The sequence below is a fragment of the Leiobunum rupestre genome, chromosome 5 (assembly GCF_980474605.1).
Source record: "Leiobunum rupestre chromosome 5, qqLeiRupe1.1.hap1, whole genome shotgun sequence".
NCBI classification, from domain to species: Eukaryota; Metazoa; Arthropoda; class Arachnida; order Opiliones; family Sclerosomatidae; genus Leiobunum; species Leiobunum rupestre.
The window spans coordinates 40,466,694-40,535,517 of NC_143388.1; the positions used below are offsets into that span (position 1 = coordinate 40,466,694).

Sequence of the window (68,824 nt, forward strand, 5' to 3'; positions counted from 1 at the left end):
CAGTTATTTTATTATAATAAATTATATATATAATATATATATATATATATATATATATATATATATATATATTCATAATTCATGAACGCAAATTTAAAAGGTAATTTAAGAAGTTTCACCTAGGTTGCACGAAATAGAAAAGGAAGCATGCTCGGCTTGAAGCTAGAATGGCTTTGGTCAACAGAGTTATGCGAATAGTGAAAGCCTTCGAAAACGTTGAAAAAGCACGAAAAGAGATTAGAAACGAAGTGTCAGCTATTAGTAGTGCTTCCAACAGCTATCGGTTATCTGTTAATTTATCTGAATATACATAGTTTTTTCAACGATTTCCTAATCGGATTAACCCCCTTTTTTAATCATCTGCAGATAATAGTGTTAAAAAATAAACATATATTTTATATCTTTGCTTTAAACTAGCTTCACCTTTCTGTTACGTTTGTTTTTTACATTTTGTATATAAACTCGTTTACAATGTTTATTAAACACACTTGATTTGTTTTATCCGTTGAACTCACTTGTCTTCATTTAGCTTAAGTTTACCAGAAGTCTTATTTCATTTATCAAATAGTTGGTCCGAAGACACTTATCCGAATAGAAATATCCGATTAAACCTATATCTGGTTTACTTAACCGCCTTTACAATCTGATTTTTTATCCGAGCAATCAGATAAGAACGTTACGTATACTTCAACGAAGATATACTTCTTTGACCAAAAATATTGTTTACTACTAAAATAGTATATAAATACTTGTTTATTAGCTATCATTGATATAAACAATATAGTCAGCAAGCTAGTCGAGTTTATTTTGGAATTGACAAATGCTTTTCAAATGGCAAGTGTAATTTCTGCTTGTGAGGAAACGTTAAAGAGAAGCGAAATGTGGAATTATTTTAGAAGAGATAGTGTAGTACAAAGCGATGGATCATTTAAGGAATTTGCTAATGCATTCATTGCGATAAGTAAGTCAACTTTCAATACTTATTTATATGGCTTCAAAAATTATTCAATTAGGTTGGCGATAATAATTAACGTTCTTTATAGGGGTAGATATTTTCAAAGTACAAAATCAAATCGAAGTACGGGAAATATGAATTACCATTTAAAAAACAAACATCCAGACTTATTTGATTTTCAGTCGTCGAAAACCCAAGACATTGGTGAAGTAAGCCGGTGTACGTAATTACATATTAGCATAAGTGTATAGAATATTGTAGATCAAAATATCCATGTCCCTATATTGCTAATGATATAGTTCGGGGCGTAATTATTCGACAAATGGTTAAAAAATAAATAAATTTCAGTACTCTGTGTTATTTGTACATTGTTAGCCCTTAATACTTCATCGGTTTGTGCTAGATAATGGGCCTAATCTTAAAGTTCCTTGTAATCTTTATTGTCTAGAGGACTACATATTATTACTTCTGATATTAGTAATTTATAATCTAAACTTTAATTTAAATTTTCGTGTGTAAAGGCTTTGTCGGTTTCAAACGAAAATGACACGCAGCGCCTCTCGTGGCGAGATCACGCGTAACTTGGTTAAAAGTTTTTCCCCGCCCCCATTGAAATTTATGTAAAGTTGGCGATAATTAAACGTTAATTAACCCACCAAATGATATAAGAAATATTCCACTGACAATTTTTCCCGTTTACATGAACTTAAACAATTTTTAAAGACGTTATTATATTACATTTATCGCTTTATAACATTCAAAAATAATGTTTTTAACGCGTCATGTAGATAATCGAACAGCTGCTCGTCTAGGTAAAGTTTGCGTTGTATTAGAAAGCAAAATGAGATTTTAGAAAGTAGGTTGTAATTTGGAACGATATTAATACTTTTCGTGAATTTTGTCATCAGTGAATTATAAATATGACTTGAAATAAGTTTCAAGGTTTATTTAAAAGCTAGTTTCATAACTTTTCATCCATTGGTTCGTCCACAATGTATCTTTAAAGTAGACAAAAATTTTAAGGCGGTGCCCAGTCTTAAGCCTCGGTTAAATCTACCGCGTATTTTGAAACGCAAAAACCCGATTACTATCGTTAAATGATGGCGAACGCTAATTGTAATACGAAACAAATAACGAAATACGTGGGATTTTTGGCGTTAAATGTACTTAGAAAATATTTTAGAGAATATACGTATAGAAAAGGTCAAGCTATTTTGGTAGGCAATCGTCAGGGACGTCATTTCAGGATTTTTCAGGGGGGGGGGGCAGAACTTGAGTGTCCAATGGTCTTATGGCGGAAGCCCAAGGGACCAGCGCATTGAAACTGGTATTTTTAAAGGGTAAAAACATTTTTAATTTATTCTTCAGTTTCAGCTTTAATTGCACTATCGCCGGAACTGTGGAACACCAAAGATTTCGGTCATAAATGAAAAATTCGCACCAAGAATATGTATTTATATTTAGGAAAATTGAATATGTTGAAATTACGTTGAGCCCCTTTCCCCCGTGTCGTGAGCGGGGTGGAAGACCAAACGTCACCGGCTTCTGTTTCAATTGTATTGGGAAAGGTCAGTTTTACGCAGCCAATGAGATACCAAGTCGAGTCGATTTATATTAAGCGGATGAGCATACCAGGTGGAATAGACGTGACGCGATCAATCGTCTAGATATAGTCATTCTCTCTGAGTATAAATAAATACATTATTCTTCGCACAAAGATTAAAAATTTAAATCAAGTGTTAAAAAATTATTTATTTATTCAATCTATACTATATCTGTCTGTCTTGCGTCTGTTTCTCAATAGACGTCCGAGCCGTTCAACCTAGGACCTCCAAATTTATCACAGCTATTCTTATGGCGCAAAGGCAGCAAGTCGCGCTATTTACATCGATTTCCAATTTGGGTTAAGTTAATTAATTAAATAATGTTAAAAAGCGAGTCGAAGTCTATATATTTTTGACCCTGGAGAGGTGCCGTGAATCCTGCAACCTACATACACCTATACAACCAATATTTTTCTACCTCGGTCAATTTCGCGGCTGCGTCATCGTCACTTGGAGAATAGAGACGGGGGGGGGGGGGGGATAGGGTTTTGTTTATGACTCAGTCATCACGGGATTTTAGTTCTAGCTCGGGCCCGGCCGAAGCCCAGGTTTCCCAGCTAGTATACATATATCCAAGAAAGTCGAAAAGATTAAATTTTTAAAGCTAAAACACCGGATATCGTCTTGGTCTCATATTGCCGAAATCATCAATTACTTCGTCAATATTAACATTTTTTGCGCCTTCTTGGAGGCATGCAATGACCAGCAGATCGCTGAGACGTTGGTCTCCACATCTATTTCGGAAGTAAGTCTTAACACCTTTCATGCAGCTGAAAAATCGCTTGTTTTCAACCGATGTTACCGGCAATGTCAGAACAAGGTCAATTGATTTTAAGAGCTCCTTTAAACCAAGTGGGTTACGACTCAAGCATGTTGAATTGTCAATCACTTATATTTATCTTTATGCAATGATAGAATAAAAGACTTTGCTGAAGCCAGTTCTGTGTGAAGCACTATTGTGTCGGTGGGATATAGTTTCACAAGTTCGTTGATTGAATCTGGACATAAAAAAATATTGGCACTAGGATTGAAAGCCGACACACTCTTTAAAACACTACAGTTATCGGAATCGCGCCTCGATTTCAGATAGAAACCTGTCTATACACTCAAAAAGGATTCCGACGCGCATTGAATTTGAATCATCAGTATTTTGGGTCTTCTCTGCAACCTTCAAATTCTTCTGTGAAGCCTGGAAATTGTCGGCTTATGTCTAAAACCATGTACGAGAGTTACACTATAAAACAACCTTTATTATTCATATATATATTTACCAAGGATAACAAATCATGGCAACTAAACAAACTTTCTCTAGAAGAGAGAATATAAAAGATATGACTGGTTAGGTCGGAGTCCGTAACCAAGAGAGAGTTAATCCATTGTCCCGACGTCTCTTATATAGCGGGCCCCTCGGATGACGCTACCGGTCTCCAACCTAATTGGCTAGAGAAGAAAGCCCGCCAAGGAATCTTGCGGACTCACTGTGGTGCAATAGTAAGCGTCACCGGTAACTTTACCCCGCTCTTAACCCTTCGGGTCAGAGGTCGCCACTCTCGGAGAATTCCAAAGGTGGACGATGCGAGCGAGGATGAGTCATCCCTACCTTCCCCAGCAGCGATTTCCCAAAACAACGAGATAACTCTCTGAAGTAAAGGGAAAGACTGTTAGGGACAAAGCCTACATTTGTGGTCTAAGGTGACCACTCATGACAGAAGCGCCATTGTAGCATTGAGCCACACATGTATCCCACGATAATATGTTTACCAAAACTGGATTGTTGATAGCAGTTTTCAATGCCTCAGCATCTACTTTTTCCATATGAAAAGTACTTAGAGGCTTTTTTAAAACTAAACCATTTGGTGACGTGGATCTGATGACGAAGCTCATTTGTTCTTTGCGATAAATATCTTTTGACTCATCAACCATCAATGCCCAGTAGTGAACTAATAATGTTCTTTCTAAGAATGTTTGCCAAGCAGTGTAAAATATCGTTCTGATACTCCGCTGATGTGTAATGTCCGTATCTCATTCGAAGTCTTTCCCGTAGTTGAGGTAAAAACTCACTCATCATTTCGAGCAATTCAACGAAATTCCCTTTGTTTGACGATTCTTGTGACTCACGTGAGCGCGTGCAGGGGGCCGTGAACGAGTTTAATGTATTTTTTAAACGTGGTAGACTGTTTCTTTACTCGTAAAGATTTTTCTCTTATATGCAAATGTTTTGGATAACTATTGCGTTGTTCCTTTATTTCTTTTATTGCTCAACAAGAGGTCTAAGACCCATCACGTTAAGACAGTGGACAATACAAATTATACATATACAGAGAAAAAATATATACAGTTTGTATGTACAGGAAAACAGTACAATGTGAGGGAGATACAAGGGAAATAAAACAAAATAAAGGAGTTATATTACATTATTACATGTAAACGAGTTAAATATGAAGTTCTAGGAACTCAGTTAGCTCCTTGCGGAACTGTTTGGGGTTGGGAATGGCTCCTCGATGTTTCATTTCCAAATGTTGAAAACGATTTGCGGTGGACGGTAATGAGTTTCCTTAAACGGCGGGCTTTCAAATTGATGATTTGGTAAAAATTACTTCAGGAAGTTCAGTGAGCCTAGTGGAACAACAACTCGGGACTATAATCCGGTTTTTTAAAAACACTTTATTTAACATTGTAAATATCGGTCTTCGTTGAGTACTATCTCTTATGTTGTTTAACAGTGGAATGTTGAATTTAAGCAGAGTGCGAGACATTTATCTTAGCTAAGCTTCTAAGAGAAAAAGCATATTATTAAATAGAAGGTAAAGTTTTGAAAAATAAGACAATTATCAGTGTGATTGCTGCTGTTTAATTCAATGACTGTCGTCAATTCGTCATAAGTGTCATTCTTTAGTGTAATGTATTTTTTCTGGGATATAATTACTCTTTCATAAGGTTTTTGTTTATCTAAGTTTCTACAAACATAATAATAAATATAATATTACTTACTTTAAATCTGAAATAACCTTTAAATACAAAGGTTAATACTAAGGACCTTCAGTCACTGCTTATCCCAAAACTGCCATTGACATTGCCTGCTATTTTAAAAGTTAGGCCTATGTCAGGTCTAGGCTTAAATATTTTCAAAGCGAACCTAAACGAAATCTTATTTATCTTCCTCACAATGGCTAATAAATATTCCTTATAATAAGTAAATATGAAAACAAAACTAAAATTTCAAAAAATCTTAACACTTTTATTAAATAAAAATTCAAAAACGTTGAAGTGGATCATGTGAAAAACTCCAGCAAAAACCTATGGGAATTCTGCGAGCTTGGATCGGATGGATCCTGTAAAAATCGTCTGAGCTTCTACTATTTTGAACCGCCATGTTATGGCGCTAGCGGCTTGCCGTAGTCAATGAATAGCCGCTGATTGGCTGAAGCTTAAGCAAAGACTATATAATCATTAGTCGTTGCTACAAAATGTCTGGGCGTCAGGTTCTCCCGTAGACGGGAGCATTCTAGGTAGGAGTATAAGATTTCTATGTAATATCTAGCCCGTTTCACTCGAAATCAAGTCAAAATATCGTCTGCTAGAAAATCTGCTTAAACATTGTTATTACGACGTTCGAAATTTTTACTCGTCTCGTTTTTACTACGTGGAGTTAAAATAACGGAAATTGCATCATGGAAAATGAAGACTCAATTAATTTGCCGACATGTTCAGTTGGCCAATTGAAAAATGAAGCATGTCATAAAACCACGCAGTGTAAAATCAAAGGTTTAAAGGAATTTAAGTCGTTAACTGAAGAAGAACGAGAGCTTCTGGTTTTACGGGCAAAGACAAAAGATTACATTCCTCACACAGTATGTAATCACCATTATGCCCTGCTAATTACAAAATATTCATCGTTTGAGGACAAATGCCTTGATCCACTTAAGATTCACAAGAAGCCTGCAAAAGGTTGGTCTTATTGTCCTTAAAGGGATTATAACCCCTTACGGTTCTGTTAAGCTTTCCAGTAATCCATTGATGACACTTTTACACTAATATAGACCGAATTCTTTATACTGGGGGACAATGAACGACTGTTATTTCTGAGAGGGTTATACTAATTTCAGTGGCGTAGCGAGTGGGCCTGTGCCTAATATTGGTCCCATTTTCAATTTTTATACTTCAGACACTAAAGGGGCCGCTTTGCCATTTTTAAATTTTTACTGTACTATATAGGGCCTATATTTTCCGAGTTCTTCGGGCTACAGTCAGGTAGACCCCGACGCCGGTCATTTACGCCAATGTATTTAGAATAGGGACGCCGCCGCCACCGTATTGGCATTTATACATTATCTTATGGGCGCCGACGCCGTCGGGGTCTACAGTCCGGCCCAAAATTTAAAGTTACACCACTGACTTGCTTTAATTATTGAATATTGGAACTAACAATAAATTTATATTTTCAGTTAATTTTTATACTCTGACGCTGAATGACTTCAAAGAACTATCTAGCACAAGTGGAATTACGTTGATATTAAACAACGAGTTGAAGAATACGTTGAAACCCTTACAGCGGTAGTAGAAAAGTCACTTCCCCATCATTTCATCGCGAAGTCGCAATCTACCTACTTAAAAGATTTGAAATTTAACCTTAAGGACGATCACGCCATCATACTATTGGATTTCGCTGATAATTTTTCTTTCCTAGCTCAAGATGCCGTTCAAGGTTTCCATTGGGAAACAACCCAAGCTACTCTACACCCTTTTGTTACCTACTTTAAGAGAAATGGACAGCTTGAATAGTTGTGTTATAAGTGATGACATGGAACACAGCGCAACAACTGTTCATGTTTTTATTGGAAAACTCATTGGACATCTGAGAAGTTTAGTTCCCCAAGTAAAACATATGCATTATTTCAGTGACGGAGCTGCTTCGCAGTAGAAAAACTGCAAGAATCTGTTGAACTTATGCAACCATGAAGCGGATTTTGGCCTATCAGCTGAGTGGAATACCTTTGCGACTAGTCATGGAAAAAGTCCATGTGATGGAATTGGTGGGACTGCAAAAAGACTTGTGACAAGAGAGTCCCTTCAACGTACTGATAGTAATCAAATAATGACGCCACTTCAGTTCTTCCAATTTGCCAATGAAAAAATTAAGGGAATTACTTTTTTTATGTCTCCAGAGACGAGATTAAAAACGTCAGAGAAGGTCAAGACTTAAGACTAGCTATTGCTAACACGATTGTAGGCACACGTAGTCATCACCGATTTGTTCCAATTTCAAAAACCAAATCAAAATGTATCGCATTTCTGCTGATACCTACTATACCACAGTGAACGTAACAAAATTCGCCGAAGAGACAATAACACTCGAAGACCTTGAGGTTGGGCATTATGTTGCTGCAGTTAATGACCAAAATTGGTTCATCGGAGTAATTGTAGAAAAATGCCCAGAAGAAATGGACTGCCAAATTAAATTTATGAGAATAGACCGCCAAAATCGGTTGACGTGGCCCAAGAAGACTGATACATGCTATGTACCATTAAGCTGTATTTTGTGCAAAGTAGCTCAACCACTATTAATTGAAAAAAAGTCAACTAAATATGTAAATATTTCATCACAAGAAATGAAAAAGCTCAAGTACCTTTTCGAAAAGTTATAATTGTTTTGTATTTCGTAGTACCTTAATAAATGTAAAATTCAAAAATCATAACAATTGTTATTTTTCAAAACTTCGCCTTAGGTACTAACAAGAATGTATTTTTTTTATTCAAGGAAGGAAGATACAAGGGCTGAGTGGGTCTGAGAAGACCGCGAGCCCGGCGAAGATTTTTGAGGCGTGAGTGGGACGGGGGGGGGGGGACAAATGCGGTCCGCCCGTCCACCGGATTAATCAGGGCGAGATATGTGTAACGGCCACGCCAACGGGGGGATACGTGGGGACAGGGGTGGGGACACCCGTGGCGGAAGTATTCCGACCACCCGTTGGGGGATTGGTGGTCGTCCTCACACGGCCATCCACAAACTCTGCCTCCCAGATGCAACAAGAATGTATTTATTTATAATCAGGGAGAATGAATATGTCGAGATTATTTTTAGCGTTTCTCCAATTCCACCCGTTGGGCCCCCCGGTATGCTCCTCCGGTTTAATAAAATCAAATAATACCGCAATCTCATTGGTTCTTAAAAATTACGTTTTTCGACGCGATTAACGCTGCTGCGAGGACGCAAAAAATAAGACCGCTTCCCCCCCCCCCCTTAGCGTGAGGGGGTTAGGGCCTCAACGTGTCCGTCGATAGTCTCGACATATTAATTCTCCCTGAGTTAAATAAATACATTCTTGGTACTAAATATAACCACAAATACTGTATATTTTTCGAAAGCCCTAGGCACAAGCTATCTTAAAATGTCTTAAAAAGAAATATTTAGGTTCGACCTTTTTGTGTATGGGCGATCGAAGGAACCCCCCCAAAAAATAAATTTTGCGTTTTGCAGTTACGTGTGGCAGTACTTCTTATTGTAGCCTTTTTATCTCAACGCCATTATGTTCGGCTGACATTTCTGTATGCCACTGTAAAATTTCACGATTGTAGTGAACATATAAAAATAATTCTAAAGCTATCAAAAAACACTTTGTCGAAATTCAAAATTCAGGCTTTTTTTCAAAGTACTATAAATCAAAAACGAATAAATAAAACTCACTCATATTTTCCAAAGGTTATTATTTTGGACCCCTCAAAAGGTGTAGTAAGTTTCGTCAAAATCGGTTGACCCATGGTGGCATCACTGGTCGATTACACATGGAATGACCCGGCTCTGGTTTTTACTTGCTGTAGTTGTAGACTCTGTTTCTGACTCCGAATTCGGTGTGCTTTTCCTCTTTAAGAAGGTAAACATTGACGCTTGTTGTTATGTTTTTATGTCGAAAAAAAACATATTTAAATGATCAAAATAACAAAGAGTTTATTTACACATGTTACAGAGTTAACGTCTTCCCGCCTCGTCCTTAACTCCCGCCCATGCTACTAGATGGCACTTGTCTAGGTAACGGTATATGTACGAAAGTTACGTTCTGACGGCACATTCAAATATTTAAACTAAATATTATTTACATAATATCACACTTGTGTTGCTTTCTTTGCCATTACGATTCTGAATTGAAATTGCTTAAATATTTGAATTGTCGCGAATACTACTGCATTCTGCCTGGGTCGTTTTATCTCTAGTTCCCGTAGTCATATATACTATTTGGTTATAGGTGGGACGATTCAACGAAATACAATCCTAACTTATTTTTAAAAGTTAATAAACTTACGAGAAGTTACGTCTTTTATTTTCCAAAAAACTCGGTAAACTCCCCAACAGCGTTACACTACACCGACTACAGTCTGCAGCCCTAGGTACTAAGGATGCAACGGATAACCGGAACCGAGAAGAACCGAGTAAATTCTAGGAACCGGAACCGAAACCGGAACCGATAATATAAAAATTTTATAACCGTATCCGGAACCGGAACCGAAATTTGTAAAAAAATGATAACCGAAACCGGAACCGGAACTTAGTTTTTCATTGTTTTAAACCGTTTTTAAACGGTTCTATAACTTTATTTACCAACATTATTTTAGCGCATGTTGAAATTTAGTAATTAAAATTCCTAATTTGCTATTAGTTTTTCTTATAAGCTCATCTTTATCCTTTCTCAGATAACTCAATGTGGGTTTCTACGTAACTGTCAACTGACACACCCTTACGTATTCTCAATTGAAAATGGGCTCGTCCTCCAAATGTCTGCTTTAAAAACTGGCATAATCCGGAAATCTGCGATAGTTTTAGTTTTATTTTCTTCAGTCGGAAAACTCAACACAATTTCACAAATGTAGCAAAGGCCACAAAATATATTTGTCGTCTACTGCTACTAGTGGGCCTACCGATCAATTATTTAGTGGGGGCAGGCCCGTAGCCAATAAAATATGTCCTATTTACATTTAGTTCAGTCGAACTGTGCAAAATATATTATTACCTTTCGTGTACCTTGCTTTACTATATTAGTTCCCTTCCACGTGCGCCAAGTTGAAAGTTTAAGCTGTAGCAGAAACAATAATATGGGACGTAATCTGGTACAAATATTGATTTGACTATACTAACTAAAGTTAATTTCCCGTAGCACTGTAGTCTAAGTGCTAATGGTCGTCGTCGTGTATTCTGTTGTACCCAACTATTACGGAGTGTCTATTTTGGCCTGTTTTTCGGGCCAAATTAGCCGGGGACTATTTTAGCCCGAAAAACGGGCCAAAATAGTCTTCGCCGCGCGGCCAACACTATTTTGGCCTGTTTTTCAAATCGGGTGAAAATAGTGTGCGACTGAGTTACCACTATTTTGACCTGTTTTTCGGGCTTCAACTTTTTCAGGCGAAATTAGTCCTGACCGCGCGGCGTACACTATTTTAGCCTGTTTTTCGCGGCAACGAATTTTATGGCTTATTTAGTTCTTGGCCAACACTATTTTGGCCTGTTTATCAAATTGGGTGAAAATAGTATGCGACTGAGTTACCACTATTTTGGTCTGTTTTTCGGGCTTCAACTTTTTTCAGGCGAAATTAGTCCTGACCGCGCGGCGTACACTATTTTAGCCTGTTTTTTGCGGCAACGAATTTAATGGCTTATTTAGATTCAAGGTCATTAAAATTTTTTAACTAAAGACCCTCAATCCTGCTGACGATGTGTAGCAAATTTCAGTACTCTAACACGAGTTTCTTTAGAGTTATCAGCTCCCGAACCTCGCTTTCGACACGATATCAACTTAACGACCTTCTTCTTTTTCATCTAGCATTTCTCGGCTTCCTATTGGTCAAATCCGATCAGGACAAAACTATTTGTACTTAAAAAGTCACGTGGAACACGTGTCTAATTGGAACCAACTTTCTAGTTCTCGAGTTAAATTTTAGATAACCTTGAAGACATGGTTCAAGCTCATCGACATTTTCGCAGTAGGTTTCCCCGTACATCTTGTATACGACTTGAAAATTTCAAAATCGTACCTAAAACAGATTTTAAAATATTCGCCCTGGTTCATTTTTAAGTAGACACCCTGTATATCGATGTGAAACTAATTAACGAAATTCCGTCCAAAGCAATAGTCCCACTTCGATGTATAACGATGTGGAACTAAAAATGAGATAAATTAGCTAAGAAAAAATATAAACGACTTCACCACATAAGCGGTCCGAACCTGTCGGAAAATTAGCAGTTCGTGTTAGGACCACCCACGCTCTATAGGTTAGGTTGTTTAACAAGATGTTTGACGTTATTTGTAAATAACCCGCAACTAAAGAACAGTTATGAATAAAAAAAGTAGTTACGGCCGCGCGGCGAGCACTATTTTAGCCTGTTTTGGTTTTTCACCGTTTTCCCAGGGCCAAAATAGTTATTTCACTCTATAAGAACTAAGGTGAAGACTATTTTGGCCCGTTTTTAGCGCGAAAAACGGGCCAAAATAGTCCCCGGCTAATTTGGCCCAAAAAACAGGCCAAAATAGGCACGGCCCAACTATTAATGGCGGCGTATTTCTTTTTATTCCCTCCGTGCAGTTCTCAGTTTACAACGGCCTAAAAAAACACTGTCGAAGAACGGACTCATCTTTATTCGATCACGTTGGCAATCAGTATATAATATTAAATTACCAACGACGCAAGAAGTAAGGAAGAAAAGCAACTTGTTTGTTGAGAAATGAGTCCAAATCGTCAATTTAGAATGTAGTGCAAGGCCATTATGGAGATTTCTAGTTGTTTAACAGACTTTAACAGAAGGAGTCTCTAACTTTTATAAAGAATTTTATCAAGAATTCAGTATATAATTATTTGTACTAATTTATTAGGTGTCAGTTTCTGTTACTTAATATTTTTAAAGTTCGTATCAATCAAAACAAAACCCAACTTGGGGCAATCGATTGAAAAGTAAGTTTACATTTGTGCTATTGTTACATGATTATCGTTTATTATACAAGTTGGCAAGCCAAAATATACCTCTCCTCGGAAGAATTGTCCCTAGTGGTATTAATTTCTCGAGACGACCGCAATTCAGAGTTATTTACTTAAAACGTACTCCCGGTTCAATCCCGCCCGGTATAAAATATTAATTTTAACTAAAATAATTGAGACGAAACCACGGAGTTTAATTCATTTATAATAATATACACAAGTTCACCAACATAAAAAATCGCCGTATCATAACGGTTCCTTTACTTCAATATTTTGCCTGTGATGTGTTTGATTTTCAGCGAAAACAGAAGCTTGGCGGTAAAACATCTGCTCAGTAACACAACAACCTGAGTTCGATTCTTCGTCATGATCGTATTTTACAATTAAATTATTAATTCATAAATTAGTTATAAAATTATAAATTTAATATAAACTTAGTTTATAAATATTTACAAGATTAAATCAACATAATTTCATTCGTAAAAAAACCAGATTAGGCCTTCATAAATTCATTCATAAAAAAATTCAAGACTTTATTACCTATTATGCTTACGATGAGTGTCTTATTTTCAGTAAAGCTAAGCAGCTATCGGTGGTCCTGTGGTAGAGCGCTCGACTGCCAAGCTGAATGGCCTGGGTTCGAAACCTGGGTGGCGCATTTGTTTTTAATCAATAGAGAAAACGCTAAATTAGAATTTCTTCGATGCAATAATTTCAATTTCAATTCTATTTCAATTAAACCAAAATTTCGTACTCTATTAAATACGCTTCCGATAAAGCTGAAGGTCCAATTTTCAATGAAGCGTAACAAGTGTCGGTGGTTCTGTGGTTGAACGTCCGCCTGTCAAGCAGGAGGTCTCGGGTTCAAATCCCGTCCGATGCGATCGCAAATTGATACTAAGACGAACCCTGCTATTAGAAGTTGAGAGGTTGCCATAACACTCAGCACTCGGTCCGTCCCGAAAGTCAATAAGAAGGAGTTGGAGAATGCGCACCAGTAACAAACGTAACGATGGTGGGCGTTAACGAAAAAAAAAACTCAACGCAATCGCAAATTTATCCGTTAACGCTTACCGTCACACGGTGGTTTGGCCAACCTTTAAACTGCTAAAACGGTTGTTCGACTGCGTACGCAGTGATTACCCTTTGCCCCGAAAATGCGAACGCGTTCGCAGGCCACATACACACACCCACAGACGGACACGCTGGTTGTATAACCCCTCCTAGGGAGAGGTAAAAAGTGATGATAGCAAAACTATTAAATGTGCCTAACATATTTGTAATGAAAAAAAAACCTAAGCCTTTCACGTTAGTTTTGGTAAAATATAACCAACGGTTTGTGTTCGTACGGGGACCCGGACCCCGAAAGTCGGAGATCCCCGACTTTTGTCCCCGACCCCGACTGCCGCAAATCAAGTCGGGGTTTTCCATTTTTCGGGGTTATGTTTTCATAGTGTAATTTTAAATTTTCGCGCACCCCTCTAAATCCTAAAAATATAAAATAGATTCCTTCTCTCCCTTTTTTCGTGGGCGACAATAGAATGATCCGAATGACCTTCGGCTGATGCCGCTGACGTAGTTCTCGCTTGACGCTTGACTCCGACTTGAGTCGATTTTAAGTTTTAGTTTCATAATTGCCGTTGTTTCGGGCTCTCTTAGTCTCAGCTAATGAGTGTGGAGTTACAACGTTTGGAAATAACTTGTGAATTTATAAAAACAACTTATTTAAACAATTACAATGCCTAAGCTATAGACCTCTATTTTAAAATCTACCTATCTTATCTATTTTTACTATAGTCTTAGTCGATAATACAAAATAACAGTCAAAAATGCCGCCGATCAGTTTTGTAAAATATTTTCGGCGGCGTAAACGTCTGCATTTTCGGTATGGAGATACAGGCCGGAAGGCAGGCAAGGCTGCCAGATTTCGATAGATCAAAAACGGCCTACTCTCTCAAATGTTTTCGTTTTCAAAACGAAATTTTTGCGTCGTGGCTATCGACTAAGACTATTACCATATGTAACATAATTAACCATAAGTATGTCACTAGCTCTATTTCTTCACTAAGGGTTTGTTTCACAGATATTGCGTCATCCGTACCCTACGTAATATTTGACGTCATCGAATCTCAAATGCCGATATAAATAGCTCTACGTCTGATAAACCGACGGCCATTATTTTAGTAAAAAACCGGTTTGAACAACCAAAGCTTAGGAGCTAAAATGAACTACAATTAATATAGTGTCTAGTTCTGTTAATATAATTAATTTGCAAATTAATGAAATTCTCGGAGACTCACGTTCTAGATTGTCAAATAATAGAAGCAAGTTTATTGGGAAAAATAGTTGAAATTCAGGTTGAGCTTTTCTGGCGCATCTACAAGGTTGGAGTCTTTGCAGATTCTTTTGAGCCTAGGCCTAATTCTTCTAGGCTTGATATGTGTTTTAATAACGTTGGTGGAAAATGATCACTTATTGGTAATTTTCCCCAATCTTTTTTTTTATAAATTACTCATTATTTAACTTCATCCGCACAAACCTAGCGAGTTTATAAATTTCAATAAAGCTACATTGGGCTGACTAAAATTCCGACACCGAAAATTCCATCTCAATTTAGAGGTTTTTCATTGGTTTAAATACATATATTAGTAGCCAATAGTGTGACTCCCAAAATTACTAGGATGAATAAAAAGGTTAAAATCTAACGTAGTCCACCTTTTTACTGGTTCGTGGTGAAACAAACCGTTAGTGAAGATTTTTGAATGGAATAAAGGTACAGTGGCATACTTATGAATAATTATGTTACATATGCTATTACTAATAGTCCCTAGGCTCGGAGGCTGGCTTACACAAGATACACTATCTAATCTTAACCAGTAAAATTGGGGTATTTTTATAATTTTTACCTCTCCGAGGGGACAAAGTCCCCTAGGAGGAGTTATACAATCACCGTGTCTGTCTGTCTGTCTGTGTGCAAAGGTTAATCATTGCGTACGCAGTTTCTAGAAATTTCTGCGTTCGCAGTTGCTAGGACTGTCGAAGGGTTGGCAAAACCACCGGGCGACGGTGGGCGTTAACGGATAAATTTGCGGTTCGGTTTGGTTGGTGTTTTTTCGTTAACGCACACCGCCGTGACGGTTTTAACTCAGTTTGATTGGATATTTCATTATTCTAATGTTTATGTGTAAGGAGTGAATGTTATGATGGATGTGGGTGTTGAGCTTGTTGTGTTTGTTGTGTTTATGTTATGACGGTTGTGGGTGTTGAATCTGTTGAGTCTGTTTTGTTTGTGCAAGTTGCGTTGTGTTTGTTGGTTTGTACGGGCGTTTTCTCTTCAACTTCTTCTTAATGACTTTGGGACGGACCGAGTGCTGAGTGCTGAGTGTTACGCAACCTCTCAACGTCCAAATGGCAGGGTTTCCACCAATTGTACACGATATTCGTCTTAGTATCAATTTGCGATTTATAAGCGCCGGCCGCCAGGAATCGAACCCGGGTCTGCCTCGAGCAAGAGATTTACTCTAACCACTCGAAATCCAACAAGATATCATTTAATCCGACAAGAAATCATGAAATCCGACAAGAAATCACGAAATCCAACGCTTCAAAAGCGAGAGTAGACAAATTCTTCCCGGCCTCCCTTCCTCGTTAGAGAACTGGGCGATTCGACTTTTCTAGGGGTAGTATGCATAAAATAGGATAAAATGCCCGTTGGGTCCTCACCCACCCCTTTACTCGATCTCTCTCTCTCTCTCTTTCTCACTCGGTTCTCTACAAGGGACCGGACAGCATGTGTATATATGCAGCGTTTCATCCAAAGTTCGTGTTCGGCTCCTGATGATATGAATTTTTAAAGGCTTTTGGGGATAATGAAAAATGAACTACCTGCTCAGCTTTACATGTGTTTGATAATGCAGAGAAAATTAAACGCATAGAAGAATTTATTGCCAAGCACTTTAACCGAAGACCGGAAACTCATGTTCGGTATATTTTATAATACACCTACTGCAGTTGAATGTCTTCCTGGGCAATACGAGAAGCTTGCAGGTTTTGTTAAAATTCTCCAGTAATCGAAACTGGATCTTGCTCAATCCGGGGGTTCATCAAATAAGAAAAACAATGTCAAAAGGAAGACTCCTTCGAAGAGTCCTCATAACATCTCAAATGGAAAAAACGAGGGGAAAGGAATAAGACTGACAAATCCAGATTCCGATGTTGAAGAAGTACATTCTATGGACGAAACGGAACAATCAAGTGGCCCAGGAGAGAGTTCAAGACTGTCATCGTCAGCAAAAGAACCAAGTTTAATTCTTGATGGAATTCGAAGTCAATTACGAAAATTTCAAAAGCGAGATAAATCCCACAAAGCAAGTAAGCAAGTAGCTTGCAAGCAAATATAAATTTTTCCATTGAAGAACCATGCGCAACAAAATCCGGAGACTATTTAAAATTTTACTAGCTACTTGTGCAAATACAATTATTAAAATAGGAAAAAAACAACGATTTTTAAAAGTACACAAGAATGTTTATTTAAAATAATTGAGACGATTACAAAATTAACTGTTTGGATTGTGGCACAAAAACCAGCCTCAATAGAACTCAAACTAGAATTGCATACAGCTGTTTGAACTTCTACAGACATTTAAAGAGATGCACTCTTAATACGAAATTTCCCTCTCGCCAAAATAAATTAACTGACTCTGGTTTATTTAAAACCAAAATAACCGATAATGTACTGGACAAAAACACCCCAGACGTATTATTTTCAATCGACATCATGGAAACTAGTTACCAAGACTGCGCCTCGTCGTCGACCTCATCGCTTCCACTGGCCAAGTCACCAACTAAACTGTCATGATCCAATCCGTCATCACCCGTGGAAAATTGTAGCAATGTTTTGATATGGTCCAGCCAGTCAGATTTTTAGAGTCCCTCCCTTCTGCAATTACATTTGACGAAGGACTACGGATGGGAGGACAATTAGTTTACAACAGTGGAAATGGAGATAAAATTTCCGGTGCAATAAAAAAACAAGTAATATTGAAGGTCAGAACGTATTCGTAGAAAATTAGAAATGGTAAGTAAAGATACAAAACAACCGAAAATATTACACTTTTATCCTGTAATAGACGACATGGAAACTTTAGTTATCCAAAACGAAAAAATATTCGACAATTTTAGTTTAAATCTGAAATACAGTGGCAACGTCGATGGTAACCCCGATAAAGGATTAGGGAAGGCTAGCTCCAATGAAACCAAAGAAAGTGTCGGTGGTTTCTTAAAAACACTATGGCATAAGTGTATGTCGAAAACCAAAAGACACACGGAAAGCGTTAAGAAGTTTAGTATGGCGTTTTTTATACTAGCTGGGTCATTGGCGTATTCCTTTATGTCTCTAAATATTCCATCTGCCTCAAATGTTTTTGTGGGAGCTAAAACTTCTATTACGTTGCATGGCAACGTCTCGAATTACTTTGTTATTGGGCGTTCCATTCGTCAAGGTTGCCCATTGAGTCCCTTGCTGTATGTCTTGGCCTCTGAACCTTCGGTTGCCCTGTTAGAGTCTGACAAGCGTATTTCCGGTATTATTTTGGAAGATTTTGCTTTATATTGCGCCTCCTCGGGGGCCGAAGTCAATCTCTCGGAGAGTTCGGGAATTTGGCTGGGATGTTTACGTGATATCGCTTATACCTCGTTCGATGGAATTGCTATTGGCTATGAGCCCATCAAGGTGTTGGGCATCTACCTTCGACATGAGCCAACCAGGATCGTCCGCCTTAGTGCTCCGCACGGCTCCGGCTCCAGATCAATAATGGCTCCGGCTCCGATCAAAACAGCTACGGCTCCGTGTTTTTTGGGAGCCGGATCTGGAGCCGCGGCTCCGACTCCCTTAGTTTTAGATCGGCTCCAGGAGCCGGCTCAATTTCTATAGAGCCGGCTCTTTCCCTTTTTGCATCAAACAATGCCCCTCCCTAGAATTTTACTGGAAGTAGCAACTAATGTTATTGCCCCCTCCAACTTTTTGGTCAGTTGAAATCTTCGCAAGGCTCAAATTATCATTTTAAAAGCATATAAAGCTTATAGAACCTCAACTGTGTTTAAATTTCAGTCTTTTCCCCCCAATGTATATAGTAGAAAAATGTACAAATGCATTCGGAGAAGCTACACTACATTAAAAATTCAAAACCATTCTCCAGACCCCTTTTGGTTTCACTTTGCCCCCTCCAACTTTAAAATTTTGTTATGGAAAGTTTAAAAGACAAAATGTTTGGTGTTTCTGCGTAATTTCTTTTTTAAAAATGAGTTTTGTATTTCCATATATTAAAATACGCACAATAAAATGATTATGGAGTATTCGTTAATTAGTTAATTTATTGTTTCAATTGTTTTTTAACAGAATAGAGCCGGCTCCTGAGCCGGCTCTTCGGCTGATACAGTTGGCTCCGGCTCCGGCTCCTTAAAAATCTGGGAGCCGACGTTTGTCTCCAGCTCTGGCTCTGGGTTTTTTAGGAGCCAACGTCGGCTCAAGAGCCAGAGCCGGCTAAGCTCCTTCCAAAGAGCCAGATCTGCGGAGCACTTCGCCTCAATTGGCAGGGGCGCTTAGAGAAATTTCGAGCTGTCCTGCGGGCCTGAAAAGGCCGCAGCCTAACTACTGTTGGCAAAGTGCTCATTATCAATGTTCTAGCGGCCTCTGTTTTATGGCACGTTTTGAATGGTTCATCGCTACCTGACGATTGGCTATCTCAATTTAAATCTCTCACTTTGCAGTTTTTGTGGTCTAACGCTCCAAAGGCGTCTCTTTGGCCACGCTTACGCGTCGACGGGACGACGGCGGGTACGGCCTGGTTGATTTTGCCCGTAAGGATAGGGCTTTTCGGTTGAAGGAGTGCTTTTCATTATTACGGGGCTCCACGTCCGATTATGAAGTGGCAATTGCGTCGGAATTATTTAACTGGTATGGCAATGGACTTAACTATGGCCTGCCTGTTTTTCGGGTACGGTTCATCAAGTCGTTAAGCGTATTTTTACCTCGACGTTATTCTTCGATGTTGACGTCCTGGCACGAGTTCCTCCAGGTTCGGGCTTTGCTTATTGATAGTTTGCGCAATATTTATCACGAGCCTTTTTTTACAATACCCAGTTTCCCAGTCACGATGTCTCTTTCGCCGATAAGCGTGTTTTTGGCTAAGGTGGGCCTTGTCATTCTCAAGGACGTTTGTTACGAAGTAGTTCCGGGCTGCCATTGACGACTTTTTTGATGATTCGTTGGGGGTTACACCAAATCACTTTTCGTTGATTGTTGGGAAAATTTTGGACTTGATTCCAGACGTGGTGTCTGATCCATTTTAGCCTAGGAAGTGTGGGTATGAGCGGCTTCAAATCCTAGATAAGAAAAAGGAACCGTTATAATTTAGAGAAGATCACCAATAAGCGTACACTTTTTTCCCGTTTTCGTGCTCTCATAAAAACCGAGGCTCGGTACCGCGTGCAATGGCTACTCCTTCATAAGCCGGGTTGTACGGCCGCCATAGATATTTTTCGTAACAAATGAGGGGTCAATAATCTTGGAGATATCCTTATGGTCATTAAGATTTAAAGTACTTTATTTTGTTGTATTTGCAGTAGTTATTATTTATTATAACTGAGGATTTTTATCAATGATATTTTGCGTATTTATTTTTCATGTTGTTTCTAACTTCAATTGTGTAATTGTTCAATTTGTTTTAAATATTAACACTGTGCAATAATGCATGTAACAAAATAAAAATTTTAATAAAAAAAAAATATCTGGCTTTCACCCAGAAGGCCCGGGTTCGATTCCCGTTATCGGAGCTTGTCTTTTGATTTTCACTCAATTTCCATTAATTAAAGGATAACGTTTATTTGAAAGCGAGATGGCCGACGCTTATGCGGAAAGAGAAGCAGTGATGTTCATCCGATATGGTCTTGTGGCTAGGATATCTGGCTTTCACCCAGAAGCCCCGGGTTCGATTCCCGGTATCGGAGCTTGTCTTTTGATTTTCACTCAATTTCCATTAATTTAATTATAACGTCTATTTTGAAGTGAGATGGCCGACGCTTTTGCATAAAGAGAAGCGGTGATGTTCATCCGATTTGGTCTATTGGCTAGGATATCTGGCTATCACCCAGAAGGCCCGGGTTCGATTCCCGGTATCGGAGCTTGACTTTGGTATCGATTTTATTTCATTAAATTTCCTTTAATTTAAGGATAAAGTTTATTTGAAAGCGAGATGGCCAACGCTTTTGCGGAAAGAGAAGCGGTGATAATCATCCGATATTGTCTAGTGGCTAGGATATCTGTCTTTCACCCAGGAGGCCCTGGTTCGATTCCCGGTATCGGAGCTTGGTCTTTGATTTTCACTCAATTTCCATTAATTTAATTATAACGTCTATTTGAAAGCGAGATGGCCGACGCTTTTGCTTAAAGAGAAGCTGTGATGTTCATATGATTTGGTCTATTGGCTAGGATATCTGGCTTTCACCCAGAAGGCCCGGGTTCGATTCCTGGTATCGGAGCTTGTCTTTTGATTTTCACTCAATTTCCATTAATTTAATTATAACGTCTATTTGAAAGCGAGATGGCCGACGCTTTTGCTTAAAGAGAAGCGGTGAAGTTCATCCGATTTGGTCTATTGGCTAGGATATCTGGCTTTCACCCAGAAGGCCCGGGTTCGATTCCCGGTATCGGAGCTTGGTCTTTGATTTTCACTCAATTTCCATTAATTTAATTATAACGTCTATTTGAAAGCGAGATGGCCGACGCTTTTGCTTAAAGAGAAGCGTTGATGTTCATCCGATTTGGTCTTTTGGCTAGGATATCTGGCTTTCACCCAGAAGGCCCGGGTTCGATTCCCGGTATCGGAGCTTGGTCTTTGATTTTCACTCAATTTCCATTAATTTAATTATAACGTCTATTTGAAAGCGAGATGGCCGACGCTTTTGCTTAAAGAGAAGCGTTGATATTCATCCGATTTGGTCTATTGGCTAGGATATCTGGCTGTCACCCAGAAGGCCCGGGTTCGATTCCTGGTATCGGAACTTGTCTTTTGATTTTCACTCAATTTCCATTAATTTAAAGATAACGTTTATTTGAATGCGAGATGGCCAACGCTTTGGCGGAAAGAGAAGCGGTGATGTTCATCCGATTTGGTCTATTGGCTAGGATATCTGGTTTTCACCCAGAAGGCCCGGTTTCGATTCCTGGTATCGGAGCTTGTCTTTTGATTTTCACTCAATTTCCATTAATTTAATTATAACGTCTATTTGAAAGCGAGATGGCCGACGCTTTTGCGGAAAGAGAAGCGGTGATGTTCATCCGATATGGTCTAGTGGCTAGGATATCTGGCTTTCACCCAGAAGGCCCGGGTTCGATTCCCGGTATCGGAGCTTGGTCTTTGATTTTCACTCAATTTCCATTAATTTAATTATAACGTCTATTTTAAAGCGAGATGGCCGACGCTTTTGCTTAAAGAGAAGCGGTGATGTTCATCCGATATGGTCTAGTGGCTAGGATATCTGGCTTTCACCAAGAAGGCCCGGAATCGATTCCCGGTATCGGAGCTTGGTCTTTGATTTTCACTCAATTTCCATTAATTTAATTATAACGTCTATTTTAAAGCGAGATGGCCGACGCTTTTGCTTAAAGAGAAGCGGTGATGTTCATCCGATATGGTCTAGTGGTTAGGATATCTGTCTTTCACCCAGAAGGCCCGGGTTCGATTCCCGGTATCGGAGCTTGACTTTAGGTTTTAACTCAATTTCCATTACGTACAGGATAGCTTTAATTTGAAAGCGAGATGGTTGACGCTTTTGCGGAAAGAGAAGCGCTGATGTTCATCCGAAATGGTCTAGTGGCTAGGATATCTGGCTTTCAGCCAGAAGGCCCGGGCTCGATTCCCGGTATCGGAGCTTTTCGTATGATTTTAACTCAATTTCCATTAATTTAAGGATAACGTTTATTTGAAAGCGAGATGGCTGACGCTTTTGCGGAAAGAGAAGCGGTGATGTTCATCCGATATGGTCTAGTGGCTAGGATATCTGGCTTTCACCCAGAAGGCCCGGGTTCGATTCCCGGTATCGGAACTTGGTCGTTGATTTTCACTCAATTTCCATTAATTTAATTATAACGTCTATTTGAAAGTGAGATGGCCGACGCTTTTGCTTAAAGAGAAGCGGTGATGTTCGTCCGATATGGTCTAGTGGCTAGGATATCTGGCTTTCACCCAGAAGGCCCGGGTTCGATTCCCGGTATCGGAGCTTGGTCTCTGATTTTCACTCAATTTCCATTAATTTAATTATAACGTCTATTTTAAAGCGAGATGGCCGACGCTTTTGCTTAAAGAGAAGCGGTGATGTTCATCCGATGTGATCTAGTGGCTAGGATATCTGGCTTTCACCCAGAAGGCCCGGGTTCGATTCCCGGTATCGGAGCTTGACTTTGGTTTCGATTTTATTTCATTAAATTTCCTTTAATTTAAGGATAACGTTTATTTGAAAGCGAGATGGCCAACGCTTTTGCGGAAAGAGAAGCGGTGATAATCATCCGATATTGTCTAGTGGCTAGGATATCTGGCTTTCAGCCAAAAGGCCGGGCTCGATTCCCGGTATCGGAGCTTGGTCTTTGATTTTCACTCAATTTCCATTAATTTAATTATAACGTCTATTTTAAAGCGAGATGGCCGACGCTTTTGCTTAAAGAGAAGCGGTGATGTTCATCCGATATGGTCTAGTGGCTAGGATATCTGGCTTTCACCCAGAAGGCCCGGGTTCGATTCCCGGTATCGGAGCTTGACTTAAGGTTTTAACTCAATTTCCATTACGTAAAGGATAGCTTTAATTTGAAAGCGAGATGGTTGACGCTTTTGCGGAAAGAGAAGCGGTGATAATCAACCGATATTGTCTAGTGGCTAGGATATCTGGCTTTCACCCAGAAGGCCCAGGTTCGATTCCCGGTTTCGGAGCTTGACTTTGGTTTCCCTTTATTTTTACTCAATTTCCATTAATTTAATTATAACGTCTATTTCAAATCGAGATGGCCGACGCTTTTGCGGAAAGAGAAGCGGGGATGCGCATGCGATATGGTCTAGTGGCTAGGATATCTGGCTTTCACCCAGGAGGCCCAGGTTCGATTCCCGGTATCGGAGCTTGTCTTTTGATTTTAACTCAATTTCCATTAATTTAAGAATAACGTTTATTTGAAAGCGAGATGGCCGACGCTTTTGCGGAAAGAGAAGCGGTGATGTTCATCCGATATGATCTAGTGGCTAGGATATCTGGCTTTCGAGGAAAAAATAACAATTCTGTCTCGAAAAAAGGCAACTGAAAGATACATAAAGGTAATGAATAAATAACCGAAATTAAATAAGTGGGTCGTACGACACCCCAAAAAAATAATAGGCGAAATCTTAAACGATAAATCATTGCATTATATGTTAAGTATGAATAAACGAAACTAAGCAAACATTTAAATCGCACAGCATGGAAATTACATAAATAATTGAAAACACTCGTATTGGAAATAAAAAACAAAGAATGATGGTCGACATAACATAGAAAATATTACAATACATTCATAGAATACACTTCCGTTTGGCCATAGCTTATACCTTGAAACCGTAATCATCCGGGATCACAAAGTCCTTATACAGAGGACTGGTAACCGGCTGACCCTGATACCGACACACCCGAGCAAAATATTCGTTCTCCGAAGATGGCGGCCAAACAACCTCCTTAGGCCACCACTCAGGCCGGCGTTGACCCTCGAAAGGGTACAGACGCATTGCAACGGGAACCCTTTGAACTTTCGTAGCAGAGCCAGAAGAAGAAGACAGCTCCTTACCAACATCACCATCACTAGACGACATCGAATGCTTAGCACCCCGACGTGGATCAGACTTGACACCGGCACCGACGACTGAAGATTCACCGCCACCGGCCCGGACCGTAGAGCCTTGAGGAATAACAACTGAGGCAGGGTCGACGACCATCGCTTCACCGTCATCACCACCGCCTGACTCCACTTCGAAATCGCGGGGCACCTTCCGGGGCCATAGAGGACAGTCCCGGATGACATGTCCCTGCTTCTGGCACTTGAAACACTTGAACTCCGGACACTGACGATATATATGATCGGTAGAATAACATTTGTTACACACCTTGATCTGGGAATCATGCTTCACAGCGTGAAACTTCTCCCGACCGAGAGCATCGGCGACACGTAAGCGATAAGGGAGCGAAGACAACCCCTCAGGTAAAGTAACCCGCACAGTACGTAATCCACAATAAAACGAAGATTTTTTATGCCAGACAATTTTTCCTTTAATTTCGCAGCCAAGGGATGTAAGCTTCGACAAAACTGACTCATCCGTCACGAATTCCGGCAGATCATAAAAGGCGACATTCACCGTCTTCGCGGAAACGCTTGATATTTCATAAACATCACCATTGATATCTAACCCAGAGTCGATTACGCCAACGACATCGGCTACATTCTTCAGCGTTAGAATATAACCACCCTCATCACAGGCAACGAGAGAAGAAACACAATCCAATCCAAAATTCGCCATAACGGCCGTAGAAACAACGTCAAAACTAGGTAGATTCCGCTTAAAATCGATAAAAACAGACCGTTTTAGAGCTTCCATCCTGGGTAGAAACACCCAGGAGGGGTAACGAGATTAAAAAATGAACAACTATTAAATTAAATTAACGAAAAATAACAGATAGCAAAAATAAACCGGCAAAAAGCAAGCTTAGGCTTACCGCGGCGAAACACGGAGAGCTAGGATATCTGGCTTTCACCCAGAAGGCCCGGGTTCGATTCCCGGTATCGGAGCTTCTCCTCATATTTAAAAATTGGTTATATTTTCCTTATCTCAACCCTTAAAAAAACGGTGTTTTCATGCCTTATAAGCGCGCGCATTGGCGAGAGAGTAGAAATAGCGTTCATCCGATATGGTCTAGTGGCTAGGATATCTGGCTTTCACCCAGAAGGCCCGGGTTCAATTCCCGGTATCGGAGCTTCTCCTCATATTTAAAAATTTGTTATATTTTCCTTATTTCGATTCTTAAAAAAACGGTGTTTTCATGCCTTTTAAGCGCGCGCATTGGCGAGAGAGTAGAAAATGCGCTCATTCGATGTGGTCTAGTGGCTAGGGTATCTGGCTTTCACCCAGAAGGCCCGGGTTCGATTCCCGGTATCGGAGCTTCTCCTCATATTTAAAAATTGGTTATATTTTCCTTATTTCGACTCTTAAAAAAACGGTGTTTTCATGCCTTATAAGCGCGCGCATTGGCGAGAGAGTAGAAATTGCGTTCATCCGATATGGTCTAGTGGCTAGGATATCTGGCTTTCACCCAGAAGGCCCGGTTTCGATTCCCGGTATCGGAGCTTCTTCTTATATTTAAAATTTGGTTATATTTTCCTTATTTCGACTCTTAAAAAAACGGTGTTTTCATGCCTTATAAGCGCGCGCATTGGCGAGAGAGTCGCGGCTCCTTTCATCCGATATGGTCTAGTGGCTAGGATATCTGGCTTTCACCCAGAAGGCCCGGGTTCGATTCCCGGTATCGGAGCTTCTCCTCATATTTAAAAATTGGTTATATTTTCCTTATTTCGACTCTTAAAAAAACGGTGTTTTCATGCCTTATAAGCGCGCGCATTGGCGAGAGAGTAGAAATTGCGTTCATCCGATATGGTGTAGTGGCTAGGATACCTGGCTTTCACCCAGAAGGCCCGGGTTCGATTCCCGGTATCGGAGCTTCTCCTCATATTTAAAAATTGGTTATATTTTCCTTATCTCGACCCTTAAAAAAAACGGTGTTTTCATGCCGTATAAGCGCGCGCATTGGCGATAGAGTAGAAATTGCGCTCATCCGATATGGTCTAGTGGCTAGGGTATCTGGCTTTCACCCAGAAGGCCCGGGTTCAATTCCCGGTATCGGAGCTTCTCCTCATATTTAAAAATTTGTTATATTTTCCTTATTTCGATACTTAAAAAAACGGTGTTTTCATGCCTTATAAGCGCGCGCATTGGCGAGAGAGTAGAAATTGCGCTCATTCGATGTGGTCTAGTGGCTAGGATATCTGGCCTTCACCCAGAAGGCCCGGGTTCGATTTCCGGTATCGGAGCTTCTCCTCATATTTAAAATTTGGTTATATTTTCCTTATTTCGACTCTTAAAAAAACGGTGTTTTCATGCCTTATAAGCGCGCGCATTGGCGAGAGAGTCGCAGCTCCTTTCATCCGATATGGTCTAGTGGCTAGGATATCTGGCTTTCACCCAGAAGGCCCGGGTTCGATTCCCGGTATCGGAGCTTCTCCTCATATTTAAAAATTGGTTATATTTTCCTTATTTCGATTCTTAAAAAAACGGTGTTTTCATGCCTTATAAGCGCGCGCATTGGCGAGAGAGTAGGAATTGCGTTCATCCGATATGGTCTAGTGGCTAGGATATCTGGCTTTCACCCAGAAGCCCCGGGTTCGGTTCCCGGTATCGGAGCTTCTCCTTATATTTAAAAATTGGTTATATTTTCCTTATTTCGACTATTAAAAAAAACGGTGTTTTCATGCCTTATAAGCGCGCGCATTGGCGAGAGAGTAGAAATTGCGCTCATCCGATATGGTCTAGTGGCTAGGATATCTGGCTTTCACCCAGAAGGCCCGGGTTCGATTCCCGGTATCGGAGCTTCTCCTCATATTTAAAAATTGGTTATATTTTCCTTATCTCGACCCTTAAAAAAAACGGTGTTTTCATGCCGTATAAGCGCGCGCATTGGCGAGAGAGTAGAAATTGCGCTCATCCGATATGGTCTAGTGGCTAGGGTATCTGGCTTTCACCCAGAAGGCCCGGGTTCAATTCCCGGTATCGGAGCTTCTCCTCATATTTAAAAATTTGTTATATTTTCCTTATTTCGATACTTAAAAAAACGGTGTTTTCATGCCTTATAAGCGCGCGCATTGGCGAGAGAGTAGAAATTGCGCTCATTCGATGTGGTCTAGTGGCTAGGATATCTGGCTTTCACCCAAAAGGCCCGGGTTCGATTCCCGGTATCGGAGCTTGGTCTTTGATTTTCACACAATTTCCATTAATTTAATTATAACGTCTATTTTAAAGCGAGATGGCCGACGCTTTTGCATAAAGAGAAGCGGTGATGTTCATCCGATATGGTCTATTGGCTAGGATATCTGGCTTTCACCCAGAAGGCCCGGGTTCGATTCCCGGTATCGGAGCTTGTCTTTTGATTTTCACTCAATTTCCATTAATTAAAGGATAACTTTTAATTGAAAGCGAGATGGTTGACGCTTTTACGGAAAGAGAAGCGGTGATGTTCATCCGATATGGTCTAGTGGCTAGGATATCTGGCTTTCACCCAGAAGGCCCGGGTTCGATTCCCGGTATCGGAGCTTGGTCTTTGATTTTCACTCAATTTCCATTAATTTAATTATGACGTCTATTTTAAAGCGAGATGGCCGATGCTTTTGCATAAAGAGAAGCGGTGATGTTCATCCGATATGGTCTAGTGGCTAGGATATCTGGCTTTCACCCAGAAGGCCCGGGTTCGATTCCCGGTATCGGAGCTTGTCTTTTGATTTTCACTCAATTTCCATTAATTAAAGGATAACTTTTAATTGAAAGCGAGATGTTTGACGCTTTTACGGAAAGAGAAGCGGTGATGTTCATCCGATATGGTCTAGTGGCTAGGATATCTGGCTTTCACCCAGAAGGCCCGGGTTCGATTCCCGGTATCGGAGCTTGGTCTTTGATTTTCACTCAATTTCCATTAATTTAATTATAACGTCTATTTTAAAGCGAGATGGCCGACGCTTTTGCATAAAGAGAAGCGGTGATGTTCATCCGATTTGGTCTATTGGCTAGGATATCTGGCTTTCACCCAGAAGGCCCGGGTTCGATTCCCGGTATCGGAGCTTGTCTTTTGATTTTCACTCAATTTCCATTAATTAAAGGATAACTTTTAATTGTAAGCGAGATGGTTGACGCTTTTACGGAAAGAGAAGCGGTGATGTTCATCCGATATGGTCTAGTGGCTAGGATATCTGGCTTTCACCCAAAAGGCCCGGGTTCGATTCCCGGTATCGGAGCTTGGTCTTTGATTTTCACACAATTTCCATTAATTTAATTATAACGTCTATTTTAAATCGAGATGGCCGACGCTTTTGCATAAAGAGAAGCGGTGATGTTCATCCGATATGGTCTATTGGCTAGGATATCTGGCTTTCACCCAGAAGGCCCGGGTTCGATTCCCGGTATCGGAGTTTGTCTTTTGATTTTCACTCAATTTCCATTAATTAAAGGATAACTTTTAATTGAAAGCGAGATGGTTGACGCTTTTACGGAAAGAGAAGCGGTGATGTTCATCCAATATGGTCTAGTGGCTAGGATATCTGGCTTTCACCCAGAAGGCCCGGGTTCGATTCCCGGTATCGGAGCTTGGTCTTTGATTTTCACTCAATTTCCATTAATTTAATTATAACGTCTATTTTAAAGCGAGATGGCCGATGCTTTTGCATAAAGAGAAGCAGTGATGTTCATCCGATATGGTCTAGTGGCTAGGATATCTGGCTTTCACCCAGAAGGCCCGGGTTCGATTCCCGGTATCGGAGCTTGTCTTTTGATTTTCACTCAATTTCCATTAATTAAAGGATAACTTTTAATTGAAAGCGAGATGGTTGACGCTTTTACGGAAAGAGAAGCGGTGATGTTCATCCGACATGGTCTAGTGGCTAGGATATCTGGCTTTCACCCAGAAGGCCCGGGTTCGATTCCCGGTATCGGAGCTTGTCTTTTGATTTTCACTCAATTTCCATTAATTAAAGGATAACTTTTAATTGAAAGCGAGATGTTTGACGCTTTTACGGAAAGAGAAGCGGTGATGTTCATCCGATATGGTCTAGTGGCTAGGGTATCTGGCTTTCACCCAAAAGGCCCGGGTTCGATTCCCGGTATCGGAGCTTGGTCTTTGATTTTCACACAATTTCCATTAATTTAATTATAACGTCTATTTTAAAGCGAGATGGCCGACGCTTTTGCATAAAGAGAAGCGATGATGTTCATCCGATATGTTCTATTGGCTAGGATATCTGGCTTTCACCCAGAAGGCCCGGGTTCGATTCCCGGTATCGGAGCTTGACTTTGGTTTCGATTTTATTTCATTAAATTTCCTTTAATTTAAGGATAAAGTTTATTTGAAAGCGAGATGGCCAACGCTTTTGCGGAAAGAGAAGCGGTGATAATCATCCGATATTGTCTAGTGGCTAGGATATCTGGCTTTCACCCAGAAGGCCCGGGTTTGATTCCCGGTATCGGAGCTTGGTCTTTGATTTTCACTCAATTTCAATTAGTTTAATTATAACGTCTATTTGAAAGCGAGATGGCCGACGCTTTTGCTTAAAGAGTAGCATTGATGTTCATCCGATTTGGTCTATTGGCTAGGATATCCGGCTTTCACCCAGAAGGCCCGGGTTCGATTCCTGGTATCGGAGCTTGTCTTTTGATTTTCACTCAATTTCCATTAATTTAATTATAACGTCTATTTGAAAGCGAGATGGCCGACGCTTTTGCTTAAAGAGAAGCGGTGATGTTCATCCGATTTGGTCTATTGGCTAGGATATCTGGCTTTCACCCAGAAGGCCCGGGTTTGATTCCCGGTATCGGAGCTTGGTCTTTGATTTTCACTCAATTTCAATTAGTTTAATTATAACGTCTATTTGAAAGCGAGATGGCCGACGCTTTTGCTTAAAGAGTAGCGTTGATGTTCATCCGATTTGGTCTATTGGCTAGGATATCCGGCTTTCACCCAGAAGGCCCGGGTTCGATTCCTGGTATCGGAGCTTGTCTTTTGATTTTCACTCAATTTCCATTAATTTAATTATAACGTCTATTTGAAAGCGAGATGGCCGACGCTTTTGCTTAAAGAGAAGCGTTGCTGTTCATCCGATTTGGTCTATTGGCTAGGATATCTGGCTTTCACCCAGCAGGCCCGGGTTCGATTCCTGATATCGGAACTTGTCTTTTGATTTTCACTCAATTTCCATTAATTTAAAGATAACGTTTATTTGAATGCGAGATGGCCAACGCTTTGGCGGAAAGAGGAGCGGTGATGTTCAGCCGATATGGTCTAGTGGCTAGGATATCTGGCTTTCACCCAGAAGGCCCGGGTTCGATTCCCGGTATCGGAGCTTGGACTTTGATTTTCTCTCAATTTCCATTAATTTAATTATAACGTCTATTTGAAAGCGAGATGGCCGACGCTTTTGCTTAAAGAGAAGCGGTGATGTTCATCCGATATGGTCTAGTGGCTAGGATATCTGGCTTTCACCCAGAAGGCCCGGGTTCGATTCCCGGTATCGGAGCTTGTCTTTTGATTTTCACTCAATTTCCATTAATTAAAGGATAACTTTTAATTGTAAGCGAGATGGTTGACGCTTTTACGGAAAGAGAAGCGGTGATGTTCATCCGATATGGTCTAGTGGCTAGGATATCTGGCTTTCACCCAGAAGGCCCGGGTTCGATTCCCGGTATCGGAGCTTGTCTTTTGATTTTCACTCAATTTCCATTAATTAAAGGATAACTTTTAATTGTCAGCGAGATGGTTGACGCTTTTACGGAAAGAGAAGCGGTGATGTTCATCCGATATGGTCTAGTGGCTAGGATATCTGGCTTTCACCCAGAAGGCCCGGGTTCGATTCCCGGTATCGGAGCTTGACTTTGGTTTCGATTTTATTTCATTAAATTTCCTTTAATTTAAGGATAAAGTTTATTTGAAAGCGAGATGGCCAACGCTTTTGCGGAAAGAGAAGCGGTGATAATCATCCGATATTGTCTAGTGGCTAGGATATCTGGCTTTCACCCAGAAGGCCCGGGTTCGATTACTGGTATCGGAACTTGTCTTTTGATTTTCACTCAATTTCCATTAATTTAATTATAACGTTTATTTGAATGCGAGATGGCCAACGCTTTGGTGGAAAGAGAAGCGGTGATGTTCATCCGATTTGGTCTATTGGCTAGGATATCCGGCTTTCACCCAGAAGGCCCGGGTTCGATTCCTGGTATCGGTGCTTGTCTTTTGATTTTCACTCAATTTCCATTAATTTAATTATAACGTCTATTTGAAAGCGAGATGGCCGACGCTTTTGCTTAAAGAGAAGCGGTGATGTTCATCCGATATGGTCTAGTGGCTAGGATATCTGGCTTTCATGGAGTTGCGTTCGAGCTTTTGGAGAGTGCAGGTCGTTCGATTTTGCACTCCGTGTTTTCGTCGCGCTAAGCCTAAGCGGGGTATTTTGCCAATTTATTTTTCTTTCGGTTATTATTCGTGCATTTAATTCAATAGTTGTTAATTTATTAATTTGGTAATCCCTCCTGGGTGTTTCTACCCAGGATGGACGCATTCAAAAGATCGGTTTTTATTGATTTTTAACGAAATCTACCAAGTTTTGAAGTTGTGTCTACGGCGGTGATTGCGAACTTTGGTCTGGATTGTGCTTCTGCTTTAGTTGTCTGTGATGAGGGTGGTTACATTCTCACCTTGAAGACTTTGGCCGATGTCGAGGGCGTTATAGATTCGGGCTTGGATATTGATGGTGAGATATATGAAATTTCAAGCGTTTCTGCGAAGACTGTGACTGTCGCCTTTTCGGACTTACCTGAGTTTGTGACTGATGAAGCCGTTTTATCCAAATTAACGTCGCTTGGCTGTGAAATCAAGGGTCCGCTTGTTTGGCATAAAAAGGCATCATTCTATTGCGGACTTCGTACCGTTCGTGTTACCTTACCTGAGAGTCTGTCATCATTACCATATCGCTTACGAGTTGCCGATGCTGTTGGTCGAGAGAAGTTTTACGCTGTCCGACATGATTCTCAGTTGAAAATTTGTAATAAGTGTTATTCTCCTGACCATATTTATCGCCATTGTCCTGATTTCAAGTGCTTTAAGTGCCAGAAGCAGGGACATGTTGTTCGGGAGTGTCCTCTATGGCCCCGGATGGCATCCCGCGATTTAGAAGCGGCGTCGGGCGGTGGTGGTGACGGTGAAGCGATGGTCGTCGATCCTGCCTCAGTCGCTATTCCTCAAGGTTCTCCGGTCCGGGCCGGTAGTGGTGAATCTTCCATCGTCGATGCCGGTGTCAAGTCTGATCCGCGTCGGAGTGCTAAGCATTCGCTGTCGTCAAGCGATGGCGATGTCGGTAAGAAGCTGTCTTCTTCTTCTGGCTCTGCTACGAAAGTTCAAAGGGTTCCCGTTGCTATGCGTCTGCTCCCTTTCAAGGGTCATCGCCGGCCTGAGTGGTGGCCTAAGGAGGTTGCTTGGCCGCCATTTTCAGAGAACGAATATTTTGCTCGGGTGTGTCGGTATCAGGGTCAGCCTGTTACCAGTCCTCTGTATAAGGACTTTGTGATCCCGGATGATTACGGTTTCAACGTATAAGTTACAAATTAATGGTGATGGATATTCTTAATGTTTTGCGGCCTTTTCTGTGTTCTGTCGGTTCTAAGCCTTTGCTTCTCATTTTCAATAAGGAGTTTTTTTTTTCGTTAATTTATTTCTTCTTAATCGTCTTTACTGCTGTTTATTATCTAATTTAGCCTATTTTTGTTCATGAATTCTTTCTACAACATGTACTGCCTAATAGTGTTTGATACGTTGCTTAATTTTTTTATTTCTCACTATTGTTTAATCAATATTATCTAATCGTTTTTCTTTCTTTATCGCTGTTCATTTTCGCGACCGATTTTTCAAATGTTACTTCGTATTTTTTTCTTGTTCTATTATCTTGTTGCATTTCGCTTTTTGTACCATACACGCGTCGTGTATTTTTTTAATGATATAATTAAAAAAAAAATATCTGGCTTTCACCCAGAAGGCCCGGGTTCGATTCCTGGTATCGGAACTTGTCTTTTGATTTTCACTCAATTTCCATTAATTTAATTATAACGTTTATTTGAATGCGAGATGGCCAACGCTTTGGCGGAAAGAGAAGCGGTGATGTTCATCCGATTTGGTCTATTGGCTAGGATATCCGGCCTTCACCCAGAAGGCCCGGGTTCGATTCCTGGTATCGGAGCTTGTCTTTTGATTTTCACTCAATTTCCATTAATTTAATTGTAACGTCTATTTGAAAGCAAGATGGCCGACGCTTTTCATTAAAGAGAAGCGGTTATGTTCATCCGATATGGTCTAGTGGCTAGGATATCTGGCTTTCACCCAGAAGGCCCGGGTTCGATTTCCGGTATCGGAGCTTGACTTTGGTTTCGATTTTATTTCATTAAATTTCCTTTAATTTAAGGATAAAGTTTATTTGAAAGCGAGATGGCCGACGCTTTTGCTTAAAGAGAAGCGTTGCTGTTCATCCGATTTGGTCTATTGGCTAGGATATCTGGCTTTCACCCAGAAGGCCCGGGTTCGATTCCCGGTATCGGAGCTTGTCTTTTGATTTTCACTCAATTTCCATTAATTATAGAATAACTTTTAATTGAAAGCGAGATGGTTGACGCTTTTACGGAAAGAGAAGCGGTGATATTCATCCGATATGGTCTAGTGGCTAGGATATCTGGCTTTCACCCAGAAGGCCCGGGTTCGATTCCCGGTATCGGAGCTTGGTCTTTGATTTTCACTCAATTTCCATTAATTTAATTATAACGTCTATTTTGAAGTGAGATGGCCGACGCTTTTGCATAAAGAGAAGCGGTGATGTTCATCCGATTTGGTCTATTGGCTAGGATATCTGGCTATCACCCAGAAGGCCCGGGTTCGATTCCCGGTATCGGAGCTTGACTTTGGTATCGATTTTATTTCATTAAATTTCCTTTAATTTAAGGATAAAGTTTATTTGAAAGCGAGATGGCCAACGCTTTTGCGGAAAGAGAAGCGGTGATAATCATCCGATATTGTCTAGTGGCTAGGATATCTGTCTTTCACCCAGAAGGCCCTGGTTCGATTCCCGGTATCGGAGCTTGGTCTTTGATTTTCACTCAATTTCCATTAATTTAATTATAACGTCTATTTGAAAGCGAGATGGCCGACGCTTTTGCTTAAAGAGAAGCTGTGATGTTCATATGATTTGGTCTATTGGCTAGGATATCTGGCTTTCACCCAGAAGGCCCGGGTTCGATTCCTGGTATCGGAGCTTGCCTTTTGATTTTCACTCAATTTCCATTAATTTAATTATAACGTCTATTTGAAAGCGAGATAGCCGACGCTTTTGCTTAAAGAGAAGCGGTGAAGTTCATCCGATTTGGTCTATTGGCTAGGATATCTGGCTTTCACCCAGAAGGCCCGGGTTCGATTCCCGGTATCGGAGCTTGGTCTTTGATTTTCACTCAATTTCCATTAATTTAATTATAACGTCTATTTGAAAGCGAGATGGCCGACGCTTTTGCTTAAAGAGAAGCGTTGATGTTCATCCGATTTGGTCTTTTGGCTAGGATATCTGGCTTTCACCCAGAAGGCCCGGGTTTGATTCCCGGTATCGGAGCTTGGTCTTTGATTTTCACTCAATTTCCATTAATTTAATTATAACGTCTATTTGAAAGCGAGATGGCCGACGCTTTTGCTTAAAGAGAAGCGTTGATATTCATCCGATTTGGTCTATTGGCTAGGATATCTGGCTGTCACCCAGAAGGCCCGGGTTCGATTCCTGGTATCGGAACTTGGTCGTTGATTTTCACTCAATTTCCATTAATTTAATTATAACGTCTATTTGAAAGCGAGATGGCCGACGCTTTTGCTTAAAGAGAAGCGGTGATGTTCGTCCGATATGGTCTAGTGGCTAGGATATCTGGCTTTCACCCAGAAGGCCCGGGTTCGTTTCCCGGTATCGGAGCTTGGTCTCTGATTTTTACTCAATTTCCATTAATTTAATTATAACGTCTATTTAAAGCGAGATGGCCGACGCTTTTGCTTAAAGAGAAGCGGTGATGTTCATCCGATGTGGTCTAGTGGCTAGGATATCTGGCTTTCACCCAGAAGGCCCGGGTTCGATTCCCGGTATCGGAACTTGACTTTGGTTTCGATTTTATTTCATTAAATTTCCTTTAATTTAAGGATAACGTTTATTTGAAAACGAGATGGCCAACGCTTTTGCGGAAAGAGAAGCGGTGATAATCATCCGATATTGTCTAGTGGCTAGGATATCTGGCTTTCAGCCAGAAGGCCCGGGCTCGATTCCCGGTATCGGAGCTTGGTCTTTGATTTTCACTCAATTTCCATTAATTTAATTATAACGTCTATTTTAAAGCGAGATGGCCGACGCTTTTGCTTAAAGAGAAGCGGTGATGTTCATCCGATATGGTCTAGTGGCTAGGATATCTGGCTTTCACCCAGAAGGCCCGGGTTCGATTCCCGGTATCGGAGCTTGACTTTAGGTTTTAACTCAATTTCCATTACGTAAAGGATAGCTTTAATTTGAAAGCGAGATGGTTGACGCTTTTGCGGAAAGAGAAGCGGTGATAGTCATCCGATATTGTCTAGTGGCTAGGATATCTGGCTTTCACCCAGAAGGCCCAGGTTCGATTCCCGGTTTCGGAGCTTGACTTTGGTTTCCCTTTATTTTTACTCAATTTCCATTAATTTAATTATAACGTCTATTTGAAATCGAGATGGCCGACGCTTTTGCGGAAAGAGAAGCGGGGATGCGCATGCGATATGGTCTAGTGGCTAGGATATCTGGCTTTCACCCAGGAGGCCCAGGTTCGATTCCCGGTATCGGAGCTTGTCTTTTGATTTTAACTCAATTTCCATTAATTTAAGAATAACGTTTATTTGAAAGCGAGATGGCCGACGCTTTTGCGGAAAGAGAAGCGGTGATGTTCATCCGATATGATCTAGTGGCTAGGATATCTGGCTTTCGAGGAAAAAATAACAATTCTGTCTCGAAAAAAGGCAACTGAAAGATACATAAAGGTAATGAATAAATAACCGAAATTAAATAAGTGGGTCGTACGACACCCCAAAAAAATAATAGGCGAAATCTTAAACGATAAATCATTGCATTATATGTTAAGTATGAATAAACGAAACTAAGCAAACATTTAAATCGCACAGCATGGAAATTACATAAATAATTGAAAACACTCGTATTGGAAATAAAAAACAAAGAATGATGGTCGACATAACATAGAAAATATTACAATACATTCATAGAATACACTTCAGTTTGGCCATAGCTTATACCTTGAAACCGTAATCATCCGGGATCACAAAGTCCTTATACAGAGGACTGGTAACCGGCTGACCCTGATACCGACACACCCGAGCAAAATATTCGTTCTCCGAAGATGGCGGCCAAACAACCTCCTTAGGCCACCACTCAGGCCGGCGTTGACCCTCGAAAGGGTACAGACGCATTGCAACGGGAACCCTTTGAACTTTCGTAGCAGAGCCAGAAGAAGAAGACAGCTCCTTACCAACATCACCATCACTAGACGACATCGAATGCTTAGCACCCCGACGTGGATCAGACTTGACACCGGCACCGACGACTGAAGATTCACCGCCACCGGCCCGGACCGTAGAGCCTTGAGGAATAACAACTGAGGCAGGGTCGACGACCATCGCTTCACCGTCATCACCACCGCCTGACTCCACTTCGAAATCGCGGGGCACCTTCCGGGGCCATAGAGGACAGTCCCGGATGACATGTCCCTGCTTCTGGCACTTGAAACACTTGAACTCCGGACACTGACGATATATATGATCGGTAGAATAACATTTGTTACACACCTTGATCTGGGAATCATGCTTCACAGCGTGAAACTTCTCCCGACCGAGAGCATCGGCGACACGTAAGCGATAAGGGAGCGAAGACAACCCCTCAGGTAAAGTAACCCGCACAGTACGTAATCCACAATAAAACGAAGATTTTTTATGCCAGACAATTTTTCCTTTAATTTCGCAGCCAAGGGATGTAAGCTTCGACAAAACTGACTCATCCGTCACGAATTCCGGCAGATCATAAAAGGCGACATTCACCGTCTTCGCGGAAACGCTTGATATTTCATAAACATCACCATTGATATCTAACCCAGAGTCGATTACGCCAACGACATCGGCTACATTCTTCAGCGTTAGAATATAACCACCCTCATCACAGGCAACGAGAGAAGAAACACAATCCAATCCAAAATTCGCCATAACGGCCGTAGAAACAACGTCAAAACTAGGTAGATTCCGCTTAAAATCGATAAAAACAGACCGTTTTAGAGCTTCCATCCTGGGTAGAAACACCCAGGAGGGGTAACGAGATTAAAAAATGAACAACTATTAAATTAAATTAACGAAAAATAACAGATAGCAAAAATAAACCGGCAAAAAGCAAGCTTAGGCTTACCGCGGCGAAACACGGAGAGCTAGGATATCTGGCTTTCACCCAGAAGGCCCGGGTTCGATTCCCGGTATCGGAGCTTCTCCTCATATTTAAAAATTGGTTATATTTTCCTTATTTCGACTCTTAAAAAAACGGTGTTTTCATGCCTTATAAGCGCGCGCATTGGCGAGAGAGTAGAAATTGCGCTCATCCGATATGGTGTAGTGGCTAGGATACCTGGCTTTCACCCAGAAGGCCCGGGTTCGATTCCCGGTATCGGAGCTTCTCCTCATATTTAAAAATTGGTTATATTTTCCTTATTTCGACTCTTAAAAAAAACGGTGTTTTCATGCCTTATAAGCGCGCGCATTGGCGAGAGAGTAGGAATTGCGTTCATCCGATATGGTCTAGTGGCTAGGATATCTGGCTTTCACCCAGAAGGCCCGGGTTCGATTCCCGGTATCGGAGCTTCTCCTCATATTTAAAAATTGGTTATATTTTCCTTATTTCGATTCTTAAAAAAACGGTGTTTTCATGCCTTATAAGCGCGCGCATTGGCGAGAGAGTAGAAACTGCGCTCATCCGATATGGTGTAGTGGCTAGGATATCTGGCTTTCACCCAGAAGGCCCGGGTTCGATTCCCGGTATCGGAGCTTCTCCTCATATTTAAAAATTGGTTATATTTTCCTTATTTCGATTCTTAAAAAAACGGTGTTTTCATGCCTTATAAGCGCGCGCATTGGCGAGAGAGTAGAAATAGTTTTCATCCGATATGGTCTAGTGGCTAGGATATCTGGCTTTCACCCAGAAGGCCCGGGTTCGATTCCCGGTATCGGAGCTTCTTCTTATATTTAAAAATTGGTTATATTATCATTATCTCGATTCTTAAAAAACGGTGTTTTCATGCCTTATAAGCGCCCGCATTGGCGAGAGAGTAGAAATTGCATTCATCCGATATGGTCTAGTGGCTAGGATATCTGGCTTTCACCCAGAAGGCCCGGGTTCAATTCCCGGTATCGGAGCTTCTCCTCATATTTAAAAATTTGTTATATTTTCCTTATTTCGATTCTTAAAAAAACGGTGTTTTCATGCCTTATAAGCGCGCGCATTGGCGAGAGAGTAGAAACTGCGCTCATCCGATATGGTGTAGTGGCTAGGATACCTGGCTTTCACCCAGAAGGCCCGGGTTCGATTCCCGGTATCGGAGCTTCTCCTCATATTTAAAAATTGGTTATATTTTCCTTATTTCGACTCTTAAAAAAAACGGTGTTTTCATGCCTTATAAGCGCGCGCATTGGCGAGAGAGTAGGAATTGCGTTCGTCCGATATGGTCTAGTGGCTAGGATATCTGGCTTTCACCCAGAAGGCCCGGGTTCGATTCCCGGTATCGGAGCTTCTCCTCATATTTAAAAATTGGTTATATTTTCCTTATCTCGACCCTTAAAAAAAACGGTGTTTTCATGCCGTATAAGCGCGCGCATTGGCGAGAGAGTAGAAATTGCGCTCATCCGATATGGTCTAGTGGCTAGGGTATCTGGCTTTCACCCAGAAGGCCCGGGTTCAATTCCCGGTATCGGAGCTTCTCCTCATATTTAAAAATTTGTTATATTTTCCTTATTTCGATACTTAAAAAAACGGTGTTTTCATGCCTTATAAGCGCGCGCATTGGCGAGAGAGTAGAAATTGCGCTCATTCGATGTGGTCTAGTGGCTAGGATATCTGGCCTTCACCCAGAAGGCCCGGGTTCGATTTCCGGTATCGGAGCTTCTCCTCATATTTAAAATTTGGTTATATTTTCCTTATTTCGACTCTTAAAAAAACGGTGTTTTCATGCCTTATAAGCGCGCGCATTGGCGAGAGAGTCGCAGCTCCTTTCATCCGATATGGTCTAGTGGCTAGGATATCTGGCTTTCACCCAGAAGGCCCGGGTTCGATTCCCGGTATCGGAGCTTCTCCTCATATTTAAAAATTGGTTATATTTTCCTTATTTCGATTCTTAAAAAAACGGTGTTTTCATGCCTTATAAGCGCGCGCATTGGCGAGAGAGTAGGAATTGCGTTCATCCGATATGGTCTAGTGGCTAGGATATCTGGCTTTCACCCAGAAGCCCCGGGTTCGGTTCCCGGTATCGGAGCTTCTCCTTATATTTAAAAATTGGTTATATTTTCCTTATCTCGACCCTTAAAAAAAACGGTGTTTTCATGCCGTATAGGCGCGCGCATTGGCGAGAGAGTAGAAATTGCGCTCATCCGATATGGTCTAGTGGCTAGGGTATCTGGCTTTCACCCAGAAGGCCCGGGTTCGATTCCCGGTATCGGAGCTTCTTCTTATATTTAAAAATTGGTTATATTATCATTATCTCGATTCTTAAAAAAACGGTGTTTTCATGCCTTATAAGCGCCCGCATTGGCGAGAGAGTAGAAATTGCGTTCATCCGATATGGTCTAGTGGCTAGGGTATCTGGCTTTCACCCAGAAGGCCCGGGTTCAATTCCCGGTATCGGAGCTTCTCCTCATATTTAAAGATTTGTTATATTTTCCATATTTCGATTCTTAAAAAAACGGTGTTTTCATGCCTTATAAGCGCGCGCATTGGCGAGAGAGTAGAAATTGCGCTCATTCGATGTGGTCTAGTGGCTAGGATATCTGGCCTTCACCCAGAAGGCCCGGGTTCGATTTCCGGTATCGGAGCTTCTCCTCATATTTAAAATTTGGTTATATTTTCCTTATTTCGACTCTTAAAAAAACGGTGTTTTCATGCCTTATAAGCGCGCGCATTGGCGAGAGAGTCGCAGCTCCTTTCATCCGATATGGTCTAGTGGCTAGGATATCTGGCTTTCACCCAGAAGGCCCGGGTTCGATTCCCGGTATCGGAGCTTCTCCTCATATTTAAAAATTGGTTATATTTTCCTTATTTCGACTCTTAAAAAAACGGTGTTTTCATGCCTTATAAGCGCGCGCATTGGCGAGAGAGTAGAAATTGCGCTAATCCGATATGGTCTAGTGGCTAGGATATCTGGCTTGCACCCAGAAGGCCCGGGTTCGATTCCCGGTATCGGAGCTTGACTTTGGTTTCCCTTTACTTTCATTAAAATTTCTTTAATTAAAGGATAACTTTTATTTGAATGCGAGATGACCGACGCTTTGGCGGAAAGAGATGCGGTTATGTTCATCCGACATGGTCTAGTGGCAAAAAAATCTGGCTTTCACCCAGAAGGCCCGGGTTCGATTCCAGGTATCGGAGCTTGACGTTGGTTTCCCTTTAATTTCATTAAATTTCCTTTAATTGAAGGATAACGTCTATTTAAAAGCGAGATGGCCAACGCTTTTGCGGAAAGAGGCGGTGATAATCATCCGATATGGTCTAGTGGATAGGATATCTGGCTTTCACCCAGAAGGCCCGGGTTCAATTCCCGGTATCGGAGCTTGTCTTTTTGGTTCTATTTTAATTTTATTGAATTCCCCTTTATTTTCAAGATTACATTGCTTAAAGTTATTTAAAGACTAGCGGCGTTCTCGTTGCGTTTTATGCTCCAGATATAACTATTTTTCTGTTCACGAAGCATTTTTTTCTATTTTATTGAGCCTTTAAGGAATCGTAATGAACTAATGCCAACTCGTCAATATTTTTGGCGACCTTTATGGGCAAAATATGGAAGTTTCTAAGCAATTTATACCATTTTAGTTAGACCTTGCTAATGTTAATTGTAAATACAATCTTCATATCGATCAAGTTTTTAAATTTTATTATTTGGTTTAATATGTTTTAATTTAATTTTTTTCTGATCAATAATGCTTTCAGAACAGAAGCTAAGTATTAGAAGCTCAGAAAGGTTCATTGAATTTAAATAAAAGACACACATTCCGAACTAACGATATTAGTACGTTTGTAATGACGCTCCAGATGCAGTGGCGGATACATATGGGGCGCGCCCCACCCATGACGTGGGTGGGCCAGCACCAAATGCGGTGCACGGATAGAGGAGGGCGCGCCCCTGCCCTGTGACTTTATGATTTGTTATTAAACCCCTAGCTCAAGATGTCTGTTAGCACCCCCCCTTTGAGTTTTTTCTGTAACCACCACTGGGACGGACGCTCTGCAACTTTCTCATGGGCAAATTTGATCTAGCAACAAGTGCACAAAAATAATATTGGGAAAATTGAGAAATGTTTTTCAGATATCAATGACTTTTCAGAATAAAAGTGTCCCCCGGCATAAATAACGAACCATAAAAATTTCAATTTTGTAGCGATTATAAAAATGTAATCTTTATTTTGATACACATGTTTATTTTTTCCAACAGTCATTACCTTTTGAACTTTTTTCTTCTACTTTCCGTCCTTGGAAATGTTAATCTAACACTCCGATAGTATTTCGTATCAGAACTGGAATTTCACGAGCCGGCTAACCCTTAAAATAAACCATAGATAGTACTGAATAAACAGACTGGGAAATCACTATGTGATGCCGTTATAATTAGGAAAGAGTAAACGTTTTTCACCCTGCAACTACCGTAGATATTGCAGAAATAAGATAACTTCTAAAAGATTAACGGCGAACTGGAAAAAGGAAACCTGAACTCGCCAAAGATTTTCGTGAAAGTTGAAATTCCGGAATGCGAAAATTCCAGAAGTTCTTAAAGACACGGAACGACACAATCTCTAGTTTATGAGTAGGTTGGTTTTTTTTAAGAGAAAGAAAAAGGGGGTTAAAGTAGGTGAGTCAATAGGCTTAAGATTGGAGCAAAGGCCTCAGAACAATGCCACGAAATCTAGTTGCTTTAACTTCAATTCCATTGTGGTGAAGAATTTGATAGTAATAAGCATAAGCCTATCACCTCTAAGTTTGAAACGCGTATAGCGCCCTTGTACCAGCACTGGACGTGCAAAAAAGAAGAAAACAGGCGATAGTACCGGCACCTGGTAGAGATAAATTGAAGCTTCTTCCTTCCCCTTTTCTCTCTCTACGCACCTCTCTCTTACCAAAGCAGCTGGCATCATGCATTGCGGGACGCGTTACGTTTCTCTTTTCCGCCACCGGGTGGATTTAGCGCTATACTTTCGCCAGTCGTTTGCTTGAACCAACACTGCCTTTCAATTCAATATAGTTTGTGAATCTTTTTATTTTTTTAACGGTTGGGTTTCACCCCCAAACGGGTGGAACCCGGGGGGATGGGAGAGCGTACCTACGCCACTAGGGTTTAGAACATCGATAAACATTAATATTATTATTATTATCCTATGCCTCTTTTATAGTTTGTTCGCTTAAAACATTGACGAGTTATGGGCATGTGTGTGGCAGAATGATGATGTGAGATCTAAATATATATCTGGTTAAAACTAGGGTTTCAGCGGCGACATGGTTTCACTGCAGTTAAAGAAATGAAAATCGGATTTAGACTCGAGTGTGAGGTAACGTATTTCGTTTTCAGAGCGGAAATAGATTGAATTGGAGAGAACGATAATACAAATCCCGTATCGTGTCATGTTTAATTGTTAAAGCGTTATTATTAGAAAGACCAGTGTACGGCTCTTAAAACCGTGCGTACATTTTAATGAGGCGACGATTTGCTTTTTAATTTTCGAGAATGAGGAGTGGAGTTATCAGTACCTATCGTGGGGTTTCACAGTGAATGTTCCGTGCGGAAAATAACGGTTTTCGCTTAGAATCTGAAGTATGTTTAAATCACGTGTAATACGAAGAAATGTACAAAGTTCATGAAAATAGTATAAAAGAAAGCACTACCACAGGAGCTAAGGCATCATTTTCATTTCCATTACCCACAAATCTAAAATTGCTTCAGAAATGTAAATAGAATTTTCTTTATATGGAAAAACTAGATAGTGTATAATAACATCATATCATAACTCAAATGAATAGGTCGGACGATTTATCGTGCATCATCGAAGTAAATTTCTTAAGAGCGCATAACAAGTTGAAATGCTGGTCAATCTATTCATAGGTAGTACGTACCTTTACAAAGCAGTGACATTTATTTGGTCTCGTTTTCGGCGCTAAGAAAATGGTTATCCCATCGCTACATTATGCAGAATTGTTAATTTTCCAATTCCAGCAATCGATACTTCTAATAACGTTCCTATTCCGACAAAAAAACATCATTAATATTAAAATTGTAATGCATTCCAAATACGGTCTGGTCCCAATGTTAGAGATCGTCAATTAAATTAGTACCTTTTGGTAATTACATTGTCCCCCTGAGAAACACGAAATCTCATTAACGTTCTTTATAAGACAGGTTAAACCACCCGTAGAAATCGTCTAGGGTAAATTTCTAGGCGTGTAAACGTTATTTTATTGTGTGCAAACTATATTCGTCTAAGTTACCCCATTCACGTTTTGAAAGGGTAGCTTAACCGGCCTATTTTTTGCGTTCCTTTAGGTCAAACACTGAATCCAGAAACGGTTCCTGCCACATGAGATGTAAATCTTACCTGATAATACTGTCAAAAGCTGACTGACCTCCTGTTATTATTAGCGACCCCTTAGGCCCAAATCATAGACCGACTTCTTAATTCGGATGGCCGGGTTACAATGCGTAAGAGAGTGGAGGCACGCGAGTCAGCAGTGCCCTACACTCACTATTACCGTTAATCGCAACAAGGGTTTATCGAAAATGGAAAGCGTAGAGCTCATGGGAAAACCAATTTAACGAACTTACAAACTCAACGCAAAAGGAGTTGTTTAAATACTTTTTTTTTCGGAATGCGCTCCTTCCAATAAAATCTAACTAGCAACCTAAAAACTGCTGTAAATTATAATAAACTTTTAATTAAATGTCGAAAATCTGAATCACGTAGTATTTTCTTATCAAATTATACCTATCATAATAATCATATTATTACCTTTTATAATACCGTTCATAATATAATAATACCTTTCATAATTATCATCTCTGATTTAAAACCTAAAATATCGAAATTATACCTTTCATAATTTAATAATACCTTTCATAATATAATAATACTTTTTATAATATAATAATACCTTTCATAATATAATAATACCTTTCATAATATAATAATACCATTCTTAATTATCTTTTCTGATTTAAAACATAAAATATAGAAATTATACCTTTCATAATTACCATTTATATTACCTTTCATAATTATCTTTTCTGATTTAAAACATAAAATATAGAAATTATACCTTTCATAATTACCATTTATATTACCTTTCATAATTACCTTTTCTGATTTAAAACATAAAATATAGAAATTATACCTTTCATAATTACCATTTAAATTACCTTTCATAATTACCTTTTCTGATTTAAAACATAAAATATAGAAATTATACATTTCAAAATTACCATTTATATTACCTTTCATAATAACCATTTATATTTCCTTTCATATTACCTTTCATAATACCTTTCATAATATAATAATACCTTTTCCTAATATAATAATATCTTTCATAATTACCTTTTCTTAATACATAAAATATCGAAATTTGATTTTAATTAAGGTTAAGCCCTGCGAATGCTTAGTACTGGTGTTTGACACAAGATGGGGTTAAATTGAATTATGTCCAACTAGAAGATAATAAGAACCTGTACTGTATGAAACTTCGTCTTTTAATTTGGAAGATAAAGCCAGCATCTTTAAAACATGAACGGAATTATTTGTAGCTGAGTAACGTTTGATCGCTATAACGCTACGTTTACACTTCTACGAGTTTGCCCTGCACGTTTTCTAGCACGGTCTTAATAGTAAAATAAAACAAATTAAATTAAAAGGAACATGTCTAGAAATATGGAAATGAATTGGCTCAAATATTTAAATTAATTGGCGGAAATATTGAAATGAATTGGCTGAAATATTGTAATGAATTGGAGGAAATATTGAAATGAATTGGCTGAAATATTGAAATGAATTGGCTGAAATATTGAAATGAATTTGCAGAAATATTGAAATGATTTGGCTGAAATATTGAAATGAATTTGCAGAAATATTGTTATGAATTGGAGGAAATAATGAAATGAATTGGCTGAAATATTGAAATGATTTGGCTTGCGCAAAATGATGAAGAATATTTTCTAACTATTACAAACTAATGTATAATTCTCATCACGTAAGCTAATTTCAATATAACGGAAATGTAGGTATTAACATAATTGTAGACTAAATATAGCAATTTAAAAGTGAATCCAGGCGATTTAAAGAGTTGCCATAACCTACATTTTCCTTAATTATAAATATCAAATGGATTTACTATTTACAATTTAAAACGCGATTTCAATCCTATTGGAATACACCTCGCCCAATATTTTTCCACGTTATTATGCGTATATATTTCACAAAATGTGTACCTAGTAAATAAAGCCATAATGGAAAAATATAATTTTCTTTATATTCTAAATTATAGTGGCTGGGAAAGCGCTGAGGCGAAGGTCAAAATATCAGCAGCGGTATATAAACACGACATTCTGTTTTTTCTTCGTTCATATTCTCCGACTCAATCTAAGCGGTAAATAAAGTAAGTTTATGTCATTTACCTTTATAGACCGTGTAAACGAGTAAGTATTAAGTTATCAATAATATTTTTTTAAAGAAATTAAAATGATATTTTTAGATTTATTAAATTTTGCTCATAAAGGGAATATAACCTCCAACGTGTGCTTTACAAGGGACCCCAACAATTATAGGGATTATCCTACAATAAACCACTAAGCAGCACCAGAATTATAAGAGCCATTGGTAAGAGTGGTCAGTATTGGAACTCTTGGGGGAGCGACAGAAGTACTAGGGGCTCTATTCCCTTTAACATCACGGGACAGAGAGACAGAGCTTTATGATAAAGTTTTTTGTCGGTCATTATTTGCACGTGCGCTGGAAACTTGGACGTCGTTCGGGAGCTTAGCTCGTGCTTGTAGACTTGTTAAAGTTAATTTATGACGTAGAGCGCAACCATTTCTTGCTACGTTCCAACTAAAATCAAGTATTAGCGTTATGATGAAAAATTTAATATTTTGCCTTAAAGCTGGCACGTTACAATTTGACGGCTTTTAAACGAAATGGACGTGTGGAAAACTAAGTGTACGATTCTGCTCAAAAAGCATTCGAACATTGGCAAAAGCCGTACATCAATAAAGCTAGGAGCAACAACCACAAGGAGAACGCAGCTAGCCTGTAAACACGCTAACGCTGTGTTGTGTACAAATTTCATTGGACGAGCCTTTACACTAAACATTTTACGGGCGGGGGAAAGACAATTTACGAATTTTCCCCTTCCGACGGCAGCAGGCGCTAAAGCATCTAAATTAAAACCATGGAAACCACTGTTGTACAATAAAAATTATTTTTAATAAAATAATTTTTATTGTACAACAGTGGTTTCCATGGTTTTAATTTAGTCAATACCTGTACAAGATAGTCCGCACATACAATTAGCTAAAGCGTCTAACCAATGAAAAATGTACAAAAGAAAATCCACGACTTTTGACGGGTTGCGTTCTCCTTGTGTGGGGTGCTATGTGTTTTGTTCCTAGAAAAAACGCACTAGCTTCAGAGTCATGATACAATTATAGTAGGTTCTACCAAATATTTTTCTTTACTCCACATTTGTTGTCCTTAAAAATTAATTTTACCCGTGAAAATACCTTTACTTGTTACGGTCAAAACTGCTGGATTTTCGTCTGCTAAGAAGACTTATTTTGTGTTTAATAATATAATACGTAAGATTATCACTCATAAGTATTCCATAAAAGTATTTTCTTCAATGAAACCTTGTTCACGGGATATTACCAAAATTACGTCATTGCCAGCTCCGTGATGGAAAACGCGTCATCAACTTTACAGATGGGAAACGAAAAACGTGCACAATTTCTCTTGCATTTCCAACTTAATTTCTGTTAATTTTGTAACCGCCTCGAAGGCATATTCTGCCAAAGTACTGTGTTTTTTCTTATTAAAATTAACGGTCGTATCACGATTGTTTTACTTTATTCGTAATTCAATGACCATAGGCGGGTTCTTCTCGATAAAAATTTAAAATATTTTCAGATCGTATTTCCAGAGTAGACCCTAAATTATTTTATTGTTAAATTGTTTAAAACTGGCGTTTCGAATCACATTTTTGCCATCGTTATTTAAGATTATGTTTTATATTCTTTATTGCAATGTCGAAACTTCTAAACTCTTAATTTTTAATTGCAAATTTTTCGAATGAGATAGGAATGAATTACAATCGCCTCTGGTTAGGGACAATTTATTTCAGTGTATACTCTACTCGATACCACGTGATGCTGAGAGAGTCCTTATCTCATCTGACGGCCAAAATTTTACTAAATATAAACAGAGTTTCCCCTTAAATCTATCAGGATAGGTTTGGTTGTCAAAAAAAATTGTTATTACTGTCAGTGAGAAAAGTATAATAGATTTAGTATTTTTCGAACTAAGGTAATATATATATTTTGATTCAATGCACACGGAGGTTTTATTTTGAATAGCACAATTATTATATATTTTTTTCTTTCCAGCAAAATGGTGTGTTTGAAAGACAAAGTGGCGATTATTACGGGTGCCAGTTCTGGAATCGGAGCAGCAACTGCCATTCATTTCTCCTCTTTGGGATGCGCCGTCGCTGTCAATGGCAGAAACGCCCAGAAGCTTCAAGACACTGTCCAGGAATGTCTCAAAACTGGCATATCCAAGGACAAGGTTCTGCCATTGATTGGCGATGTCAGTATTGAAGAAGAGGCGGCCGCCATCGTCCAGAAGACGCTGGATCACTTTGGCCAACTGGACATTTTGATCAATAACGCCGGATTTTCCATTTTTCATCCGGATTTTGAAAAGACACCACTCACGGATATCGATAGCATTATGGGTACCAACTTCAGAGGTCTGTTCCACATGGTTCAACTGACGACGCCCCATTTGAAGAAGACCCAGGGCAACATCGTCAACGTGTCGAGTGCTAGTTCTCATCGAGTTTTCCCAGCGTTTAATATATATTCGGCTTCTAAAGCGGCGGTTGATAATATAACGAAAAGTTTGTTACTTTGAGATAGCTTTTTTATTAAATAGTAGTGGAAAGTCTGAAACTGATCACCTATTCTAGGTTCTAATCTGGCAATGACTGACATGTTTTTGTATGAGCTCCAATGGAATTGTTTTAAACTCGCTTCATTGTCTTAAACCGTTATGTTTTTCTCGGCTCTGCCTCCATGGAATCATAATTCCAATAGTTATTTCTATATTTTTTACGCTTTTCCAACTTGTTAAAAGAAATAGTATAACGTGTTTCTTTTACGTCACAAGACTGAGCTTTGGTAGAATTATCTAAGCACGCGTATGAGCGTTAGAAAATAGGAAGCTCCTCGTCATTCGGGCGCTCGCTCGTATTGTGGTAAAAGGTAAATATAGTGACGTAAGAGCTACATTAAAACAATAAGGCCATGTTACTTTATAGAAAGAACTATTTATAAATTATTTTATTTATAATTATTTTTAATTAAAATCTAATTTCTTTTGCCGATATAACGAATTAAATACTTAAAAATTGGTCTTAAAGCCTCAATAAGAAAAAAATCTTTTTTTACCAAGGAGGAATGTAGGTTTTGATAAAATCCGTTTAAATAGACCTGTAGGAAGAATGCATTTCACGAAAGCAGAATCTTGGAAAATAGTTTGCCTCTCAGATATCTCATCGGGCCAGTCGGTCTAAATTCAAGATTTTCTGCTCCTGATTTCTTTTGATCTTTTGTATGAAAATAAAACCTCACTAATAATAAGACCTTATATTTAATAGGCTTGGCGATATCATTGGCTCAGGATGGCATTCGAATAAACGCGATAAATCCGGGAGTGATAATGACTAGCATACTGGATGCTGCTGGTATCAAAGACAAAGACGTTCTGGAAGCCACATCGATATCCATGGCGAAGATGCACGCCTTAAAGAGAAATGGCGACCCAATGGAGGTTGCCAAACCGATTGCATTCATGGCTTCCTCTGATGCTTCTTTTATGACGGCAACTATTATGGTGGTTGATGGCGGTTTGATTTTACTACCTTAACGGTAATGAATGTGTAATCAAGCCAGGACTATTAAGCCACGTACACACATACCACTGAATCACTTTTTTTAAATAACTGTTTTCAAAACCAACATGAGAAATCGCTTCGTGTGGGTTCGGAAAGCAGCTTGGTCAAGTCGGTTAGCATAGAATCACTTTCAAAACGACAAGGCGGAGATATAAAATTGCATTTTTTTCGAAAATGCCGCGACTGAAATTCGAAATAACGTCAAATAATATTGCGATAAATTCTCGTAATTTAAATATTCTGTTCATAATTTGAAATGACGTTAAGCCTTGGGTTTAACCGATATGGGCTGAAGTGATTTTGTACGCGCGAACCAAGAAAAACTGGAAGTCGCTTCAAACAGAATTTAAAACCGATTTAACCCTCAAGTGTGAACGTAAATGACTTTTGTCTTTTTGCGTTTTATAATTGTTTTTTTTTAATTTTTAGGAATACATGAAATGATGTAAGTTGTTTGCTGTATAATTATTTCTGTAAAATTTTAATAGTCTTAATTAAAACATGAGTAGATACGCACCTATAAAATATTTTTTGTTCTTTATAATAATTGACATAAAATAAAATATTTTGTGTTCTATACAATAATTGACTTAAATAAAATATTTTGTGTTCTGTACAATAATTGACTTAAAATAAAATATTTTGTGTTCTATACAATAATTGAATTAAATTAAAATATTTTGTGTTCTATACAATAACTGACTTAAAATAAAATATTTTGTGTTCTATTCAATAATTGACTTCAAACAAAATATTTTGTGTTCTATTCAATAATTGACTTAAAGGGAATATAACATCAGGTATTTGGTGTGGAACACCAACATTTGCAGCTCTGGCCGCTCTTGCTTCAATTGGCTTTAGTAATGTTTGGCGCCATTGTACAGGAAAATTTCGAAAAATTGAAGGGGTATAATCTGATACATGCTTTAGAGGCTATATTCCCTTTAAAATAAAATATTTTGTGCTCTATTCAATAATTCACTTAAAATAAAAAAATGTGTGTTCTATACAATAATTGACTTAAAATGTTTTGTGTAATATATAATAATTGACTGAAAATAAAATGATTGAAAATTTATTTTCGGACTTTTTTTAACTTTCAAACCGTCTGGACAAAATTGACTAATTTGCTGAAGTGCTGAATTTCTGGACCCAAAAATTTTACTTTATTTTAGAATAGTTTCTTTAAGTTTGAAACCGTCTGGACCGAATTGACTAATTTGCTGAAGTGCTGAATTTCTGGACCCGAAAATTTTGTCCAGACGGTTTGAAAGTTAAAAAAGTCCGAAAATAAATTTTTCGGTCCAGAAATTCCGAACTTCAGCAAATTAGTCAATTTGGTCCAAACGGTTTAAAAGTTAAAAAAGTCCAAAAATAAATTTTTCGGTCCAGAAATTCTGCACTTCAGCAAATTAGTCAATTTGGTCCAGACGGTTTATAAGATATTAGCTTCTATGTAGGAGGAATCCATCAAAATTCAGCGGTCCAGACGTCCAGAAATTCAGCAAATTAGACAATCCCATTGATTACGTCCAGAAATTCAGCAAATTAGACAATCCCATCGATTATCTCTAAAACAGATGCCAGGCACCACTTGCCAGCAATGAACCCACGAATGTCTGACCAGCGTTGAATAAGATCCTAAGATTCCTTCCTAACTTGAGCTGTGACAGGTTTAGTTGATTACGACATTCTTTTAGTTTGCACTTATCTGTTCGTTATAGGCGCAATGGAATGCATTGATATAATTCCATTGATCCGTAACGCATTTTCATAACGAGCTTGTATAGATTTTGCCTCTGTGCTTGCCTGCAAACATATTCCCCTAGGAGGGGTATTACAATCACCGTGTCTGTTGGTGGGTGTGGGTGTGTGGGTCTGGGCTGCGAACGCGTTCGCATTTTCGGAGCAAATTGTAATCGCTGCGTATACGCAGTTTCTTAGAATTAGGGAAAAGGTTTTTCCAAAAGCACCCTCTTTTTGGCATTAGGTGTATTACAATTTTGTTTTGCAAATTGTGATTTTACGTAACCATCGACGTTTGGGACGGACCAAGTGGTGAGGGTTACCCTTAACGTATTAACGTCCAAATGGCAGGGTTTCCACCAAATGTTCACGGCATAAATCATAGCATCATCTTGCGAACGCATCAGGCGGGATTCAAACCCGAGCCCTCCTGCATGACAGGCGAGTGTTCTATCACAGAACCACCGATACATGTTACAATTCGTTGAAAATTATAAGTTCAGCTAAAGCGGAAGAGTATATTAATAGTTTTTAAAGTCTAAATTGTTTACGTATGAAATTTTAAAGGTCAAATCATGTTTTAGCGCAGTCTGTATCCACCTTAACGGATCAGAGTGTGCAATAACTGGTGGCTTTACCGAGGAGTCGGGGTCCGGCTATTGTAACCCATAAGGGCGATGGCGCACTGGGAGATGTTAGCTCTTGTCAAATGGTCCTAACTCCACCTCCGAATTCGGTCAGGTTTGTGCTGGATACTGAGCTTCAGCTCAGACTAACGGAGAGGGTTCGTGCAAACTGGCCGCCTCGGCGTATTGGGTAGCCTGCTGTGGGGCGGCGGGCCTCCGTATGAGGGCACGGCGGTCCTGTTTCCTGGCCTTTTGGAGTCACCCCTGGATCTCCGGTGCCAGCTATGGCGGGTTACTTGGACGGCTGTGTGCTCTTCGTTCCCCTTTAGGAGCTCTCACCAAAGGGTTTGACTCTACCTACGTAGGTAGAGTGTCAGCTGGAGTTGCTACAGCATATACACTTAATCCCACTGCTGTGCGCGAAGTGGGAAATGGTCCACCCATTGCTGCACCTTCTGCTGGGTAAGTGCCTTGTGTCAAAGGTGCGACCATCAGTAGTAGAGTACTACTACCCATGCTGGATTTGTCACCTGTTCGGGCTAAGTGGACGCTGGCGTAGGGCACTATGATGATAGACCTCCGGGGGTATGGTCTCTGTGACGAAACAGTAAATAGGGGGTTCTAGAAAATTGGGAGAGCGAGATTTTTCCTAACAACCCGACTGAAAAAGCTATTAGGCCATATAAAATAATTCTAACTGGTTTTACTTGAATTATCATTAAATAATTCAGGCTAGTATATTAAACAAAAAAAGATGAACATTTTAATACATTAAGAATAAAGCGGCTATTTTTTCCGCTAAGGCGTGGTTCCCAAGTCGGCTAGGGATGAGCTCGCGAAAAAACAGATATTTCTCTCGAGCGACAAAAGTGGTTGGGCCAAAATGGCGGAGAAAAGGCGAAATTTCACAAAAATCCCTTCTTTGGGAAGAATCGTCCCCAAGAATCGCAGAGGAACCCCAATGTCGAAAGGCCATTGGACAGTTCATACCTGGTGTCTTTTCTATTAGAAGAGTTTCGAAAAAGCGGCCGCAGTGGACCCCTTCTTGAGACCCCCCAAACATGTCAATCATTATACCCATCCGCTAGTCTTAGGTTGGCGGAAAGCAATGGTTTACCGTGGGAGCGCCTTAACAATGGATACATACAATGTTATAGAAAACGAACAGCTAGCGTTGATATACAAAATAAGGGATAAAACAAAAAGTTAAAGTGAAATTACAACTAACAAACATTTAAAACATATATAAGTAAAATGACCATTAGGAGTTACAATTTTTGAGGATATTTTTATTACAAAGAGATCACGATTTTATTCATCGGATAAAAGTAAAAACAAAAGGGGTTCTACAATAAACATGGTATAGGGTTTTTTCCTAAATATTTCTACAGTCTCTGTTACTAGGTACACCGGGCTATAAATTCTGACACACAGTCAGCAGATATAAGAGGGTTAAGGGGTAGAACCCGTGGGTGGTCCACTTAGTTAGTTTTTTGTCTATCGGTACTTTTGAACAGTTAAAAGTCATTTATGAATACAATTTCAAGTGGTATACAACGTGCTTTTTTCGTTTTGCTTACTTTACTCGTAACATCGCAATTTATTTTACGTGTTTTCTTATCGGCTTTAAATGTGCGATACATTTTCATTAATGTGGTTACGTTGGTTTTATATTTTGAGATATGCGCTGTTGTTTAGCCTTCACTATTCAGTTAAGGGTTTTTGTGTGCGTTAAAAGCCGGGAATTGTGTTAACGGTAAGGTGTTTGTGGTTTTTCTATTACAATTTTCCTTACCTTGAGTATATAGATTGACATTTTCTGGATTTCTAAGTATTTGAATTACCTTGTTGTTTGATTGTGTTATTATTACACATTTTTTATTGCATATTTCTGTTAATACAATGTTTATTACTGTTAACTTGTTACATAGTTGGGTTATTATTATATATTTTTCTAATTTTTCTTGTTTTTTGTTAATGTGGGGGATAATTCATGTCTACGATTTTTTATTTGCATTGATTTTTATCGGCTTCGTTGGGTTGTCGTCATGAGCCCACGCAGTTTTATTTAGTACTTTCACTTATAGTTTTGGTTTTCGCTTTAGCTTTTGTTTTTCCATATAAATATGATTGTTTATGACCTATAATACAATGGGTTGGTTTTTCTCTATAAAATAGTTTCTTGCACGTATATTTTACGTTTCGGGAGCGTTCTAATAATTTTAATTTTTGTATTTTCTATTTCTCATTTTGTTGCTTTGGTAATTTAATAACGTTTTGGGTCTAAAGTTGTTTTTTTTGTTCTATTGATATTGGAAATTTGTTAAATGCAATAATATTTGTAATATTTTTTAATTAAAATAATCTACTGGTTGGGATAGCACCAGGATAACATATTTTTGGAGGACGCTTTTGATGGCGAAATATCATTGAGTACCATGTGCAGTAGTTAATACGGGGTAGGTCCGATTGGCCGAAGACCAACCGATCGAAGGGGTCCAACGGATCGAAAACTCACGGCCCGAAAAAAAAGGACCAACCGACCGAAAAGTTGTATATCGTTAAATAAAAATAAAAATAACTTTTTTACTGTTTTGTTTTTTACTTCTGCCCCGAGATATAGCAGGGTACGCGAAAAACGTTTTAGATTAGATTAGGTTAGGTTAGGTTAGGTTAGGTAAGCATGCGGGGCGCGCAAAGGTTAGGTTATACATGTATACGCGCGCCGAAGGCGCGTAGGCACCGTTGGATACGTCCGTGACTTATATATATCTATAAAAAAAACCTTAATTCGATGTACTAAAAAAATATATAAAGGTGCAAAATTGAGCTGTAAACCGCACAATTGGGGTATTTTCGATCGATTGAAACTCAATGTTAAATCGTTTTCCAACGAATTGTATTCCGGTCGAATGGGCCCAAAGCAAAATTATTGCATTAAATTACTATTCTTAATTACTATTCGAAAGGAAAGGCCTTCGAGTGAAAAACAAAAACGCGCGCGCGTTCAATTTCTTGTGGGGTGTATATTTTTTGCCCTTTCAAGGTGGTCTGCTTTGCATGTTCTTGTTTTGATATTTATTTTTAACAGATAATGCCAACATAATCCACCTGGTTTCAATTATAGTAACGTTTTTTTTCAGCTTTTTAAAAATATATATTTCGGTCCGTTGAAACCTTCTGCAATTAATTCATAAAAAAGGAATTTTTTAATTTTCGGTCGGTTAGTGCTTTACCTTCGATTGGATGGACTTCGGTCCGTTGGACCCCCATTCGATCGGTTGGTCTTCGGGCCATCGGACCCAGACCGTTAATACACCCAAGGGCAAATTCTTCTGAGGAGAGGTATATTTTGGCAAGCTCGCCAACTTGTTAATATGCTATGTTTTTTTCCTATTCATCCCAATAGCGAATTTATAAAATGTATTTTTTACGCATGTTGCAAAATATTTGAAATTGTAAATTTATATAATTGAAAGCTGATGTTAATCTAGCAACTATAACCGTTAATCAGCTATTTTGCATTTTAGTATTATTGCGCGTAATTTTAAACCCTATGTGGATGGGTCTGCTGGTCAAGTGTAAGTTTTTAAATTAAGCATTTATCCACGTTGAATGAACGGGGAGTCGTTGGTGGTCGCGCTCAACAGCCCAAATATAATGATAAGGAAGATGATAACGTCTGTAAGTAAAGAATTCAAAAGTTTCTAAGTTCGTAAAATTGTAATTTCATTGGGTGATAACTTTTCCATATTTAACGATATCAATTAATGTCCTCTCAATTTAAATATGTGGTTTAACACGTGATTTTCTGAACGTTATAAATACGCGCAACAAAACACTGAAGTGACTTGAATCATAGCGCACTTCTGTAATCCAGACGGTAACTGTAAAATGTAAGTTCATTTCTTACTTGACTATATTTTGCTATACAATGCTAAGGTTGGGTGGCGGAGTGTTAAGCACTTTCGCCTCGCAGCGAGAGGACCCGGGTTCGATCCCAGCTAGTGGCACTGGGTGAAAATCCGGAACCACTCCTTCTGCGTAGAGTTTGTAAGTTATCTCCCCACTGGTTATAAGGGGTTTTCCCCCGAGATCTTCGATTTCTCCTTCCCGTAAAAACTTGCTGAGGTTAACGGTAATAGTTAGTGTAGGGAGCTGTTGGCTCGCGTGGCATGAAGGGCTTGCCACCACCCTCCTACGCATTTTAACCCGGCCACCTGTTACTTGATCACGCACAAGCAACATTGCTTATGTGGTCGAAGGTGGTGCCTTGGGTATTAGCTCTATTTAAAAAAAATACCAGTCTAGAACCGCTGCAACGTCTTGCTTTGGAGTCTAGGTGATATTTATTTAATGCGAGCTAGAAATTTTTAAGAAATTTTTCGATTGATTTTGTGGAAATATTAGTTTAGCTATTTTTAACATTATTCGGGTACTCGAAATCTTACTCGGTTATCGATGCAATTTGTAATCAGACTATCGTGTGTTATGAATTAGCGAAATATCTTTGATGGTTTTAATATTCATATTTTGAAAATATGTGCTACTCACGTAAGTCATAGTGACTAAATACCAAAATATATCTTCTGGTTAGAATTTAGAACTTACTAAATTAAAGAAAGAAATGTTTTTTTCTTTCATGTAACTATAGTTGCAAAGAAAATGCTCATCTTCCAATAAAACCATAATAGCAGGGTTTAAAATTGAACCAGCTTTTGGTACGAAAAATAGGCTATGAGATACATTACTTTTGGATAGACAAAAAGGTAAATAAGTGTATTTTAAGTGAAAACAATTGGCGGCTTAACAGAAAAACACGTTGGTTGTTTTTCCGAATTACACCAAGTAGGGCACGAGAAGCAGTCACAGCACAAAATATTTTAATTTTTTCACCCGACGAGAGGCCCCGGCAATTTATCAGTTTAACTCATTAAAAAATACTTATTCTACTACAATCTCTCTAAATATACAATTAAAAAGAGGTTTTCTATAATTTACGAATAAAATTTGACTCTAAGCCTCGGTCCACGAGAACCTAGTGTCCTGTCCGTTCGTAAGCTTTGATAATCTCAACCAATCGGACCTAATACACTAGGCTGGGGAGCTGCCGGAAACAACATCTATAATTAAATCTAGATAGAGGGTCGGACACTTACAAATTGAGCGTACGGGATTTTGAATCTAAAGTGATTTGAGAAATCAGAAACTGATTTGAAGATTACATAGTACGATTTTCGTGTTGATTAAGACGGATTTTGAAATTTTGGAACAAGTTTACACGCCAAGGGGCTAAGCGACTAAGTCGTTTAGCCGCCAAGCGTTTATGCGCCTAACGCGTTTAGCCACCAAGCGTTTATGCGCCTAACGCGTTTAGCCGCCAAGCGTTTATGCGCCTAACGCGTTTAGCCGCCAAGCGTTTATGCGCCTAACGCGTTTAGCCGACAAGCGTGTATGCGCCTAACGCGTTTAGCCGCCAAGCGTTTATGCGCCTAACGCGTTTAGCCGCCAAGCGTTTATGCGCCTAACGCGTTTAGCCGCCAAGCGTGTATGCGCCTAACGCGTTTAGCCGCCAAGCGTTTATGCGCCTAACGCGTATAGCCGCCAAGCGTTTATGCGCCTAACGGGTTTAGCCGCCAAGCGTTTATGCGCCTAACGCGTTTAGCCGCCAAGCGTTTATGCGCCTAACGCGTTTAGCCGCCAAGCGTTTATGCGCCTAACGCGTTTAGCCGCCAAGCGTTTATGCGCCTAACGCATTTAGCCGCCAAGCGTTTACGTGCCTAACGCGTTAAGCTTCCAAGCGTTTATGAGCCTAACGCGTTTAGCCGCCAAGCGTTTATGCGCCTAACGCGTTTAGCTGCCAAGAATTTATGCGCCTAAGGCTTGGTTTCCACCAACGCGCGCAAGAGCGCGTCATAATTTTAATTTTTTGTCGCGCGTATGAACATTTGCACGTTTCAAAGCTGAGTGTCACTTTTTGACGCGCGCTGGTGGAAACCCAGCCTAACGCGTTTAGCTGCCAAGCGTTTTTGCGCCTAACGCGTTTAGCCGCCAAGCGTTTATGCGCCTAACGCGTTTAGCTGCAAAGCGTTTATGGGCCTAACGCGTTTAGCTGCCAAGCGTTTATGAGCCTAACGCGTTTAGCCGCCAAGCGTTTATGCTCGTAACGCGTTTAGCTGCCAAGCATTCTTATAAAACAAAAGCAACAAAATTTTATTTCGCTTTTGTTAATAAGGAAATTTGATTAAGTTGACTTTCACTAATTAGATAATTAAAGAAAAATGTATTTTTCGTCCTGCAAATTATGGCGCCGATTAATCGACGTGCTGTCTCAGTTTGATATGATTGAACAATGAACACAACTTGTATACCGTCTTTGGTGAACCGCGCTACACATTTTATTTCTAAAACCCTGGAGGCGGTTTCAACGTCATCTTTGTATTTTCTAAACCCCTGTGTTTGATAGTGTTTAACAGGCGCTTAGCTGGTGTTAATCTGAGGTGGTGTGTAGTTATTACACGTTTTGTTAGCACTTGTAATAGGTGCTTTTATGTTTAGCAGCTATCCGTTTAAAATCTCAACACTTTGCCGTGTACAATTTAAACGTAAAAGTGTTTAACTTTTAAACATGTTCATTAATTTTTTGATGTTGAAAATCTAAACGTAGTTTTTTTCGTATACGATAAAATAGCTATATTTTATAACAGAGAGTTGAGACTAAAATTAAACTGGGTAGCCCCTAGAATAAGTTATTTTAGTAATGGTAACCTCATCTATAGTAATAGTAACCTTTTCTTTCTGCTTGTTCCGAAATTCTAAGGCTTGTATTATGATAAACATAATCTTTTCGGTTTTAGAAGCCACCATGGTGTGTTTGAAAGATAAAGTGGCGATTATTACGGGTGCCAGTTCTGGAATCGGAGCAGCAACTGCCATTCATTTTGCATCTTTGGGATGCGCCGTCGCTGTCAATGGCAGAAACGCCCAGAAGCTTCAAGACACTGTCCAGGAATGTCTCAAAACTGGCATATCCAAGGACAAGGTTCTGGCAGTGATCGGCGATGTTAGCAAGGAAGAAGACGCAGCCGCCATCGTCCAGACGACGCTGGATCACTTTGGCCAACTGGACATTTTGGTCAACAACGCCGGATTTTCTATTGTCAACCCGGATTTTCTAAACATCCCCTTGACGGATTTCGACCGCGTCATGCACACCAACGTCAAAGGCTTATTTCATATGATTCAATTGGCGACACCTCATTTGAAGAAGACCAAAGGAAATATTGTCAATGTTTCTAGTTCCGGAACACACCGAGTGTTTGCAGATTTCTTTTTTTATTTGGCCTCTAAAGCCGCCGTTGATAATTTAACCAAAAGTGCGTTTAACTAAATAATGCCATAAATAACTTAAGAAGCATAATTATGACATCTATAGTCTTGTGCTAGCATTTGATCGTATTGGAACCTATTTCAAACACTGACAAATTAGTAGAAGGTTTTTCTGGACATTAAGTAAAAACGAAAAAGCGCTTAAGGGTGTTTTAATAATCAGCTAGGCTTATACCCAAGTAACACTATAGGCCCAAGTCAGCTAGCGACTTTTAATGCATTCAATTCGGGTTGCAATGTGCAGGGCGGTTTTAATTACCTATACTAAAAGTTTTCGTTTAAGTCTATTTTATTTTCCCATTTTCAAATTCAATATTTGTCAAATTATAAGTTTCATAAAGAAAGTGTTTAATTTCATTTAATATCGACCTCAACTAGAAAACAAGCTAACATTGCCGGAACAAAATTTCAACGAAGTCGCTACCGCAAGGCGCTATTTCGATATTATATTAGAATCCTTGTTTTAATGAAGTGTAGTAAACCATTTACTCTAGAAGCATACTTATGGTTGTTATGTTAATTATGGTATTAGGGTTTTAAATTAAAATTTAGCCTTTTTTAAACAGGTTTGGCGTTAGCATTGGCTGAGTATGGAATTCGAATAAATACTATAAATCCTGGTTTTATCGAGACAAACATTTTGGAAGCCGCTGGAATCGAAGACAAAGCCACAAGGAAAGTGATCAGTACAGAAATGGCGAAGATGCACGTCTTGAAAAGATACGGTGACCCGATGGAAATAGCGAAGCCAATCGCATTCTTGGCCTCTTCTGACGCTTCTTTCATGACTGGAAGTATTCTGTTGGTTGACGGAGGTTTAGTTTTGGGCGCCTAGTTCCAAATTACAAATTAAACCTTTTTAATATTTAAACGCCCACTTTTTTTACACTGATGGAAATAAATTTTAAGAATTGTTTGAAATAAATTTAAAGAATTGTTTGAAATAATTTTAAAGAATTGTTTGAAATAAATTTAAAGGATTGTTTGGAATAAATTTAAAGAATTGTTTGAAATAAATTTACAGAATTGTTTAAAATAAATTTTAAAACTTATTGTAATTAATTTAAAGAATTGTTTAAAATAAATTTAAAGAATTGTTTAAAATAAATATAAAGAATTGTTGGAAATAAATTTAAAGAGACGCTGTTTGAAATAAATTTAAAGAGACGCTGTTTGAAATAAATTTAAAGGATTGTTTGGAATAAATATAAAGAATGGTTTGAAATAAATTTAAAGAATTGTTTGAAATAATTTTAAAGAATTGTTTGAAATAAATTTAAAGGATTGTTTGGAATAAATTTAAAGAATTGTTTGAAATAAATTTACAGAATTGTTTAAAATAAATTTTGAAACTTATTGTAATTAATTTAAAGAATTGTTTAAAATAAATTTAAAGAATTGTTTAAAATAAATATAAAGAATTGTTGGAAATAAATTTAAAGAGACGCTGTTTGAAATAAATTTAAAGAGACGCTGTTTGAAATAAATTTAAAGGATTGTTTGGAATAAATATAAAGAATGGTTTGAAATAAATTTAAAGAATTGTTTGAAATAAATTTTAAAAATTATTGTAATTTATTTAAAGAATTGTTTGAAATAAATTTAAAGAGACGTTGTTTGAAATAAATTTAAAGAATTGTTTGAAATAAATTTAAAGAATTGTTTGAAATAAATTTAAAGAATTGTTTGAAATAAATTTAAAGAATTGTTTGAAATAAATTTAAAGAGACGTTGTTTGAAATAAATATAAAGAATGGTTTGAAATAAATTTACAGAATTGTTTAAAAAAATTTTTAAAACTTATTGTAATTTATTTAAAGAATTGTTTGAAATAAATTTTAAAACTTATTGTAATTAATTTAAAGAATTGTTTGAAATAAATTTTAAAACTTATTGTAATTAATTTAAAGAATTGTTTGAAATAAATTTTGAAAATGATTGTAATTAATTTAAAGAATGGTTTGAAATACATTTTAAAACTTATTGTTATTAATTTAAAGCATTGTTTGAAATAAATTTAAAGAATTGTAAATTGGTATTCGGCCAATTAGAAATAAAGAGCTTGATATTCTATGAATTCGAAGAAGATGGTTTAAAATTCAACCAAATAGAAGATGTTTGGAAATTGGCCAAAAAGACGATGGTTGGAAATTCTGCTGAATAGAAAAATATGGTTTGATATTAGGTGCATTGGGATTGACTCAAATAGGAATATATGGTTTGAGATTCGGTGAATTGCGATTTGGACAAATAAAAATAGTAGGTTTAAACTTCTTTGAATTGAGATTCAGTGTTTTACAACAGTTTTTAATTTTTTGATTTTCATTAACAATCCGTTCAAATGGATATCTTACTTGATATTTGAATAATTACCATCTCATGAGATAGATTTTAAGGAAAATAAGACCTATCTACACCACTGTAGCAGAGCCCCAAAGACATTTTTAAGGGAACTTTCAACTTAAGAGTGATTTCCCAGCAGTGATAACCAAGTTTGATGAAACGTCTTCGAATCACTATGTATGTCAGCACGGTCACCAGCGTTAAAAATTAGGTGGGGCCGAGGTGGGGCACCTAATTTTAGGTTTAAATTATTTTCCGGGAAAAATACGATTTCGTTTGGTTTAACAACAAAACAAACAAATCACTTCGTGAAATTTATTAACTACACTAATTAAGGTGAAATTCCCGTAGTACTGTAGTCTATATGCTATTGTACATTGTCGTCGTATATTCAGCTTTACCCAAGTATGCTAACTGCGGCTTATTTCACTTGATTCCCTCCGTGTAGTGACGTTCGCACGAGGAGACTACCCGAGGTGATAATCACCGATTTTGTTGAAACAAGGTGGGTATGTAGACCTTATGGTAACATGAAATTTCACCAAGGGAAAAGTTGCAATAAGCATTAGTTTTGCCATGGCAACCGAAAATGTTTTTGACAACACAGTCTGTATATTGTCCCATTGAAAATAACAATTGATCGTTTTGCCATGGCAACCGAAAATGTTTTTGACAACACAGTCTGTATATTGTCCCATTGAAAATAACAATTGATCAATTTTTACATATTTTGATCAAATTGACCAAAATTCATCAAAATATCATAAAATTCATTTCATTTGTCAATTTTTATCTATTTTGTTTGGTTTTGAAATTTAAATTTTTTTTAAAATTTTTCACAGGGGGTACCCTTAGAAGTGCTCAGATTCCCATGTTATTTTCAATGAGAAAACATACATACTGTGTTGTCAAAAACATTTTCGATTGCCAGGGCAAAACTAATGCCCATTGCAATTTTTCCCTTGGTGAAATTTTATGTTACCATAAGGTCTACATACCCACCTAGTTTCAATAAAATCGGTGATTATCACCTCGGGTAGTCTCCTCGTCAGTTTACATATTTTAGTGTTGCTATCGGCTCGCATGAGAATAATCAAGTCTTTGTAAGTCCCAGTATGGATTGGTAAATACACAAAGAAAAATGACCAACCTAATATGATTGGAACGGAACAGGATTATATAAATTTAATTTATATCTATTTAAACAACATATTCCAATGTCAAAAGCCAGTGTACGTGGCTCGTGTGGACCTTTAAGCTCATTTTAAAGTAGTCATAGCCTCATAGGTCTTAGGTCTCCCCCCCCCCCGGTATGAGATGCATTACGAAGACCTCTCTCAAAACTTTTCACAACTATTCTACTGACGCCTCCCTTGGATTCAATATTTTATTTAATATTTTTATTTTATAAATATCATTTAAACTCATTCTGTTGGAATTTTATCGTTTAATTACATTGTACTCGCGAGTTTACTTAATGTGACTTCCTCCCTGATTCAAAAGGGATTTGTTATTTCAAAGAGTAAATAAATATATATCTATCTACCAACTTAGACGTTTTCTTTTGTAACGTCAGATGCTTAGAAGGAGGATAAGATATTTTGAAAATTGATGATAGCAATTCTGAGCACCGCAATTTAATTTTCAATCCCCATTGAGCAACTAGTCAAATCTTCCCTTCGATATATGCTACGGTAGTAAGTTTTTCAAGTAATTCCTTGGAACAGCTTTCTTTGAACGTATAATTTTCTACTGGACTAAATGAATGAAACAGATATTCCTGTACATTTTTATCGCTGTAAATAAATCAACCTCGTTCCCACTGACAAAAACATGAAATTCTTTGACTCTCCATGGTACGTCTATACTTTATACACCCTTTACGTAGTCTTTTTGGGGGTGATCCTTAACCCTCAAGCCGTAACCTCTTAAGCAAATAGCAGTATCCTGAGTGGCGAATATAGTTCCTCGCCCTTCTCGAACATCAATCTCCATACCAATTACTATCTAAAGTTGTAAATGTGGGCCCTTCTTTCGGGGGGGCATCGCTCTTCGGGAGTTCGCATCCCCTTTTAATGATGATAGGGTGAGGGGTCAACCTCGTTCGCGAACGGAAGATATTTACGTTCGCATATCTCAGTCCTCCGGAGACTCCAAATGACTCTTTTCTCTCTTTCTGGCAGTCTCATTGCGTGTTAATGGCATAATGGCCAACGCACCAGGAAATCGCCCCTCGTTTATTAAATGAAGAGAACCTCGCTTTGATTAGCCGCTCACGGTGCCTCCGAAGACGCGGAAACATTACTAAAAAAGCCGATCCTATTCCTCGTGAGAATAAAGCGACCTTCATCGTGGCCTTTAAGTCGTATTGCTGGAGGGGATTCCACTCGTGGCAGTCTTCCGGTTCCGTTCCAAAATTCATCGCTTGTAGATTACGTTTAAGTGGTCTATAAATTTTGAAAGTCGATGACTAAAAGTTGTTTTGAGCAGCGATATCGTTCATTTAGGTAAGGTTAAAGTTTGGTTAAATTAAGGTTAAATGAGATCAAGGTTGGTTTTAGCTTAAAATAGGTGAAGGTCAGGTTAAATTTAAGTTAGGATTGGTTAAGGTTATGTTAGTTTAACGTTAGATATAATTTAGGAGAGGTTAGTTTAAGAGAGATTAATATTAGATTAAGTTTAGGATATAGGTTACGAGTAGATTAAGTTCAGGATATAGGTTAAGATTAGATAAAGTTTAGGATAGGTACGCGTTGGATTAAGTTTAAGATGGATTAAGGATAGTGGTTATCCCGGTGCTATCCTAACCAGTAGATTATTTTTTATTTTAATTATAAATATTACAAATGTTATTGCATTAAACAAATTTCCAATATCAATAGAACAAAAAACCAACTTTAGACCCAAAACGTTATTAAATTAAAAAAGCAACAACACGAGAAATAGAAAATTCCAAATTTAAAATTATTAGAACGCTCACGAAACGTAAAGTATACGTGCAAGAAACTATTTTATAGAGAAAAACCAACCCATTGTATTATAGGTTATAAACAAACAAATTTAGTTACCAGTAAAGTAAGCAAAACGAAAATAGCGGGTTGTATACCACTAGAAATTGTATTCATAAATGACCCTTAACGGTTTAAAAGTACCGATAGACAAAAAACTATCTAAGTGGACCACCCACGGGTTCTACCATTTAAACCTCTTATCTCTGCTGACTGCGCTAAAACAAGATTTGACCTTTAAAATTTCATACGTAAAAAAATTAAAAATTATTTGATCGTAAAATGTATCGGTGGTTTTGTGGTAGAACAGTCGCCTGTCATGCAGGAGGGCTCGGGTTCGAAACCCACCAGATAAGATCACAAAGTGATACTATGACGCATACCGTGAACATATGGTGGAAACCCTGCCATTTGAATGTTGAGACGTTTACCGTAATCCTCAGCACTCGGTCCGTCCCAAACAATCACAACTCGCAAAAGAAAATTATAATACACCCAATGACAAAAAGAGGGCGCTTTTGGAAGAACCTTTTCCCTAATTCTAAGAAACTGCGTATACGCAGCGATAACACTTTGCTCCGAAAATGCGAACGCGTTCGCAGCCCAGACAGACACACACACTCACCGACAGACACGGTGATTGTAATACCCCTCGGAGAGGTAAAATCACTTTTTGACTATAGTCAATCATTGGCTTCACCGATCTCACGAGTGTTGTAACTTATGTATCAAGAAAATAAGTATAATCGAATTTTATTTAACATTCCTCCATTTGGAAATGTTTATTGCTTTTGGGAGAAGCTAAGGAGTAGTTTTTGAGTAGACAAAATATTTAATAAAGAAAATTTAATTTTTCCTAGTGCTTTTTCATTTTGACCCTCAAATTTTCTTCACGCATAATGATTGAAAAATCTCTTTTTTAATTATTGGACAAAGTTATAAATAACGTTATCAAAGAACATAATGATATTATTCATTCATTAATATTTATTTCGATGCATTTAATTAGTGATTTTGCGTCACCTGATTAGATTTAGTTACCGCCATTAATTTGGGTAAACATTTCCCACTCTTCCGAGAAATGAATATCTAAACGAACGTAAATCTAAACAGGATAAAATTTTTGTACATTTTTATTTCTTGGAGTGATCAACCATAAGATCAAGGAAAAAACAACGTTTAGCTTTTTAACATATTTTTGATAACGGATATGTGTTTTTCTTAACGTTTGAATAATAAACATTTAAATCCCAAACCCTTCGGATTTTAAACATAAACACGAATTTTTTAAACACATTATAGGCGTTATTCTGCAGTAAGAGCAGTATTATTTTTAAACATCTCAAAAAATAAACGTTAAGTGAAACATGCTAGGGATACATAAATGTTCAGACAGTACATGTACCCTTTACTCTCATTAAGCTAAAAACGCCATTTTCCATTCCCTATTAAGCCGAGCTGGATTATGTAATTACGTTTTTAAGATCGGTTTTAGGGTTAGTATTCTAATATTATTTTTAATTAATAAACAATTTATAATCTTATAAAATTTATTTAACCAATTTTCCATAATCACAACCGTAAATGTGTTAAATTTAAAAGAAATATCAAGTTTTCCTTGATTTTATTTGTGACTAAATATTTAATTCTTGTCTTTATTATCAACTTAAGCAAAGATAAAAATATCCTGGTCTACTATATCATTCTGTTACTGAGAAACCTAATTGCAAACATCATTTAGAAATAAAATTACCGATAACGTGAAGTTTTTTCGTTATGGTGTGTGCATTATCTCAACCAAAATCAATTAACATAAGAAGAATAAATATTAATGGTATTTTATATCGTTCTGTTCCTGGAACAACTAACTTCTTCGTGATTTTGAATTACTTTTAAATTTTCAATTAAAATTTTAAAGACATTAGTTAAAAAACTTCCAACTGATGAACAATTTCAGTATCTTAGAGTGAAGTGTAATTTTTAAGCCCCAAAACATTTTATAGGATAGGAATGCTATATAATTCTGCTAATTGCAGCACGATTTTATTTTAAATTAATTTCTCAAGTCCAAAATTCAAAGATATTGTCTGATAAAATTTCCAGTAACGTGAAGTTTCTCTTAGAACGCGTAAATTATCTCAATTCCAAATTAAATAACTGAAAAATAATAAATATTTCTGGTCTGTTACATCATTAGGTTTTTGGAAAAGCTAATTGCTTCATGATATTGAATTATTTTTTTTTAAATTAGGAAATGCGAATCGTACTCCTTAACGCAGTAATGAAAAAATACGCTTGTTTTTTATCAAACCTTTAACTGTATTGTATGATATGTAACACAAAAATATATTAAACAATTTTCTATAAGCATTATGATTACTCATTTAGTTTAAACCTATATTTCTAGAAACGTTTAAATCTTATACGCCATCCGATGTAAACATGTTTAGAAACTATACCTAAACATGTGTAGAGCCTAAACACGAAGCGATCTCAATCGTGCCCAAACTTTAAACCAATTTACCCTAGGCAAATACCGAATCTAAACATTTTGCATGAGAGAACCGTTTCAACATCTAAATGGCATGGCTTCTCCCAATTGCTTACGGGTTACGTCTTATCGTGAGAGCCAAAAGCTTCGAATGGGTTTGGAACCGGATAACCTGCGTGATCTAGATAAGATAGCATTGTATCAGCCTAGGATCGCTCCCGAGGCTTTAGACTGTTAGTCTATTCTTCTACAACCGAGCAACCACTACCGCACACGATGTTTAGGAAATTATAGGCATAAGAACGATTTTAATATGGGTGAAAAATAAACTTAATCTTGGGTGGAAAAGAAAACGTTCGTGTCGGACGGGAATCGAACGTGGTTCTATTGCATGGTAGCTACTGGTTTTGAAGGGGAATTATCACCACCCTAAAATTGGTTAAAAACCATTTAAATGGTTAGAGGAAGTCTGAAAATGGTTATACCAAAACTTTCATGTTAATATTTCCAGTATTTGATCTATTATTAGCAACCAAATTTCACGTTTTATCCCCCCGACTCGAGAATCTCAGAGCCGCTGGGTTGAACCTACCTGCAGCGCCATCTCGTGAACGATATATTAGTTTCCCCGGATTTATCGTTTTTCGGTCGGAACTGTCGTCTGCTACGACATTTTCCTTGGCTTTTTAACCAATTTATATTCGTAGATTGTAGTTTATCGTGTTTTTAAAATGCTTTACACGCCGCTATTTCTCAAATTTTTGCCTCTTCATTCTTTTGGCGCTGCACGTAGGTTCAACCGCGATTTCTGAAATGTTTGGATCCGTTTGATGTAGGTTGCGGTAAAAGTAGCGTAACTTTTTAAATACTTTTCCAATAACTATAAAATTTCAGGGACATAATCAGTGATATATTTTCTATCATTCTGTAGAAAACCCCGTAAATTTTGTTTTTGGTGACAATTCCCCTTTAAGACCGAGCCATCGCCGCTTCGCCAACGCGCTGCTCATATTGCCAAATCTTATTTTAAATTTTCATTTCAAGTATAAAGAAAGTTTGTATTGCTCTCTTTATACCGGGTGTTGCGCGGACCCTTGGACCAGCCCTAGGCTTCACCGCAATGCTCGCGTGTATTGTGTGTTGGAGCGATACGGTATACTCGCAGGGGCAAACGCGCTGAACTGGACGAGGCAGCGCAGCGCGAGGAGAGAGAGAGCGTAAAATAATGCCAATTGTCTGATATATTTTTGGGTTAAGGAGCTAAAGGGGAAAGGTACTATTCGTA

The 68,824-nt window shown here is 38.6% G+C and overlaps 1 protein-coding gene and 35 non-coding genes across 36 annotated transcripts; all 36 read left to right on the top strand.

The window, feature by feature from the left end:
* Positions 1–20,628: 20,628 nt before the first annotated feature.
* Positions 20,629–20,700, top strand: TRNAD-AUC (transfer RNA aspartic acid (anticodon AUC)). The gene has a single exon. It is a non-coding gene; the product is annotated as a tRNA-Asp (tRNA).
* Positions 20,701–21,855: 1,155 nt separating this feature from the next.
* Positions 21,856–21,927, top strand: TRNAE-UUC (transfer RNA glutamic acid (anticodon UUC)). The gene has a single exon. It is a non-coding gene; the product is annotated as a tRNA-Glu (tRNA).
* A 624-nt stretch (positions 21,928–22,551) lies between these two features.
* TRNAE-UUC (transfer RNA glutamic acid (anticodon UUC)) lies at positions 22,552–22,623 on the top strand. The gene has a single exon. It is a non-coding gene; the product is annotated as a tRNA-Glu (tRNA).
* Positions 22,624–22,725: 102 nt separating this feature from the next.
* On the top strand, positions 22,726–22,797 carry TRNAE-UUC (transfer RNA glutamic acid (anticodon UUC)). Its single transcript has one exon. It is a non-coding gene; the product is annotated as a tRNA-Glu (tRNA).
* Positions 22,798–22,899: 102 nt separating this feature from the next.
* On the top strand, positions 22,900–22,971 carry TRNAE-UUC (transfer RNA glutamic acid (anticodon UUC)). Its single transcript has one exon. It is a non-coding gene; the product is annotated as a tRNA-Glu (tRNA).
* Positions 22,972–23,255: 284 nt separating this feature from the next.
* Positions 23,256–23,327, top strand: TRNAE-UUC (transfer RNA glutamic acid (anticodon UUC)). Its single transcript has one exon. It is a non-coding gene; the product is annotated as a tRNA-Glu (tRNA).
* Positions 23,328–25,488: 2,161 nt separating this feature from the next.
* TRNAE-UUC (transfer RNA glutamic acid (anticodon UUC)) lies at positions 25,489–25,560 on the top strand. Its single transcript has one exon. It is a non-coding gene; the product is annotated as a tRNA-Glu (tRNA).
* Positions 25,561–26,043: 483 nt separating this feature from the next.
* Positions 26,044–26,115, top strand: TRNAE-UUC (transfer RNA glutamic acid (anticodon UUC)). The gene has a single exon. It is a non-coding gene; the product is annotated as a tRNA-Glu (tRNA).
* A 299-nt stretch (positions 26,116–26,414) lies between these two features.
* Positions 26,415–26,486, top strand: TRNAE-UUC (transfer RNA glutamic acid (anticodon UUC)). The gene has a single exon. It is a non-coding gene; the product is annotated as a tRNA-Glu (tRNA).
* A 298-nt stretch (positions 26,487–26,784) lies between these two features.
* TRNAE-UUC (transfer RNA glutamic acid (anticodon UUC)) lies at positions 26,785–26,856 on the top strand. Its single transcript has one exon. It is a non-coding gene; the product is annotated as a tRNA-Glu (tRNA).
* Positions 26,857–27,155: 299 nt separating this feature from the next.
* On the top strand, positions 27,156–27,227 carry TRNAE-UUC (transfer RNA glutamic acid (anticodon UUC)). The gene has a single exon. It is a non-coding gene; the product is annotated as a tRNA-Glu (tRNA).
* Positions 27,228–27,341: 114 nt separating this feature from the next.
* Positions 27,342–27,413, top strand: TRNAE-UUC (transfer RNA glutamic acid (anticodon UUC)). Its single transcript has one exon. It is a non-coding gene; the product is annotated as a tRNA-Glu (tRNA).
* Positions 27,414–27,874: 461 nt separating this feature from the next.
* TRNAE-UUC (transfer RNA glutamic acid (anticodon UUC)) lies at positions 27,875–27,946 on the top strand. The gene has a single exon. It is a non-coding gene; the product is annotated as a tRNA-Glu (tRNA).
* Positions 27,947–28,048: 102 nt separating this feature from the next.
* Positions 28,049–28,120, top strand: TRNAE-UUC (transfer RNA glutamic acid (anticodon UUC)). Its single transcript has one exon. It is a non-coding gene; the product is annotated as a tRNA-Glu (tRNA).
* A 102-nt stretch (positions 28,121–28,222) lies between these two features.
* Positions 28,223–28,294, top strand: TRNAE-UUC (transfer RNA glutamic acid (anticodon UUC)). Its single transcript has one exon. It is a non-coding gene; the product is annotated as a tRNA-Glu (tRNA).
* A 624-nt stretch (positions 28,295–28,918) lies between these two features.
* Positions 28,919–28,990, top strand: TRNAE-UUC (transfer RNA glutamic acid (anticodon UUC)). The gene has a single exon. It is a non-coding gene; the product is annotated as a tRNA-Glu (tRNA).
* A 102-nt stretch (positions 28,991–29,092) lies between these two features.
* On the top strand, positions 29,093–29,164 carry TRNAE-UUC (transfer RNA glutamic acid (anticodon UUC)). The gene has a single exon. It is a non-coding gene; the product is annotated as a tRNA-Glu (tRNA).
* A 1,677-nt stretch (positions 29,165–30,841) lies between these two features.
* TRNAE-UUC (transfer RNA glutamic acid (anticodon UUC)) lies at positions 30,842–30,913 on the top strand. Its single transcript has one exon. It is a non-coding gene; the product is annotated as a tRNA-Glu (tRNA).
* A 102-nt stretch (positions 30,914–31,015) lies between these two features.
* TRNAE-UUC (transfer RNA glutamic acid (anticodon UUC)) lies at positions 31,016–31,087 on the top strand. Its single transcript has one exon. It is a non-coding gene; the product is annotated as a tRNA-Glu (tRNA).
* A 102-nt stretch (positions 31,088–31,189) lies between these two features.
* On the top strand, positions 31,190–31,261 carry TRNAE-UUC (transfer RNA glutamic acid (anticodon UUC)). The gene has a single exon. It is a non-coding gene; the product is annotated as a tRNA-Glu (tRNA).
* Positions 31,262–34,081: 2,820 nt separating this feature from the next.
* Positions 34,082–34,153, top strand: TRNAE-UUC (transfer RNA glutamic acid (anticodon UUC)). Its single transcript has one exon. It is a non-coding gene; the product is annotated as a tRNA-Glu (tRNA).
* Positions 34,154–34,255: 102 nt separating this feature from the next.
* TRNAD-AUC (transfer RNA aspartic acid (anticodon AUC)) lies at positions 34,256–34,327 on the top strand. The gene has a single exon. It is a non-coding gene; the product is annotated as a tRNA-Asp (tRNA).
* A 1,154-nt stretch (positions 34,328–35,481) lies between these two features.
* On the top strand, positions 35,482–35,553 carry TRNAE-UUC (transfer RNA glutamic acid (anticodon UUC)). The gene has a single exon. It is a non-coding gene; the product is annotated as a tRNA-Glu (tRNA).
* A 285-nt stretch (positions 35,554–35,838) lies between these two features.
* Positions 35,839–35,910, top strand: TRNAE-UUC (transfer RNA glutamic acid (anticodon UUC)). Its single transcript has one exon. It is a non-coding gene; the product is annotated as a tRNA-Glu (tRNA).
* A 2,347-nt stretch (positions 35,911–38,257) lies between these two features.
* TRNAE-UUC (transfer RNA glutamic acid (anticodon UUC)) lies at positions 38,258–38,329 on the top strand. The gene has a single exon. It is a non-coding gene; the product is annotated as a tRNA-Glu (tRNA).
* Positions 38,330–38,627: 298 nt separating this feature from the next.
* On the top strand, positions 38,628–38,699 carry TRNAE-UUC (transfer RNA glutamic acid (anticodon UUC)). The gene has a single exon. It is a non-coding gene; the product is annotated as a tRNA-Glu (tRNA).
* A 112-nt stretch (positions 38,700–38,811) lies between these two features.
* On the top strand, positions 38,812–38,883 carry TRNAE-UUC (transfer RNA glutamic acid (anticodon UUC)). The gene has a single exon. It is a non-coding gene; the product is annotated as a tRNA-Glu (tRNA).
* Positions 38,884–39,182: 299 nt separating this feature from the next.
* Positions 39,183–39,254, top strand: TRNAE-UUC (transfer RNA glutamic acid (anticodon UUC)). The gene has a single exon. It is a non-coding gene; the product is annotated as a tRNA-Glu (tRNA).
* A 114-nt stretch (positions 39,255–39,368) lies between these two features.
* On the top strand, positions 39,369–39,440 carry TRNAE-UUC (transfer RNA glutamic acid (anticodon UUC)). Its single transcript has one exon. It is a non-coding gene; the product is annotated as a tRNA-Glu (tRNA).
* Positions 39,441–39,738: 298 nt separating this feature from the next.
* TRNAE-UUC (transfer RNA glutamic acid (anticodon UUC)) lies at positions 39,739–39,810 on the top strand. Its single transcript has one exon. It is a non-coding gene; the product is annotated as a tRNA-Glu (tRNA).
* Positions 39,811–40,109: 299 nt separating this feature from the next.
* On the top strand, positions 40,110–40,181 carry TRNAE-UUC (transfer RNA glutamic acid (anticodon UUC)). The gene has a single exon. It is a non-coding gene; the product is annotated as a tRNA-Glu (tRNA).
* Positions 40,182–40,294: 113 nt separating this feature from the next.
* TRNAE-UUC (transfer RNA glutamic acid (anticodon UUC)) lies at positions 40,295–40,366 on the top strand. Its single transcript has one exon. It is a non-coding gene; the product is annotated as a tRNA-Glu (tRNA).
* Positions 40,367–40,664: 298 nt separating this feature from the next.
* TRNAE-UUC (transfer RNA glutamic acid (anticodon UUC)) lies at positions 40,665–40,736 on the top strand. The gene has a single exon. It is a non-coding gene; the product is annotated as a tRNA-Glu (tRNA).
* A 113-nt stretch (positions 40,737–40,849) lies between these two features.
* TRNAA-UGC (transfer RNA alanine (anticodon UGC)) lies at positions 40,850–40,921 on the top strand. Its single transcript has one exon. It is a non-coding gene; the product is annotated as a tRNA-Ala (tRNA).
* A 292-nt stretch (positions 40,922–41,213) lies between these two features.
* Positions 41,214–41,285, top strand: TRNAE-UUC (transfer RNA glutamic acid (anticodon UUC)). Its single transcript has one exon. It is a non-coding gene; the product is annotated as a tRNA-Glu (tRNA).
* Positions 41,286–48,369: 7,084 nt separating this feature from the next.
* Positions 48,370–50,385, top strand: LOC149944495 (uncharacterized). Its single transcript, XM_090176369.1, has 3 exons — positions 48,370–48,880; positions 49,640–49,888; positions 50,366–50,385. The coding sequence occupies exons 1-3, from the start codon at positions 48,370–48,372 to the stop codon at positions 50,383–50,385; spliced, it is 780 nt and encodes a 259-aa protein (XP_090032495.1).
* The last annotated feature ends 18,439 nt before the right edge of the window (positions 50,386–68,824 follow it).

Excerpts from the sequence above, each read along its gene's own strand:
- LOC149944495 (XM_090176369.1), top strand. The coding sequence starts at position 48,370 with ATGGTGTGTTTGAAAGACAAAGTGGCGATTATTACGGGTGCCAGTTCT. Across the intron at positions 48,881-49,639 it reads GGTTGATAATATAACGAAAA|GCTTGGCGATATCATTGGCT; the intron begins GTTTGTTACTTT and ends TATATTTAATAG. Across the intron at positions 49,889-50,365 it reads TATTATGGTGGTTGATGGCG|GAATACATGAAATGATGTAA; the intron begins GTTTGATTTTAC and ends TTTAATTTTTAG.